General features: G+C 40.9%; 1 protein-coding gene, 1 long non-coding RNA gene and 1 other non-coding gene across 14 annotated transcripts in view; 2 read left to right on the top strand and 1 right to left on the bottom strand.

The window, feature by feature from the left end:
• The window catches only part of NEDD4L (NEDD4 like E3 ubiquitin protein ligase), a 406323-nt gene extending 403793 nt beyond the window's left edge, over positions 1-2530 (top strand). For all 11 annotated transcript variants that reach the window (XM_042448263.1, XM_042448262.1, XM_042448261.1 and 8 more), the window contains one exon: positions 1-2530. This exon is cut by the window's left edge and continues 1025 nt beyond it. The gene's annotated coding sequence lies outside the window, so the exon portion shown is untranslated.
• Positions 2531-47570: 45040 nt separating this feature from the next.
• Positions 47571-56584, top strand: LOC121923469. Of its 2 annotated transcripts, XR_006102372.1 has the most exons (3): positions 47902-48121; positions 53750-53921; positions 56523-56584. It is a non-coding gene; the product is annotated as an uncharacterized LOC121923469 (long non-coding RNA). The 2 variants fall into 2 exon arrangements; XR_006102371.1 differs by lacking the exon at positions 56523-56584 and having other exon boundaries at positions 47571-48121; positions 53750-54259.
• Positions 56585-70659: 14075 nt separating this feature from the next.
• Positions 70660-70771, bottom strand: LOC121924521. The gene has a single exon (XR_006102640.1). It is a non-coding gene; the product is annotated as a U5 spliceosomal RNA (small nuclear RNA).
• Between the last annotated feature and the right edge of the window lie 1318 nt (positions 70772-72089).

Below are 72089 nucleotides of genomic sequence, written 5' to 3'. Positions count from 1 at the left end.
ACTGTTCTAGCAATCCTCTCCTCCTTATATTAGAGGCATTTTGAAATCCTGGCACTGCTTGATTTGGGGACTTTTGAAAAACTAGGTCCACAAAGTCTTCTATATGTATGCATTTGCTATGGTATCATTATAATAAGGATCCCTCCTCCTTTATTTTTAACCGCACCGGTTCTAGAAGCACTTTATGTACCACATGGAGCTCATATCTTTTTTATTTTTATTTTTTAAATCATGAACACTGATGTGGTGATATATCTTTCCCTGCCCATGTCTTTTTGATGCAATGCCTTTTCAGTTGTGAATTTGGCGGTGGCTGATAGAAGTAAAGCAAACGAAACTATAGTGTTGAACTTGAAAGCACTAATTGTATTTGTGTGTTTGAGTTTCTTTCTTTTTTTCTACCCAACCAGGATTTCTTTAATACATGAGGTTATTGAATCACTTTTGTAATCTTTGACATGTTGCATGACTAAACAATATGCTTAACTTGTAACTCTTATGTACCAGATTAAAGGGGAAGAAGCTGACATGGTAACCCCGATCAACCTGAAAAGGAATTGTAGGAGCAGTGGGAGATATAGCAGAGCTGATTCTGTTCAGCTGCGTGTCTTTAGCTATCTAAGGCAAAATCGGCAAGGGAGCCTCAATCCCAATGAGGCTGTAACCTCAGATACATTTTACTAGGGAATAAGATTACTGGATTTAGTGAGATTTGCTTCTGAATAAAAATGTATAGGATCATGCTGCATAGGTGTTTTCCTGAGCTAGAAAACATTACTTTATTTGGTCTACAGCTTCCAGAATCTCCTGACCAGCATAGCCAGTGCCCAAAAAGCAATTATTTTCAAACTGGCAATTTCCATAGGCAATTTGCATTTTCTTAAATTGTTACCTGACAAAATCATGATCATGCACCCAGTCTTTTAAATTCATTTCCCCTTCCCTTCTTGCTACAGTATTTCCGTCCTTTTCTTTAAAAATAAAGCAAGATAAAGGGAGATATACAGTGAATGTCTAATGGCAAAGTTTAGCACCTCCCCTTCCTCCAGTGCCTTAAATTTCCTTCACAACTTACCTATTTCATAAGAATTTCTGACAATCCAATCTTCACCTATGGGTCTGCTCAGTATGGAAAACATACATTTTTGGATTATAACTCCAAAATCTACAAACTGCTAATCATACTGGCTGTGAGTTTGTGGACATTTTAGTTCTAAAAAGTAAATGTCCCATGCTTGGTTTGCTCCTGTTGCCTTGGCCCTGTGGCAATTCATTGTGTCTTTGCATCTCAGTGTACTTAACAGTCCCATCCTAGACATGTGTACTGAAGGGAAAGTCCCACTGAGTTTAATTGAGCCTAGTTACAGGGAAATATGTATAGAATTGCAACCTAGGAAACAAAAAAAAGTAATTTTTATTTTAGACAAAGTCATGATGCATGGCAAAATAATGGTAGGAGTTGAGGAGACAAATTGAATTTTTCTTTCAAAAACCAAAAAGTTGTTTAACCTTGCTAGTTTCCCTGCCCCACCAGAATGCCTGCACACATGTTTCTATTCCAGAAAAAAACCTTGTATTTTGCACCTTCAACAGTTCTGGTGGTTGCATTTCCTTTATATTGTTTTGCATCTATACCCCAGACACCACATCAAAGAAACAGTGAGTAGAGACTCAAGATTTTTAGTCATAAAGACAATTTTTGCAAAAGGAAGGGCCATCCGGGCAGAAGTAAAGCATAAGGCAGAGGTGGGGAAAGCATTCAGTATATCATATTTGTGGTTCTTAAGGCCACTTAAAATGTTTTTTTTTAAAAAAAAACTAAAAACATCCCCTACACCTCATAGTATTTGGTAGTAAGTATTTTTATTTCATCTTCTCCATCACCCTGAGGTGGTGGAAGCCCAGGAGTCTTTTTCCCAAAACAAGAAGTTACTTCCTATCCTTTCCTATTCTGGGAAAAGGCTTTTCTTGCATGAAACCCAGCCCAGGCTAGCAAAGGCAAGACAAAACTGCCCCAGATGATGTGGCCAGCCATTTTGAGTAAAAGAAAGAAAGAAAGAAAGAATCAAAAACAATATTTTGTAGAGGTGACCTTTTCACAAAAAGTGGGTCTCGGAAAGTTGCCCACCCCTGATTTAGGGGTGGTGCATTGTTCCTGGAAACAACAGTAGAGTTTGAACAGCCCCCTCATATGAGATGTCATATTCCCATTAAAAACAAATTCTTTACCTTCTTAAGCCTGGCTTGACTCTGCCTGGAGAAACAGAACAATAAAGTGCCAAATTCTCTATTCCATATTTTCAAGATTTTCTGTGAGTGTAGCTGGTTTTGTTTTGTTTTTAGATAAAACTGGATCTGAAACAAAACATTTAGTCCAGTTCCAAGACTAGTATAGTGCATCTCATGAGAGAGAAAACTTATGTGAATGTATTCTTGATAGGATGGCAAACAGGTTGAGCCTCAAAATTCAAAGATGTAGCTGTGTTAGTCTGTAGAATCAGTATGTCTGTAGAATCAGCTTTGAGACTAAAGAGTTTATCGCATGGGGCTTAAACCGCTCCCCAGCGCGTTCTAACGGGGGCGAGCGGGGGCACGCAAGGAACGCAATGGGCACCGGATGGGGCCCAAAATGCGACTTTACACGGGGGGACGACGACCTGCCGCCGCGCGATTCCCATCGCGTCCCAATTCGGTTCCAAGGGCGCCATTTCTGGGGACGCTTGAAACAGTTCCCAGAAATGGCGCCCTCTGGAACCGAATTGGGACGCGATGGGAAGGTGCGGCGGCGGCAGCGGCGTCCCCGTGCGATAAAGTCCGTTTTGGGCCCCATCCGTTGCCCATTGCGTTCTTGCGCGCCCCCGCTCGCCCCCGTTAGAACGCGCCGGGGAGCGGTTTAGCCCCATGCGATATAAACTTATAACTAAAGAAAGAAGTTGGTTGAGCCTCACTTCAAGTTGAGAATATCTTATAACGAATCAGGTTGCTTGTGGATATTTTGTGTGTGACAAAATGATTAGAGAAACTGCATGGATTGATTGACTCAACTTTCTGAAATCTTTTTATTGCTGTGCTGTTTAGAGAGGGTGCAAATATTAGGATTAGTATCTTAATTGTTGTAAAGACTGCTATCACATATGTATGACAAGATGGGTAGAAGACAAAGTGGAATAAGCTGGTAGATATTTGTGTTATTTGCAATAGATGTCTAGGGATTTGTAACTCCCAGTTGTTTAGCAACCGTAGCAGCAAAATTGCAGTACACCACGTCATACGCAGCTTCCAGTTTATGCTGAAAGCTGCGCAACAGTAGAGGCAATGGCGCAAGTGCCACATACACAAGCCCCATTGTTTTCAATGAGGCTCAAGCATATGGATCCCCCACGTAAGGAAAGGCCACATTGTACTCCCTTATTCTTCAAATTAGGCCTCTGAAATGAAGAAAACATGTCATAGGATCACAGTCAAAAAATGAGTTTTCATGTGAAAGATTTGCAAGATCATTTCTGATCAGAGAATTCCGGAGACACTCTATTCTTGAATTTCTTAAAGTGTAGCTTTCATATATTTGGAAAATTGTATTCATTTTTAATTTTTAATAATAATTAACAAAATGTACACTTCCCAAATCAATATGCAGACAGGAACAGAATTATCCTGCAGTTTTCACACTTTCCAAAATTTGGCTTTGCAATTCTTCATTTTACAAATGTGTGCATTGCAGGAACTCGTGCAGAACAATGTGTTCATTAGGAATAATAGCACTCCCAATTCATATATTAGAGGAAACCATTTGCTAAAAATACATATAGTAGGCACACAAAGTGTAAGCCAGGAGAACAATGTACCACAAAGAGCTGTCTGGCGTTTAGTCTTTTCTCAAAAGGCTCACAAATTGTGAATTTATCAATGCCATCCAAAAGGGCAGAAAATTAATATGAGTTAAAAGAAAATGAAAGCTACAGAAAACAAAATGGATAAATTCATCCTAAATATATATTTTCCTCGAGGTGCTATTTTGCTTTTGTTTCCATTTGGTCCATTATGACTTCAATTAAAAAACAAAATACCCAGTAGTTACCCAGACTTCTGTTGGCCTTTGTCCTATGGTAGCAGAGAAACAAATGTATCACCTTCCATTTCTTTGCTGTTTTCTTCTTTTTCCATTATGAGTCCTACACCTGTCCAATTCTGTAATTCTTCTGTTTTATTTTTAGCTGCTTATCATCTGTAACTCTACAAGTTATAGTGCATTTTAAAATCATCATTGTCATGCATTCATGAATTAATTCCTCACTTGGGCATATCCAGATATGCCTAGTAAAGAAGGAGCAATGTAGAATCTGGATTGAGGAGGCAGACTACAGAAATCCACTCTCATTAGGAATGGACATGTTTAGGACAAACTAAGTCCAGAACAGTGCTTTTTCTTCCATCCCCTTTGATGCTGAGGTGCTGTTTTTCAGAGGGAAGTAACTAGTTACAACTTGTAATTATTTTTCAATAAGAAGGAATAACTAACTACATTCCATTGCAGTTGTGAAGTACATAGGGAGAACTTTGATTCCTTTGTGATATAACTGTAGCTTTAAATGCCTTTCCAATTTGGGAATATGATCACACTAAATTAGAGCAGGAATATCATACAGTTCAGGTGCTCTATGTTGTGGATGATGCATGCACCCTAAGAATCCGGAAGTTGCACCAAAGCTTCGCTCCAGTGGTTAGAAATGGAGTGTGGCTTTGGCGCGACCTCCGAACTCTTAGGACCCCATGCATCATTTAAATAGCATACCTCCAAAGAGACCCAAAGCAGCTTTATTTTGGCAGTCTGTAACAGGCCATAGTTTCCCAAGTTTACTTCCCACTGCAAAAGAAAACAGATTTTCTGCGCTGTTCTTGATGGATATTTGCACTTTGCAAAGTCTCTCAGGGAATTATGCTGCAAAGAAAGAAAGAAAGAAAGATGTTTTTGTACAGCATGATGCCCTGAGAGACTCCTTAAATACTTGTCAAGAACTGCACTGAAATCTTAGCTTGCACAGGAAAACAAATGTGTTCTGCACAAAACACTTGTGTTTTACAGCAAGCGCATCTTCTGTACATTAAAAAAAATTGCAGAGGAAAACCGCATGTATTTCTATGCAGAATAATTCCCAAAGAGACTTTGCAAAGGGTGAAGAACCTTAGCACTGCACTCTTCTCAGTGGGGAGAGGAGGAAAGCCATTATTCTGCTGGGAAATAAATACAGTCTTCCCTCAGTTTTTGCAGGGGATCCATTCCGGACCCCCCTGCAAAAAATGGAAATTGATAGATTTTCAAGCCCCATTAGCTTGAATGGCTGCAAGCTCCTGCTTGCATGCCATTTTAACCCTTCCCACTTGCCGATCCATGAAGGACCAAGACCTGAAGCCCACAAAAATGGAGGGACAACTGTAGTGGTAAATATTCTTTCCATTTCTCAAATTAACTTGGAGAAACTTGTCAGAGACTCACAGTGCTTCAAGATAAATGCACAGAGGTCCTTTCAAGTGTACTCTTTGACAGTCTAGGCCCAACTGCAGGGTCTGTCATCCACATGCTGGTCTGGTCACATCTCAGGCCCCACGCTGTGTGAAAGGAATCCACAATGCAGCAGCTTCTTTAGGCAAAGAATACTCAGAGTTGGTTTGCCAATGCCTTCCTCTGAAATATAGCCTACAGTATGTGGTGTTGCTTGGTGGCTCCTTTTCCCAGTAGTGATGAAGCCTGACCTCATTGAACTTCCAAGATCAGATGAAATCTGGAATCTTTGGGTATTTAGCCTTGGAGTAACCAGCCTTTTTAATTTCTCACAATGCCCCAAGAGTGACACAACTGCAGATGCATTCTGGCTGCATCCACAGTGCAGAAATAATCCAGTTTGACCCCTCATTAACTGCCCTGGTTAAATGCTATGGAATTCTGGGAATTGTCATTTGTTGGAGCACCTGAGCTCTCTTGACAGAAAAGGCTACATGTCTCAACTACAATTTCCAGATTATTTCTGCATTGCAGATGCAGCCTGCGAGAAAGAAAAAGGAATGGTTCAAGCCTAGGTGTCTGTTACTGTCCAGAATGCTGCACCAAAAATATAAAAAATAAAGAGGAACTGGAGTCATAAATAAATAAATGGGAACTTTGGTTGGCCCTGCAGCTACCCGGGTGCTGGTGGAACATTATCCTCCCTTTCTCACTTTTGTCATTCAAGTTGTCCTATTCCAGGTGTCCCTTTTCTAGTTTAGGACAATTTATTAACAAGCCAGTAGAGGATGCTGCTGTGGAGGCTATCCTTATATGCCCTTGCCTCCCCTCCCCATCCCTGCCCCTTCTACTCTAAGTCTACTAGTGGTGAGTAGGAATGCAGAACTTTTCATCTCCAACATTGCCAATTGCTCACATTCTGCCTACAGAGAGAAGCCAGCCATTTGGATTTTTTTACCTGTAAAAGAACTAGGCTAAATTTCTTAATGTGTACTTCTTTGAAGAGATGGACTGTAGAAAAATTACTTTTTTGACTACACCACCCCAAGTTCCCCAGTAATTGGGAAATTCTAGGAGTTCTGGTCCAAATAACTTTTCCAAGCTGTGAAGTATTACAGTCAGAGCATCAAGAACTAATTTATTCCCATTCATGCACTGGAAAGAGCTCATTTCTAACAGTTCTGTACAAGTAACTCAGTATGCGCCTTATGGTACTGCTCATGACTTTTTGATTTTAAAAACAATGGAGGGGAGACTTCTTAAGATAAGACAATAGCATAAAACTTTTTAAAATGTGTAAATTTATTTAAAATGCTCTGTAACTCTTGAGTGTAACTACAAATTGCTGCTTCTTCACACTTGTGTTGTTTTTTAATGTAATTTTGTTAGTCTAAACTATGACTAGTGAGCAAGTAACTAGGGCCCGGTACAAACCAGTGTTTGCACCAGCCTGGGGCTGAAAGTAGGGCTCAGTAGAGGGGAGTGTCTGCACATTCCTGAGTCTTGCTGCGCACAGGGAGCGGCATGAGGGCACAACATGACCCATATGGCGCTCCTGTAGCACCGGCAAAAGCAACTCCTTTTCAGCACTTCTTTTCCCAGCAGGTTGGGGGTGGTGTCCAGTTGCCGTGTCTGCAACGCCATGCACCCAGGAGTGGCACAGAGCCGCTCTTTTGGGGCTGTCTATACAGCCCCTATGTTACTTGCACCACATTAATTCCATGCTTCCATGACTTCCAGCCAACTGACATCGCTGCCATTTTTGTCTGCTGTAAGTGATATGATGACAAGGTAACACAAAATTGGGGAGAGGTTGCAATGCTTAAAAAAAAAACCCAACAGGAAAATAAAGCCCAAATGATAAATTGTAAAATAAAGCCCAAAATAAGTGGACACGGTAAAAATGATTTTCAGAGGGGGAAAGTCATTGAAGATACTTATTCTGGAGGGAACACAGGAGTGTAAAATATTACACTAGAACAAGCAATGCAGGAGGTGGCACAAATCAATGTTTATTTCAGAAACCAGCTTCCAACCATATTTGTGTGTTTCATATCCACCATAGCAGGTGACCGAAGAGAGCCTTCTTCCATTTTTAATACCCATGTAGGAAACATGCATCAGGTGTATTTTCTCCTATTGTTGTAATGCCATTGAGAACATTGACTTGTAAAAAAATCTGTTCTTCTTAAATATAAAGGATTTCCATCCTTGTTTAGTGTGGCAACCTTCTGAAGTAGCCTGTCACCATACTATACTGCTGACTGACAGAATCATGGTTTTGAAAAAGGCTTTGTAGGTTTTAGAGTTACATGTTCTTCTCAAAGAAAAAGAAGCAAAATTGAAAGAGGTTTTGAAAGAGTCTTTGTAGGTTTTTCAGTTCCATATTCTTCTCAAAGAAGAACATGCAACATTGGACCATCCTGAAAAGATTGCTGTCTAGACCATCCTCTGCTTCAGGTTTTTCACTGAGGAGAGCCAACTATCCTCAGATCTCAGGTTGAAAAAGTGTGGCCTTCTAGATGTTGTTACCACGTAGCCAATGGTAGAATTCAAAGATATAGCTGTGTTAGTCTGTAGAATCAGTATGTAGAGTGATCTTGTAGCCCCATTGAGACTAATTGAAAGAAAGAAATTGGCAGCATGAGCTTTCGTAGACTTCATAACCAGTGAGAGATGTTGCGAGTTCGCCTGGAGAGCCAAACTCTCCTCATTCCTGCTGTAGGTAGCTGGTTCCAATCACTGAACCACCATAACCATCAAGAGTTTCTACCAAAGTTCAATTGAAATCTAACATCCAGTAACTATTTGACACAGTCCCACCCTCAGGGACAGCAGTGTACAACTCGAGTCCTACCAGGTCCGCCTCAGTCTTTGTATCGCCAGGCAGATGCTAGCTAGATCCTTCAGTGCTTCCTCATAGAACTTGTTTTCCAACATGAACCAATTATCCCCATCTGAATCAATTTAAATCTTTGACTTTCATTGTAAATGAGGAAGGTGTGAAAATCATACATTAAGCAATCGTAGCCCTTGGCAACCCATGTGTCAAATCCATCTTGCTTGCATTCTATTACTGCTGCAATATGAGAAGTGCGGTAGTGGCAAAACATCTTAGATGTCCTTTCATTTTATGCAAAGATTGGTACCTGCAAGATATGCTGGGTTCTGGACACAATTTAATAACAACATAGGCAGGAGGCATAGTGGATATGAGACCAGTCATACGCAATGCAAGCTTATGCATGTTGATTCAGCTTTGTGTTCAGCAGTATTTAACACCAGAAAAGTGTGCTTTAGACTGCATCCTTAATTTTTTAAATACTGTACTATTTCAGTTTAATGTAACCTTGTATCCCTTAACAACTGCCACCTCTAAAGAAAATAAATTTGGCTTAAAAGAAATTTTACATTCAGTAAAGACATTTGTAAGGCAATACTTGGAACAATTTAAAAATAATAACAATAAATAATAAATAAAACATTTATTTGTATCCCGCTTTTCTGTGATGAGACAAAGCGGCTCACAACACATTAAAATCCACATTTACAACAGGATACTTGACCATCTCTTAAAACATGTAATGATTAATAGCTCCTTTTCTACATGGCAGAGAACTGCTAAGGGGCAATCTAATGTTCAGGATTAGTACCAGTCGTTCTACCAACCCAGTGGTTAGTACCAAATCATTGTAGGCACTAAGGTCTAAGGCCTAAGGCATGCTGTCTTGAATCTTGTAAGGACTATCATTGAGCTGAAAGGGAGGATTTTTCCAGCTATTGTATGCCATTCCTTAATATTTTACTAATCAACCAGCACAGGGAATTATTTTCCATCCCATGGGAAAGCACGGTTTGGCACAGCACCAGTTCTAAACATTTTCAGATTATAGGTATTTTTACTCAGAGATAGCTCCTTATATCCTCCAACTGTCCCAATTCGATAGGGACAGCCCCAATTAATTTGTCATCCCACTTTTCATCTGCTTTTAAAATGTCTTGCTTTCCCACTTCCCCACTTAGTCCACTTCTTACTTCTACTAGTACAAAATGAGTTCGAAATGTAAAATTAAGTTTTGGGGGAAGTTGGCCTTTCCCAGTAGACTCGGAAAAAGCAAACTGCTGTAGCCCTTCAGCTTGTCTTGCCTTCCTTGTTAATAACATTTGCCATCTTGACCACAGTCTGGTTTTGCTGGGGGTCATTTGTCCCAGTTTTCATCTCTGAACTATCGGAGGGCATGTGGAACTGACTTCCAAAGAAGTGTGTATAAATTTGCAAGGATCGTGCTTTGTATCCTTTCATATCTATGAGCCAGAGAAACCCCTATCTTGTTTCTTTAAGCAGAAAATAAATATAGTTCTACAGAAGAAAATGCCTGCAGCATATGGAACCAAATTTAACTTTTAATTCCTTAGTATTAACAGTAGCATGCTGACATTAAATTGCCTTTTAAAAAAAAAAAAAGTTAATTTGCTAACACCGTGGAATGCTGACAAAATCAAGTGAAAATTAATTTGCTGTTTGATTTGCTCACTAATTCATTAAACTGTTAAAATGCTAAATTTAAAAATAGCATTTACAAGTATTAAGATGGCCTCAAATGGATTAAAGAGCCATGAAACATGAATGGTTTAACAATCAAAATAATGCATTTTAACCTTCTGGGAGGTTTTATTAGATTTTTGTTTAATTTAACATTTTTGCCTTTGCTGTAGCTCCTTAAAAATAAAACTTGTTAAGTATGCAGGGCATTATTAACATACAGTATGTACAAATTAAATAACTCCCCTAACAACAGCAATTCTCAGTATATGTGAAAGATTACCACGGAGCTTACCACAAAGGGAAAGAAATCAAAGTTCAGTAGGATAGTAACAACTTTCTACATGCCTTACCACATGACGTTGTAGTGCTTCGCTTCAATTGTAAAAGCTAGTCTTTCTTCCTAGCTGGAAAAATCATTTCGGCAAAAGACTCACTTTTACTCCTATGTCCCATGGGAAGAAAACTGAAGAGCTACAACATCATGCGGTAAGGCAGGTAGAAAGACACTACTATTTGGCTGCATTTCAGCTTTCTTTTCTCGTGTGATAAGCTCCCAAATCAAACTTGGTTCACACTTTTCCAGTAAACAAGGGGGAAGGGATTAAAGTATTTTATAATGTCAAGTTAATTTTAATGAATTATTTTCACGTTCTGGAACCAGCAATTCCTCAGTTTCCAAAGTTGTATAAAACTCTGTTTAGATATAAACTAAGACACTTCAATTGATAAAACAATCTGTTTGTTCAGGAGATAAATGAATTTTGAAACATTTTGATTTTAATTAAATAAAACTGATCTCTTTTTCTTCTTGGCACTATCTCAGACTTTTATGAATGTGGGTCTTAGCACTGAGTAATATCCTGTCTGACAAGGAAATCTCCTAATGTGCCCAGATAGATACTGCCGTCAGTTGGCCATGTGACAGACCCACTCTTCAACTGTCCCAGTTTGACAGGGACTTTCCTGATTAAACCTCTGTCATCCCACTTTTTCCATATGCTTTTAAAATGTCCCAGTTTCATCTTCTTCCTCATCCCACTTTCCCTCTTTGTCCACAACTTACTTCAGTTGCTGCAAACTGAGTTCAAAGTGCAAAAGTACACTCGTCCCTCCACAGAAACCCCCTCCCCCCTGAATATGGGAAAACTGCAAATAACAAAAACATTATGTTTTTACCTAAGAGATCACCTCTCTAGGAATCTCTAGGTCCTCCAGTGCAACTCTGTGGTCAATATCTGCCAGACATTGACTGTAGAATTGCGCTGGAGGAGCCCAAATGCCAAGTGGAGTGTTTGTCTAGGAATCTCTAGGTCCTCCAGTGCAACTTTTGGTTAAACTTGACCATAGAGTTGTGCTGGAGGACCTAGAGATTCCTAGAGAGGACATATTAATAAAATCCGTGAATAAAAGCTGCAAAAGTCAAAGCTGTAAGTGTGGAGGGACATGTGTATTTTTAATTCCTTTAACACAGGAGTGGGCAGAGGAGATAACAAGGAGTAAAGGGTTGCCTTTCCCAGTAGGCTCAGGCAAAGGCAAACTGCTGCAGCGTCTCCTAGTTTTTAGGTTCCCTCATTCATAACTGTTGCCTCATTCTGATGCTCTTCAATATGTTGTAGTTTTCATCTGTGTTATATTGCGGCGTAAGCATTTGTTAGTTGCCTACATAGGGCTTGACTGTAGTCCCCCAGGACCTGACTAAACAATTTTTGAATGTCTGGAAGAACTGCTATTTTTTCCTAGTGGCTACTGGTACAGCTTAGGGGGACGGGGATGATGGTGATCAGAGTTGGTGCCCAAACTGTGGGCCCGTACAGACAGGCCAAAATAAAGCTGTTTCTAGTCACTTTAGAAGTATGCTGTTTAAATGACACACACATCTTAAGAGGCCAGAAGCTGCACCAAAGCTGCATCCCAGTGCTTAGGACTGGAGTGTGGCTTTGGTGGTGCTTCTGGCCTCTTAGGATGCATGCATCATTTAAACAGCATACCTTCAAAGTGACCCGAAGCAGCTTTATCTTGGCCTATGTGTATGGGCCCTATATTTCTGAATCTTCCACAAAAATAAGATTGGGCTTGCAGCTACCTACAAAGAAGATGTGTGACCTGGGAACAGGAACCAGTCCTATGAACTTCCTGTCCCAAGTCTTGGCATCATAGGGAGAAAGCACAGCAATGCACCTGAAATGTGATCCTCACGGGTTTCAGCTTTTTCAGTCTTCATCCCAATTCATGGTCTACGGGTAAGATAACACCCCTGACCTCAGTAGCTTCAAGCTGCCCTGCAGAAACTCTAGACCAGAGGTGGACAAGTGTGGAAGACTAGGAGGCCACACTAGCTTTCCAGGAGACCCTGAAGTTCTACACATGCTGCAATATATCAAAGTTTTGCCCTCTCTGGGACATGTTTTGTGGCCTTCCCGGGCCCCTAGATGCTGTTTGGGGACATTTTGAAGCTAAAATATTGCTTTTGAAAAATTTCACAATTTTTTGTTTTGACCCCTGGGGAGATCCAGGGAGGACCCAAACATGTGGAAATGCCCTCTACATCCTCTAATTTTGTGGGACATCTTGAAGCAAAAATAATTTTTTGAAACCCTTGAGGAAACGGGTCTGGAGCAGCATGCAGCTTGCGGCTGCCCACCTCTTCTGTAGATCCATGGGGAACTTGGGGAAAACTGATAGTTCTTTAATAAAAACTCTAATACTTAGTGTAATGCACAGTTCATACACTTAAATTCCAATTGCTTCGATAATATATCTTTCAAAAGTGACAGCTCCAAAGGAGAAAATTAAATGAACAACTTAAGTGTAATCTTTCCTATTTCTCAAGAGTCAGTGGCTTGGGTCACAAAGTTACAGAGTCTTCTCATATCACAGTGGCATTTCTTTCTTCTCATATCACTGTGTGTTCTGTTAAAAATAAATAAATCTAATTTCATTTTATCATTTATGGCAGGGAGGGGGAATTAACCACTTCAGATGCATATCCATGTCTATTGTGTTGAAAGAACAGCTACCATTCTTCTTCTTTTCACATGTTGTAATCCTGCTTTAGGGTTGACTTTAAAAGAGAATGTGAGTGATATTTATCTTCACTAAAGCTTCACTTAACTACGTGGTGTTCGGTCAGGATTCTTGGAATCCGCATGAAACCTTTTGGAAGCAAGGGAAGTGTTGTGTTGAAAGAGATCTTTCAGTCTGAATGAGAATGACTTCCAAAAGGGGAAAGGTCTCAAACATTCCAGGTGAAATTCACCAAGTTTCATAAACAGGCCAAAAGACTCCTCTTGGAAAGTGGTGCCATCTAAAATAATGCCTTTACAGAGATTTGGGAGGGATCCAGAATAGATTTGGGGCCACACAGAGAGTGCAAGGGGAACAGGATACCTTAGTGTCTGCTTGCCTGGAAAAGTCCCTTTATGGACGACAGCTTCCAAAATTCCTCAACCAGCATAATTAATGCCATGTTGTTTAGTGATTTGAGGAGTTGTGGTCCAAAAAGGAACGTTTCAAAATTCTGGATGTAGCCCTCTATTTCAATTTTTATAATCACAATAGCTTTAAAAATACAACTGTATTTGATACACGAAATGGTTCAAGGATTTTTGATTTTCAAAAAAGAATTTGTTATCCTTTTTCATTTTATTTTCTTAAGAGACTTGTAGGAAGTTATTGTGATTTGTTTTCCTGATGGCAAAGATCAATGTGACAAAATCAAGTATTGTAACGATATGATACAACTTGTTAAAACATTGAATAAAATGCTACGGAACTTGACGTACTTTGTGCTTTAGGCATGTGGTTTCTTTTCTTTGAAGTTTTCACTGAAATTTAATATAATTTTATTTTAAAATGTATTATTTATGAATTTTTAAAAATCAAGGTTGGATCATAAAAGACAATAGTCAAGACAGAAATAAAACCAAGCCAGATTTGCATCTTAAGGATACAAGCAATTCATCAACATAGCTTTGGCTGATCTATTAAATCTTAATACAGTTGCTTGTTTCAGCAAGATTACAATACAACTGAATAAATAAGGTTTATATACATGTTCAGCAACTGCTTCAGTGGGTCAGTTCAGCAGTGGGAATTATGTGTTTTCCCCCAGTGTTTTTGGATTGTAAGTCCCAGTACCCCTTGCCAGTGAGCCATAGTTGGCAGTTGTACTCCAACAACCTCTGGAAGGCCACATGGTTACCACCTCTGCTTTAATATATTCAAGTATATTTAATATATTTAGTATATTCTGATAAAACACCTTCTACATTCCCAGTACCAATGGGGGATGGGGAAGATTTACATGAAACACAATTCACATATAGCCAATGAGCAAAAAATAAGTCTGCCTCAAATAAATCATCATTAAAATGCCCAGGAGTAAAAAAAATCCGGACTGATATTTCCAGGAGACCGACAGTGTTTATACCATCCGCATTCATGTAGTAGCTGTCTAGATGCTATAAAAACATGTGCAACTGCCTGTTTCTATTTGAAATAAAAGGGATCAACTTGGCTAGCAGTACCTTGCTGACAAGATACATAGACTAAACATCTATAATTATGAGAACAGTTGATCCCAAAGTCTAGCTAACTAATCTATTATATTTTGATGGTAAGTAATATTTCAGACGTTAGTCAGTTTAAACTGGTATGGACAAAGTTTGGCCCTCAAGATGATGATGAACTGTGACTCTCATCAATATTTTCCAAAGTCGTCAATGGTGACAAATGCTGGGAGTTGCAGTTCAACAACCTCTGAAAGGCTATACTTTGTCCATTTCTGGTTTACATGATATGAGCCATGAACAGACCCATGATTTCCTGACGGCCTCCTCCCTCAAAAGAAAACCCAACAACAACCTCACAGCCACCTTGTATTGTGTTATTTTACAAAGGTTAGAAAACATATAGCTTTTCGGTACTTTCTTGGCATTTTACCAGAACCTGTCTACTTTTTCTATGAAATGAACTGATCATTTCACACTATGAAATGAAGGCGGGATACAGACGAGCAGGGGAAGATGTCTTGGAGGTGTATTCTGCTGAATAAGGAGCCTCCAGACCGCCCGCCCCCGGGGCGTGGCTAAGGTGTATGGGGCTTCCACATGGGGGGCAGTGAAGACGCCTCACCTGGGGCCGTTTCTGACCCACAGTTTCCATACCGCCGCCTCGGAGGATGCCGCAAAGAGAGAGGCAGCTTCCGCATGGGCAGCCAAAAACGGGGCTTTTTTTTCCTTTTGCCGGCTGGCGGATGCGCCGCTGCGCAGCTGCGGCACTCAGCACCGGCAGCAGAAAGCATATGTGCACATTTAAAGCGCCCAGGCCCCTTTAAACTTTTCCCCCCGCCCTGCCCAAGAACAATGGTGGTCTCCTGCCAGCTGGTGATCAGCTGGTGTTGGCATCCTTGTCCACTTGCACGTTGCTAGTGTCACCAGCATCATGGATGTCTCTTCTCCTTTGGTCCCTGCGCTCTTGCTGAATCTGCAATGCAGAGCCACAGCTGTCGCCGCTGCCACCGCTGTCCCCCTGCCATCCCCCATCACCTTCCTTGTACATATGTAAATATTTAAAGTTTTAGCGTTTTTTTATTGTTAGGTGAAAATGGCACAGGAATGTGTGTAGGGGTTCACTTTAAATTCCAAACTTTCCACAATTCTAGCAGCGCATGCGTACATGTTGTTCTAGGGTTAGGGTTAGGGTTACGAGCATTAAAATAGAGTGCAGCTGTGCTGCAGCTTCCACATCTGCATGGCATCTGACGCTCTAATTAGAGCCTCGGTGCAAACTGCGCATGTTCCAGGACCCCAACTCATTATGCGACGCAGCAGACACGGAGCTTTTAAATGGGCAACTTAAATTAGCGGCATAGCAATTGTGGCGTACCGGTGCAGCAGCTTATAGACAGAGCTGCGCAGTTGCGCAGCATATAGAAAAGAAGCGGGGAAAAGCAGCACCTTTTTAATGCCACTTCTTCCCGCTTGAGGTGTGCGGGCGGCGTGTTCATGGTGGCATTCAGGTAAGGGCCGTCTGAAGGCTATACCTTCATGACATCATGAACACACCCCTTTTTGCCCGTCTGTATCCCGCCAAAGTATATTCACTTAGACTTCTGAATTCTGGCTGTTGATCATAGCTCAGATTGACAATGTAAGCGGGAAGGCCACCATTTCATTATATAACATATATTTACAATGTCTTTCAGGTCCAAATTTGACAAGCTCTTTTTAAAAAAACACACCCATTTGGAACGTTTGGAAAACCAGAACTGAAACCTTTAGAACGGCTAGATTTATTAACTGACTACAAACTTTGTGAGCTATTTCCAAATGTTTGTGTTAGTTTGAGAACGTTGTTGACTATCCAGCCATAGTAGCATCAGCAGAAAGATCTTTTAGCAAACCCAAATATATCAAGAACTTTTAAAGGTCTACCATATCTGTTGATTTAGCAAGACCAAGCATTGCCAGAGGAATTGATTTTAATAGTGTTATTAAAAATTATGCAGATACAAAAGCTGAAAAAGCTTATTTCATTAGCTGATTACGAACACGGGTGCTTTGTATAAAATATACAGTTATCTGGTCATTTTTGGTGCACAGGGAATAAAGCATTTATGAAACTGGTCATATTCAGATAGCCTGAGACTAGCCATCACATTCAATTATGCTTTCTTAATCATACACCAAAAGCTGTCCTATTTTATCATACCCATTTTTTTCTACAAAGAAGGAAAAAATACAATTTAAGTTAATGTTATACCACTATCTTTATTGAAAAGACTTAACTGAGGGTTTAAGGTCCATTTGGACATTAAATACTCAGTTTTGAGAGAAGCCCTCCCTTGGGTCCGAAAGGAGTCTTGTTCTGCCTTGAGAAATTTCTCCCGGAGGCCCTGATGACAAACATACCCTCAGACTGTCCCAGTTTGGCAGAAACACTTCCAATCTGTCATCCATTTTTGCTGCTGCTTTCAAAAGTCCCACTTTATCTCTCCTCACCCTTCCCTCCTTGGTCCTCAGCATACTTCAATGGCTGCAAAGTGAGTTCAAATCTAATAACAGTCTGTACTCAATTGGCAAAAGAGAGAGGAATTGTGCCCTTCCCAGCAGTGATGTCACTCAGGTTGGTGCCACCCAATGTGCCCTCACCCCAACCAGCTAGACCACAACAGCCACCCACAGCATGTGGTGTCTTACATGGCTCTTGCTGTGAAGGGCTCCGGAGGCTCCTCTGGCCCAAGCAGTCGCCACTATTGGGGGTGTGCTCCAGAGGGCCCATTTAGGGACTGGCAGAGCTACTGGGCAAGCTTGAAAGCACCCTTTCTTACCTGCCCAGTAGCCGTACCGGACCCTCTGAGTATACCACCCTATTGTATGAAGCCCCTCCGGGGTGTTACCCAATGTTGTCCTTACCCCTGCAGCCTGAAGCGATGCCACTGCTTCCCAGTAGATTCAACCAAAAGAGCTTCTGTTTCTCCTGGCTTGTTTCTTCTTCCTCATTAATGTCTTTTGCCATCTTGATCACACCCTCATGTTGTTCAGCCACACATATCCTATTTTTAATCTGTGAAACTTTAGAGAGCATGGACTAACTGACTGCAACTATCCACTTAGAGCTTAGGTCTCCCTGCTTCATCCTTGACTACGAGCAAACATCCTAGGGAGCTGAATGCTTGCAAAACCTTCCACGAATTCTACATATACCCATTTTATTTGTTTATTTGTTTGTTTGTTTGTTTAAAAAAAAGACAAATGGTTTAATTCTGTGCAAGTTATCTCTAAAGTAATTCCAGTAGAGTTCAGTGACACTTACTGGCCGGCAAGTGTGTACAGCAGAGATGAAAAGTAATTTTTTTTCTGTCATGTACTACATTTCCTCAAGAATGTGTCAGAAGCCATGTGTCAGTGGTAGATGTCACACCTCTCAAAACCACTGCAAAGCCAGAAGCCAAAATGGGGGAGGCAATTTCTTTCTTTCTCTGCCCCATCCTTTCTCTCTCCCTCTCTCTTTATGGCTGTACTAACACCATTTTCCCCTCTCTCCCCCATCCCCATTTCCCCTCTCACTCTGCCACCACCAGCCCATTTTCTCCTTCTATGTTAGGGTTGTCATGTATCCATCATTATTAGGGAAGTCCCTTATTAGAGGGCCAGAAAGCTTGCACTTTACAGGACTGGTCAATGTCCCTTATTATAAGGCATGTTCCCTATTTGATGGTTGGAAGTCTTTTCCTTTTATTTGGACTCCCCCAGATTATGAAATTTGGGTATGGACTCTCCATAAAGGCAAAAATATGTATCATGCAAATGATGGGATGTGGGCAGTATGTTAATTTTGCAGAGAAATATATGGCTAAGTGAACTCAAATCAATGCTTTTATTTGATAGTTAGATACAACACCAACTTGTTAATAACTACTTTGTGACTGACAGCCCTGCATGTAATGAATGTTGGTTATCCCTTACTGCTATTTGAAAATCTGGCAACTCTCTCACTCTTCCTTCCTTCCTTCCTTCCTTCCTTCCTCTCTCCCAGTAACTGAGATGCTGAAGGAGGAACATGTTGCTTACTGCTTTAGCCAGAGAAATAAACTAAAAAAGTCAAGAAGCTGGTTGAGCTGAGGATGCCAGACTGGAAATGGTAGGATTTCAGGTCTAAACTTCTGACCTTCAAAGCTGGCCAGCTGGATGAAAACCCTGATTTCAAAATTGAGAGTCATTGTCCTCTTATCTCCCCTCTCCCTTTCAAGAGCTCCAAAAAGGCCGTCTGTTGGTGGGGTTGCAATATTTAATCAATTAATTGCTTAAAAGACAGTTAAATGAGATAACCCTACTTTCACTGTTTCATCCAAAGGCCATTGTGATAATGATCAAATGACACAGTAAGAAAAAGTGACTTAGCACTTGCTTGCTTTGTTTGGCAGAAATTTACACGGCTAGTCTTGATTCAAAAGGGTTCAGTCACTTGATTAAAAATCATTCTCATCACTTAACCTTTGCAAAAGATGCAGTGGACACTGGCGAGGGAAGCCGTGACTGCCTTAAAGAAGTATAAAGACAAATAGATGCAGGGACGTAGCCGGGGGGGGGTTTCTAGGGATCCAGACCCCCCCTTCCATTAGATAAAATGAATGGTGTGTGCTGCCGCGCTGCTGCACCCAAGCCCCATTATAATGGTGGCACTTAGTCCGGACTTCCCCTTCCCAAAATCCTGGCTACGTCCCTGATAGATGCTTGCATATTCGGGGTAAGATGAGGCTAGAAAGAGAGGGTCCTTGTGGGCAGGGGCATCACTAGGGGGGGTGCAGGGGGTTCAGAGCATCCCAGGGCAGGTTGACACTACTTTTCCCAATAGGCTGTGGCGTTTGTCTGCATCCATTTAAAATGCTGAAGAGATGGTGAGGGAAGAGAACAGAGAGGCTCCATATTTTTAAAAAAATAAATAAATAAACTGAAAATTTTTTTAAAAATTAATTCTTTTTTAAAATTAAAAAACATCACATCTGACCAAATTTTCACTTTAACCACATGAAACTATGTACATGTCAATACATTTAGCCTGTGCATATGATATTGTAATGTAAAAGTATAATTTTAATTTTGCTACATTTTTATGTCACAACTATTACCATTGCATTCAGTGATAGATGGGAATTACGATTTATGTAATTCCTAATAACTTTAGAACAAAAAACATTTCTAAGGATTCTGTATGGTGCGGTATGAGAGGAGGTCAATGGCAGGGTGACACCATGAGTTACTGCACCGAGTGACACCAACCTTAGTGACACCACTGGTGGAGGGTAAAGTAATTTTTTAAAAATAGCATGGACATGCCGAAGCAGCAGAAGAAAAGTTCAATTAAAGCAGAGAAATAGAATAGAAAAAAATTGCTCATAAAATCCTCCTTTCTCCAGAGAAAGAACCCAAGAAGAGAGCTACATATGCTACTGATTCAGAGCTTGGAAAAGTTGCTCTTTTGCCTGCATCTCCCAGAATCCTTCAGCCATGCTGTCTGAAGGATTTACAGAGTACCAAAATGTATTTCTTTTCCAAATTCTGAGCTGTGTTTCAAATACCCCACTGGTCCCCAGCAGGAGCTTGTAGTCATGGGGTGCGTGTGACAGGTTGTGCAGCTTTTGCCTTTTTGTGGTTGCTAAGGACTATCTTGAATACTGAAAACAGCATGTAAGCACTGAAGCCTTATTACAGGGGCCTCTTGATATCTGCTGGAAGTTGGTTCCAGGACCTACTGTGGATACCAGAATCCGTGGATGCTCAAGTCCTATTATTGCAATGGGGTAGTAAAATGGCAAAATCAAGGTTTACTTTTAGGAATTAAAATTAATACTAATTTCAATCCATGGATGGTTGAATCTGTGGATTAAGTATATGTGGATACAGAGAGACTGTTGTGCTACCTATGGGGAATATCTAAGATATTTAAAGTGAGGTGTAAATAAACATTTGACAGTGAATTCTGGAGTTGCAAACACATCAATCATACATCTGCTGGGATCTGGGATTTGCTGGAAATTGCCGTGGCTCATTGCTATGAAATTCTGGGATTTGCAGTTTGGTTGGGCACCACAGTTCTCTGACAGGGAAGGCTAATCTCACAAAACTACAAATCCCAGAATTCGGTAGCACTCAGTCATGGCAGTAAAAGTGGTGTCAAACTACTTTATTTCTCCTCCTCTTCATCTCCACACTAAACAACATATTTTTATTCATATATCAAGTCAAGCAGGGGGGCACTGCATCCATATAAAGGGGTTCTCAGGGATAAAAAGTATGAGAACCACTAGTTTAGGGGGTAAAGTAGACTATTTTATAATTTGACATAAAACATTAAAATGAGAAGATACATGGATATGTGACTGAAAACATACATACTAAACAACATATTTTTATTTATATATTGAGCATCCACATAAAAGAGGTCTCAGCAGTAAAAAGTTTGAAAACCATTGGTTTAGGGGATTAAGGTAGACTATGTGACGCACACAGAACTCTGCACATCCTATGGCATATGCCATCTTAAGGAGGTTGGTTCATTGTGCCAAATGACAGAGGAAGCCCTTATGCTACATGTCCTTGTCTTTAACTGTGCCATGCCCTTTTGGACATGTATTATTATTATTATCAACCTTTATTTATGAAGCGCTGTAAATTTACACAGCGCTGTACATACAATCTTTTTAGTTACACGGTTCCCTGACCTCAGGCTTACAATCTAAAAAGACATGACACAGAAGAAGAAGGGAGTGGTGGAGGGAAAGGGTAAGAGGTCCAGCAGTTCCTCTCTACCTCCAAGGCCTGGACCAAGGCAGATGGACTGGAGGGAAGGCTTGGCTTCATAATGGATGGTTAATCTTCTTCCAGGGAAAATACATACTCTCAAGTAGGATAATACATATACAGTACATAGCAATACAGGAAATGGTTTGATAAACAGGCACCAAAAGAACATCAAATAGTAAACGACTATTATGCAGTGCCCGGGAAGGCTTCTCTAAGTCTCTCAAAAAGTAGCAGAAAATTCCACCTAGCCCATTCCCTTCTCCTTCCTGCCCCCACACCATCCCTCTATCTCTTATTAGATTAGCTGGAGGACATGCCCTAGCAATGAAATCAGTTTTTAAACAAAAAAGCAGAACTTTGAACCTGCTACTGAAGTTAAAGAGTAACATCAAGGGAAGCTCAATCAATATCTGGCAAATATTAGTTGTGTATGAGCCATGGACATGCAATTTTTAAAGGAAAAAAGCAGCACTTTTTCTCCAAGCCAATGCTTGTCTCCCCTCCATGACCCCAAAAAATCTGATGGCAAAAGAATATGCCTTTGAAGTTATGAAATCCTCATCACTTTTGAAACAAAAAGACATATATTGTGTAGACCAAAGCTAAGCAACTGCAGTAGAGCTCAGAGCCACTTTCCAAGGAGCCAAAAACAGCACCTTTCTTTATAAATCTTTACTAAACTTAACATTAAATTTACTAAATTTATTAAATTTAAGTGTACTAAAGTTAAACTTACTAAATTTAAACATACTAAATTTAAATTTACTAAACGTATTACATTTCAAAGGGGATTACACTTATTTTGCATTATATTACAATTACAAATTAATCATGGACAAATTAAGAGTAACTGAATACTTCACAATAAATTTTTCATCTTTTATTAAATAAAGACCGAGTTCCTGCATTGGCAGATATAGCTATGATGATGGGTTCCCCCAAAACCTCTTTCTTAAGCTATGCAGAACCCTTGTCATAGGGTTTCCAAACCACAACAGATCATAAAGCTACTGTCTATAAAATATGCAAAATCCAGAATTGTTTTTCCTGAAGACTTGTAATCTATTTCACCAGACATTAAAGGGTTACATTTTAGAACAAGTTACACAGTACAGAAATTTAATACTAAACTTCCACTACAACATCTGCTACATTGTAAATTTGGCTAACTGCCACACGCTGGAAGACCCCAAGTCCCTTCAGCCATTCTCATATTTAAAGCTAGACTAATCTCCGTTTGGCTCAATATATTTAGCCATGCTGAAAAGAAAGTCCAAGCAACTTTTTTGCATTGAATTGTGAGTGTCACAAATTGTGTACAATAGGTGATCACATGCCTGAAAACCACAGTAGGCTTGTGTCTGAATAGCAACTATAAACAGTTACCTACATTTACGGTTTTTGTATTCAAGATCCTGATTCACTACATAACTGTTTTGTATTCACAATCCCGACTTAGTCCTGATTTTGACACTGTTGCCATGATCATAACTCCTTTGCCAACCAGCTTTACAAAGCATCAGCTGGAGGTCCAGTCCGCTGATGATCTGAGCATGAGTGAATAAAGTTTCTGTCGGATTTGAGGAGGTCAGGCTGGGAAAGGTTACTTAGGGATGAAACAGACAACTCCAAAAGGGGTGACATGACGCCACCCCGGAGAGAGCCGGATTGGGGACACAGCCACTGCACGCTGCGGCTCCAATCCGACCAGCTTCTGCCCCAAATAGGAATGGAAAAAGCCCCCCCCCCCTTCACCTCTAGAGCTGGCTTTGCACTGGTTCTGAGGCAAATGGCATCTGAACACCATGCTCCTAAGTAGCCTGGAAGCCAGCTGGCATGTGATCACTGGCGTGGCTTCTGGGTGACTCAGGAGTGTGGGGTGTCTAAATGCCATGCTCCCAAGCTGGCTAGAAACTGGTTTTACCATGCCATCTGTTTCACCCTTAGTTAACCATGTTTATGATTAAAATGGTACATTATCTTTGCCTCAAGCGCATTGCCTAATACATTTGTTCTTCCCCTCCAAGAAACACGTCCTGCATTCTGGGGCCGAGTCTTGCAAGCTGCTCCTAGAAAAAGCTTTAGAAGGCTACTCTGATGTGCAGTGGAGACAGGTTGCCGTGTACATTTCATTTTTCTAAAATGCAATCTTGATAAATTGCCTATGATAATTATTTTTTTAAACTAAATTTAGTGCATGTCTTCTTGATTTTCTAGTTATTAAAAATTCATTCACACAGACACACACACACCAACACCAATATCATTTTTCTGTTAAAGTTGGCTCCCAGACTTGAGACTCGACTTGAAAGTACCTTTGGGGTGTCACCTGGTGCAGCCTGCACTACCACAGCCATCTAGTGATGCCACTGATCATGGCCCTGCCATGCCATTCCAGAATGCACAGATAAAAGCACTCCAGAGAGATGGCCATCCAACCTCTGTTTAAAGACCTCCAAAGAAAGTGAGGTCTTTAACCACCTTTTGAGAACTAACTGGACACAGTATTTCAGGTGCAGTCTGACCAAAGCAGAATAACTTCTCTTGAGCTGGACTCTACACTCCTGTTGATGTGTACAATTGTGTTGGCTATTTTAGCTGCCACATCACACAGTTGATTCATGTTTGACTAATAGGCTTCTAGATTCTTTTCACATGTATTGTGATGTCAATCCATCCTATAGTTATGCATTTAATTTATCCTGCCCAACAGAGTGTTGTTGTTGTTGTTGTTGTTGTTGTTGTGTGCCTTCAAGTAATTTCTGACTTACAGCAACATCAAGTCAAACCTATCATGGGGTTTTCTTGGCAAGATTTGTTCAGAAGGAGTTTGCCATTGCCTTCCCCTGAGGCTGAGAGCATGTAACTTGCCCAAGGTTACCCTGTGGGTTTAATGGCTAAGTGGGGAATCAAACACTGGTCTTCAGAATCATAGTCCAAAACTCAAGGCACTACACCACACTGGATCTCTTCTAACAGAGTACAGGGGGCTCTTGTTATCCTCTGGGGTTTGGTTCCAGGATTCCCCATGGATAATAAGTCCCATTAAATAAAATGGAATAGCAAAATGATGTCCCTTATATAAAATGGCAAAATCAAATTTTGCTATTTGGAATTTATACTATATATATTGAAGCCATGACTGTTTGAATCCGGGGATAAAAAATCCATGGATAAGGAGGGCTGACTGTACTTCACATTTATCCATACTGAAAACCATTTTGTCATCTTTGGTCCAGCTCTCCAGATTGTTACGGTCATTTTGAATGCTGATTCTTTCCAGTGGCTAATCATTCTGTTAGTAATTACCCTTCTTAATTTGATGGGGTAGATTAAGATAATTGAGATTTTTCAGGCGATGTTGTTCTTCTATCAAAACCTACAGCATCCTCAATGGACAGATTTTAGGTAAGACAACCAAAAAATTCAAATGATGCTCTTTATCAGTGTTACAAATATAACTAAAACTGCTGTCAACCCTCAATCTTATGGAAATCTGAGATTGGTAGTTTTTTAGGGCACCAGAGTTCTCTGATAGAGAAAACTAAATATCTTACAAAAATACAAATCCCACAGTTCCATAGCATTGAGCCATGGCAGTTAAAGTGGTGTCAAACTGCATTAACTTTGCAGTGTAAATGCAGCAAATGACTTATACTTAGGGGAGAAATAGATTGGCGGGAGGGGCAGTTTCAAACCGCCCCTTCTGAAGTCGAATTGAGATTGTGGCAACCACACGCCATGCTCCCAATCTGCCTTAAAACCACCCCAAAAAAAGGAGCAGCAAATAGCTGCTTCTTTTTCAGATGGCAAAAAGCTAGCTTCTCTGCCTGCACTGTGGCCGGAAGCCAGCTTCACGACACTCCAGGGACATGCAGTGTATAATGCCATGCTGCTGGAGCATCATGAAGCTGCCCCCATGTAAATGGCCGGGCGGCTTCTAGATGGCTTGGGAGTGTGCAGCGTGTAAATACCACACTCCCAAGATGCCTAGAAGGCAGCACAAAGGAGTGGTCTGTTTCGCCCCTTACTTAGTTACTTACTATTTAGTAGGTATTTTGCTGACTATGGCCTGTTACAGACAGGCCAAAATAAAGCTGCTTTGAGTCACTTTGAAGGTATGGTATTTCAATGATGCATGCATCCTAAGAGTCCAAAAGCCGCATCAAAGCTGCATTCCAGTCCTTAGAACTGGAGTGTGGCTTTGGTGTGGCTTTTTGACTCTTAGGACGCATGCATCATTGAAATACCATACCTCCAAAGTGACTCAAAGCAGCTTTATTTTGGCCTGTCTGTAACAGGCCTAAAGCAAAGAAAAAGATGGTATAATAATAATAAAATAATAAAAATAAAATTTATTTCTATACCGCTTTTCCACATTGATCAAAGCAGTATCCCCTTCTCTTTCTATCTACAGAAAGCAAACTGGTCCATCTGCTGAATTTTACTTCACTATTGGTATCCACCACCATATCTGAGGGAAGCAGGTAGGTAGCCCTAGCCAGCAAAACCAGTATTTGGATGGCTGCAAGATTATCACCCCAAATGTAGGGGTTGCAGGGGAGCTGCAAAGTCAACATGATGTTGTGGTTTGAATGTTGAACTGGACTGTGAGATAACAGGGTTCAGATCCCTTTTGGGTATGTCACACTCTTTCATCCTTAGAGCAAGCCAATGTCAAATGCACTCTGAACAAATCCTACCAAGAAAACCCCATAATAGATTCACCTTAGGATGCCCATAAGTCAGGAACAATTTGAAGGAGCACAATAACAAGGGCAGCTTTGTATCAGCTAACAATAATAATTGGTCAATGGGTTGCTGAGGAACTAGAGCTCTTCCCTCCAGCCCCAGCAACTGTCACCTGTCATGGTTGCCTCACTCTTTTTTGGGGGGACAACCTGACCAGATGTTCACTCTCTTTGTATACCTCACATTTACTTAACACCCATTTAATGTTTCACCTAGTTTTACACTTGGCAGATTTCCCCCTGAAGGGACACAAGCTTAGAATTGCAGTGCCATAGCAATAATAATACACATTGATAATTATGAAAATGGAAGCATCTTTGCATTCTGCCATAACCACTTTTGTACTGGCAGTTTTAAAATCTCAACCAAGACAACCCCTCTTTGTCTTCCTCAATATTGACGCCCATTAATTTGGGTGCGGGGAGGCAAACAGGCCATCAGGGTTTCACATCTTTATTGGAGGCTTATTTATCTTTGCACAAATGAAATTGGAGAAACGCGTCTCTTCACGCTGAGGCAGAACATGAGAGCACGAACACCCCATAGGGAATTAACAGCAAGTGCATCGAGAGGAAATGAAAGAACATATTTCTGTCCCCAGTGAAGCGGCTGATCTCAGGCAATTTGCTAAGGCAGGAGGCAGAACGAGTGGAAAGCTGTCACCACATTTGAAAAGGAGCTGAGCAGCTTTGACAGCAGTTGCTATTTCCAGTTTGTACTGGCTGGTGATTTTGATTCGTCTTTACCATACAGAGAGTTTAACAAGACATTATGTATTTATCCATCTGGCAGAGGAACAAGGCTCTGATCTATTGTTTTACAGACATCCTAGTGGAAATAGGGGCTAAAGACCAATTATTTCCTCCCTCCCAGCTGAAACTAGTCTGAAAAATAATTTCCTGCGCTGTATCTTTTGCCCCCCCCCCCCCCCCCCCCCCAGCCACATTATACCTCCAATATGTTTCGGCAGTGCTTCAAAAACCTGCGTGACCTGTTGGATTGAAGACAATGGCCGATCAAAAACCATGAGTGCCCAAACCACAGGAGATCCAGCCTTTCTGTCATTCCACTTTGGTACCTTTTGAATTCCTCAAAATATTCAGTTCAACTGGGATTGAGAAAAGCATGATTTACTACTAACCACACTGTCTGGGCAATTCTGAGAGATATTATTCAAATGAGTAATTTTGCCAGGTTTTGTCCAGCACATGCATTCCTTACTGGATGAAGAACCCCACATGAAATCAGATACTGCATCCAAGCAGTGCCACATCCAAGCTGCTGGGGTTACAGACCAATAGCCCCACTTTGGTTCACAATACAGTGGTACCCCGGGTTACGAATTTAATTCGTTCCGCGGCGCCGTTCGTAACCCGAAAGATTTCGCAACCTGAAAAAGCCATAGCCGCTAGCGCTGGAAAGCCGCGATTTCGTGCGAAAAAGCGCCGAAAAGCACCAAAAATTTTTTCGTAACCCGAAAAAACCTTCGTATCCCGGAACAGTTTTTTCCTATCTAATTTTTTCATATCCCGGAAATTTCGTAACGCGGTCATTTCGTATCCCGGGGTACCACTGTAGTAATACTAGTCATCCTCTCCTAAGTGGGGAGCAAAAAGCTATAAGATTTGGAAAAAAAAGTTCTTAACATAATCATGTGGCCCTATGGATTTCTTGGACTACAAGTCCCAGCAGCTTTAGCCAGCATGGCTGATGGGGAGAAATGCTGGAAGTTGCAGCATCCATTGCCCATTAATGGATTAGGCACAGTGAGGCAGCCCACTTTGGAGGCAGATGATGGGGAGAGAAAGCAAGGGCGAAGTACTGGGTAGCCATAGAAGGATGTGTCACACACATACACACACAAAGAGACCACAACCAAGCTAGTCTGCTATTGTGAGGTGCAGTGAAGAACAACCAGTCCCATCACCAGTCCTTCAAGAAGAGTCCACTTGGCTGTTTGACTGACTTTTGAACATGAACCAGGAATGAAGAACTATATTTTTCCTTCCCTCTGACAGCATTATGATAGATTGATTGCATATCCCCTGACATACATGCTCAAGAAACATCAGAGTGTAGTCAAGATGGCAACAATTATTAATGAAATCGTAAAATCATAGAATTGGAAGAGGGAGAACACACAAGCTAGGAGGTCTGTAGCAGTTTGCTTTTGCCTGACTCTAAGGGGAAGGGCAAGATTCTCTCTCCTCCTTTTCTTTCCTTCCTGCTAAATTAATGGACCAGGAATTACTTTTGCACCTTGAAATCAGTTTCCAGCAAACTGTAAACTGAGAACATGGCGGGGGGGGGGGGATGACAGGAGGAGAAAGAAAAATGTGAACATTTTAAAAGCGCCTGGAGAAGTGGGATGGCAGGGGATTTATTGAGACTGTCCCTACAAAACTGGAACAGTTGGAGGATATGCAATTGCCCCATGGGGACACAAAAGTACTGTTTTCCTGGATATCTAGAGATTGCTCCATGGAAATGAAGATACTAAGCAGCAGACACTTGAGTAACTGGAGTCCTAATCTAAGCCACATAGAAGGATGTTTGTTTTTTCCCCTTTTCTTTCCTGTGCCCCATTTCCCCCTTAAAATGTATAGCAATTAGTTAACCCATCAAACATATTTCTGGGAAAGCTCAAAGCTATTTAAGGTTGAAGGAGAATCCTCAGGTAAAGAAGGAATGTTATATAAATTATTTTGTGTAACACTTATATAAATTTTATTTAAAACCCTCTTATGTAAAATGTTTAATCACCAAGGTGTCCAGGCCAGACCTAGTTTGTTTGTTGGGGGTTGTTTGCCTTATTCTTTCTGAAACTTGGATGTTCTGGGCTGTTTTATCCATCTTTATCTCTGGCCTACTTGCAACCTGCTGAGACCTCATTCTTATGCAACAGTTCCATGCCAGGCTCTGATATATAACCCATTGTAGAGGTACAGACACTGAACATGAAGGACCACAAGCAATTATTAGAATGGAAATGCCTTCCCCTTGGGACAGTTGGACACTTCTGGTAAGGAGATGGATCTGGGATAATCCAGGACCCAGCCGGCAGTCACTTGTGCATGCATGTATCTGTTTGTGTTACATTTCACCTGCGGCCCCATCAGTAGCTGTTGAAACAGCATTGTTTGAACAGCACTGTCACACAGGTCAAGAGTCTGATGACTGAGGAGTCAAAGTCTCTGGTCAACCCTTTATTTAGGTGCCTGTGATATCTGCCCCCTCTGCTATCAATCTCAAGCAAATAAAAGGGCTTTCTTCATCTCTTTCAACATAGGGCATCAGTAACACGCAGAACAGTTGCACAACAATGGGCTCCATGAATGTAATAGGTCTCTCTCTTTTTTTTAAAGTATGGTTTATCACTATTATAGGACATTTTACTCAGATGGGGGGTATAGATGGAAGGGATTGTAAAAGGTAGTTTTTCCAGAGCTTTGAAAATAACTTTTTAAAGACAAGTCCCAGTATTCATCAGCAACTACGGCCAAGGCCTGGTTAAACAGAATGCTACCAGCAGTCTTACTGAAGCCAACTGTTTTCTGAGGTCTGTCCTATATTTCCACTTGAATCTTCATGTAGCCAATAACTACATGGAGCATGGCCTTCTTTAGATTGGCACTCAGATTTGGGTAATTCCTTTTTAGAGAGACTTGGCTTGACTTGACTGTTTTTGGAGAACAAGTAAAGTCTTTGTTTTTCAGAAGACCTTTGGGATAGTTGTTAAATAGCTATGTTCCTCTGCCCTACTTAGTCTCAGTTTGATTCCTTATATCTGTTTATTCTGTTATTTTATTGTCATTGTTTATATATGTATCTATATTACATAGCCCTTAACTTGTCCCACCAATCTCGAAGGTGTTTTAACATAATGCCACATGGAAATGCATATGTATGGGAGTTTTGCCTATCTATGCTACTCTGACAGTTTAGTTTTAAATTGCCTCCGAAAAATGGACGCTGTGTCTGCTAGAGATGTAATTTGTCACTAATTTTCTTCTTGAAGGAAGCAATGAGTCATAATAGCAATTTTCTTCCTGCTGTGAGAAAGTTTTCAAAAACCACACAGATTTTGAGACTCATTCGCAATTTGGGATCTATTCCACACAAAATTCTCATGTGACAGTTTTTCAGAGAAAACACCCATTTCTGCACAGGAAATAATGGCTGGGATCTTGTGAGACAATTATGAATATGTGACCTACAATTATGTATGCATGACTGATGCATATTCATAGTTTAGGGGCTACATAGGGACCATGAAAATCCTCAAGCCCCACATACTGGTAAGAAGCTGCTGGGATCGAACAGGGGTCTGTTCTCCTGTTGATCAAAAAGTGACTGCCTGATGTTCCCACCTCCCCTTGCATGAACAATCTCTGGCAAGAGAGGGATTTGCAACAGGAGGCCTTTTCTGCCTGTTGTGCCAGAGATCATTCAAGGTAGAGATTGCTTATGGTGGAAACATCAGGCAGCTGCTTCTTGATCAACAGGGGGAAATCTCCTGCTGATCCCCGCAGCTGCTTACCAGCAAGTGGGAGTTTTTTTGGCAGGGAGTGGGTCTGGCCAGAATCCAGTACATTGCATTATAGTTACTGTGTTACATATAAATAATGATATTACAGGGTTCTTCCAATATTTCTATGCAAAAATATTTTCTGTCCAGAAAAAGCTGTTTCCTGCATTAAATTTTTTTTTTGCTATTTTCAGTGCAAAGTGAACTAAGTGAAAATTTTGCACAGAATAAGCCCTCATGGGTCAAAGATTCTCGTCTGTTCAATATTCTTTTTTCTGATTTTCTGTTTATTATTTTTTCAATATTTTGGAATTCTCTTTCCCTCCTTCTCTGTCCAAGAGCTCTGGTGCCCCAAAAAACTACAAATCCCAGGATTCTATAGCACTGAGCCATGACAGTTAAAAGGATGTCAAACTGTATTATTTCTGCAGTGCCAATCTTATTGAACACAGTGGGATTTATTTTAAAGTAGCATGCATAGGGAAAGCCAACATGGTGTAGTAATGGTTTTGAGTATTGAAGTACAACTCTGGAGACCAGGGTTCAAATTCCTCCTTAGCCTAGGAAACCCTTGGGCAAGTCACATCCTCTCAGCCTCAGAGGGAGGCAAAAGCAAACCTCTTATGAACAAATCTTGCCAAGAAAACCACCATAACTCAGAAACGACTTGAAGGCATACAATAACAACAGTATACATAGGATTGTATATTGTGTGCCTTCCTTTGTCATGGCTAATCTGCTGCCTATGGATATAATGGAGGGGGGGGCTGTACATTGGTTTGTAAAAAGAAAATGAGATTTTAAATAAGCCTTCTTGGTAATGGCTTGTAGCTGGATAATTAACCAACTGTCCCATGAGAGCTCTTAAAAACTGGATGTCAGATATTTAATAGGAAGAAGTTGTTGAGATGGAAATCTAAATTATTCCTGCCAGCCAGGGAGACTTTTCTGAAGAAAATGTATCTACATAGTAATAAAACCTTAAATGAGGAATGGTAGATGTTTCCGGAGATGAGAGAGAAGATGCAGAGTTAAATCTATGCTCTACTCTGATCCTACAGTGTTTGGTTTGCATGATTTACCATGCTGACAGGTAAATTAGCCAAAATCTTTGAAAGAGGCTTTGTTTAATTATGCAGCCTTGCTCTCTTCTGGTGTGCACAGATAAAGCAGCTTAGATGGCTTCACCCTAAGATAGTGGATGTAAAATGAATGTAAAGATAATGTAAATTACATAGAATTTAAAGATAATATACAAACAGATTTGCACTATAAAGCCTAATTGACTAGAAGCTAGAAGAACTCTAGATGGAAGTGAGGGACATTGTGAGAGAAGAATACAAAAAGACACTATCTGCAACCAAAAAGAAAGAGAATCCTCAATGGATGGCAGATGAAACTCTTCAAGCAGTTAAGGACAAGCAAGAAGTAGAAGGTGACAGAAATAGAGTCTTGCAATGCAACCTTTCAATGACTTTTAACCAAGGACAATGAGAACCTCTGTAATAGTCAATGCAGACAACTAGAAGATGATCCAAAACACACTGCAGAAATATTCCAGTTTGAGAGTGCTTCAACTGCCCTGGCTCAATGTTAGGGGATTCTGGGGGCTGTAGTTTTGTGAGACACATGGCCTTCTCTGTCAGGGAGCTCTGGTGCTACAATAAAACACAGTTCCCAGGATTCCCAAGCACTGAGCCAGTTAAAGCAGTCTCACACTGGATTATTTCTGCTGTGTGTTTTGAAAGTGAAGGGGAAGTTGCACTCAGGAGACTTGAAGAAGTGAATCAGCAGGAATAGATGGCATACCAATAGAACTGCTTCAATCTACAGAGACAGAATTTATTCTAGTTCTAACTAAAATATGTCAACAAATATGGAAAACAAAACAATGGTGCACAGATTGGAAAAACTCAACATAGATTTCAGGATTTGCAGAAACCACAAGCCCATTATGTTACTTTCCCATGCAAGCAAAGTGATGCTCACAGTTGGAGAGAAAGGTGGAATAGCAACTACTACTACTACTACTACTACTACTACAATAAAAACAGAAATTATTCTTTAAAGGAGATGGGGGGGAATAAAATTCAAATTATCCAAACTGGAGGGACCAAATGAAGAGTTGTTGTTGTTGTTGTTGTTGTTGTTGTTATTATTATTATTATTATTATTATTATTATTATTATTAACCTTTATTTATGAAGCTCTGTAAATTTACACAGCGCTGTACATGCAATCTTTTTAGTTAGACGGTTCCCTGCCCTCGGGCTTACAATCTAAAAAGACATGACACAGAAGGAGAAGGGAGTGGTGGAGGCAAAGGGTAAGAGGTCCAGCAGTTCCTCTCTACCCCCAAGGCCTGGACCAAGGCAGATGGACTGGAGGGAGGGCTTGGCTTCATAATGGATGGTTAATCTTCTTCCAGGGAAAATACATACTCTCAAGTAGGATAATGCATATACAGTACATAGCAATACAGGAAATGGTTTGATAAACAGGCACCAAAAGAACATCAAATAGTAAGCGACAATTATGCAATGCCTGGGAAGGCTTCTCTGAACAGGATGGTTTTCAACTCCGTTTTGAAGCTGGTTAAAGAAGTGATGGCTCTTGCTTGTGGGGGAAGAAGGTTCCAGGAGTGAGGGGCAGCAAGTGAAAAGGGGCGAATCCGGGATGGGGCAGAGGAAATCCTAGGCTGAGACAGTAGACCTTGACTACCAGAACGGAGGGCCCTGGTGGGAAGGTGAGGAGAAAGAAGGTCTGATAAGTGAGGAGGGGCCAGTCCATGGAGGGCTTTAAATGTTGACAGCAGGAGCTTATACTGAATGCGGAAAGGGAGGGGGAGCCAGTGAAGGGATGCCAACACAGGAGAGATGTGGTCAGAGCGGTGGGTGGAAGTGATAATGCGTGCAGCTGAATGCTGAACAGAGATTAAAGGACGGAGGTGAGAAAGAGGAAGCCCTGCCAGAAGGATGTTACAGTAATCAAGTCGTGAGATCACTAAGGCATGGACCAGGATCTTGGCAGTAGAGGCGGAGAGATATGGTCGGATTTTGGCAATATTGTATAGAAAGAATCTACAAGCCTTGGCTGTGGTCTGGATCTGAGGGATACACGACAGAGAAGAGTCAAAGATAAAACCAAGACTGCGGGCTTGCTGGACTGGTTGAATAGAAATGTTGTCCACAGAGACAGAAAAGGAGAGTTGAAGGGTGGGCTTAGGAGGAAAGACAAGAAGCTGTGTCTTGGACATGTTGAGCTTCAAACGCCGAGTTGATTGGGGGAGAGAACTGAGAAAATAATAATAATAATAATAATATTTATACCCCGCCTCTTCAATAATATTGAGGAGGCTAACAACATTAAAATATTAAAATATAATAAGATACAATGTCCCAGAAACCCACCCACTATAACCAATAAATCATAACTATAAACAATAACAATTAAACAATACCGTTGAAATTATTTAAAATGAAAACAGAAGAAGAAACAAGCTGAAGTGCTGAGACAACTGTATTATACTGTGAGAGTGGCTGCTGCCATACTGACACCACTTCAACTTCCATGGGTCAATGCTACGGAATTCTGAGATCTGTAGTTGGTGGGGGCAGAGAGCTCTCTGACAGGGAAGGCTAAATATCTCACCAAACTACAAACCCCAGAATTCCATAGAATGGAGTCATGGTAGTTGAAGTGGTATCTGATTTATTTCTGCAATATAGGCACACCTGAAGTAGATATGTTCCTGGGCATGACTTTTTTTGCAGAAGATGTGGTACCAGAGGGTTAAATAACATGGAAAAATAGGGACACGTTCCCACACCACTAGAAAAAAAAAGGGGGGGGGGGGGGAAACAGAAACAGAAAAAAAAAAAGAATGGTTGGACATGTTTTGGCAAACTATGTTCAAAACTCATTAGATGCACATGTGAAATGAAATAACCAGGTCAGGTAACCCTTGCAGAAGGAAACAGAACTTTTTAGAAGCCACTTGAAGGCTTCTTCCAAAATATATCCAGGGAGAACTTTGTTTTTCCCTAGCTTCCATATTTTGGTGTGGTTTCCATTTTGATGACCTAATGTATAGATCTATGGTTTTTCAGAATGCTGGATAAAACTGGTAAAGCAGCCTTTTTTGCTCTCTCCTTTTCTTTTTGTTTTTTTCAGTTTACACATGATCAGTAGTAAGGGATTTTAGATACAACTGCTGTTTATCTTTCCCATTGTAGGCAGGCACACATGCAGCTGCAGAAGGGTTGGCTACATGTTATTCCTCTCTTTGCCAGTTCAGACACACTGCTGCAACCTGACACCAAATATCTGTGCTTCTCCAGCTTTCCTTCACCATCCTCTTAGTACTGATACTGCTTATAGACAGAAGAGGAGAAGGAAAAGGGGTAGGGCTGGGAAGTCAAAAGAAAGTTGTTAAAAAGAATTTCACTGTCAGATGCATTTTTAACTGTGGTATGCCTAAATTTGGGATTATGTCATGATACAGCCCAGAATATGGCCTCTATACAATGTATTTTAGAACAATCATTGCCTTGCATGGATACTACAGTTAATACAGAGGGACTTTATATTAAAAAATCCATCATTTCCTCACAAGAAGGCATTGTGGGAATTCCAGCAAATTAAGCCATCAAATGGGTATATTTGCTGAACCTCTATTCAAGCAATTATTTTCTATGTGACTTTCACTTGAATGAAGAATACAGTTCCTTTTCAAACCTCCCTGCCAACATGGAAGATTCAGAGGGGACGAGGCTGGTGTGTGTTTTCCCAGACACGGTGGCTTATGTAGGCTCTTGGGCCCAGTTCCTTAACCATCTGCCTGACCATTCTATTCTTTGCTTTGCTCTGGATGCGAATATTAGGTACTGTAGGCTGTATTTCATAGAAAGGAACTGGCAAAGCCACCTCTGAATATCCCTTGGCTAAGAAGACTCTATGAAATTCATAGGGTTGCCATAGGCTGACAGGTGACGTGAAGGAACATACATACACAAACACACCTGAACTTGAAACAGGAGTTTTGTGTTACTCAAAAGCTTCCAGGATCCCAAAACCCAGACAGCACTGTGGGAGGCACTGATGCACCTACTTTCTATTTGTCTATAGTGGTTTAAGGATAACAGACTCTTATCCATGCAGGAAATGATGACTAAACATGCTTTTGAAAGCTTCTTTTCACTTTTGGGATTCCATGATCACTTTGTGTGACCTTTCACTCACATCTCATTCAATTTTACCAGAAACATAGTGACAGGGAGTTTGTTTTGGCTTCCTAATAAAGTATTTATTTATGAGCATTAGTTGGCTTCAAGGCCAGAGGCTGTGTGGAAGATGGGCTTGCGGGGGACACTCAGAGCTTGAAAAGTTATTTTCCCATGTATTTCATTCCCATTACTCATTGCAGTATGCAAAAGGCAATTTATTTGTTAGAATACCACCATGTTTAAAAACTGACTCATCACCTTGCTATTTTTTTCTTTGGAAAAAAAAATCAACAATTCTCTTAGATAGAAAACATGAAAAATTCCTCTCAAAAATAACACCTTTTGAAAATAACAGAATATTACTTGTTACACCAAGTGATACGCTAATATGAGCCAAGTCAAAATGCATTTAAAAGGTTACTCATTACACCATTATGGACTGATTTCATTTCCAGCTTGTAATGCACTTTTGAAATGCAAATTCATTACAGCCCTAATAACCAAGAAAAGTACCTCATCACAGCTAGCTATGTAATATATTACAGGTTGAGTCTCTCTTATCTGGAATTCCAATATTCCAAAATCCAAAATTATCCACATGAGTGACTGAGTTAGTGACATCTTAGCTTGTTTCATGCACAAAATTATTTTAAAATACTATCTTCATGGGATGTGTATAAGGTGTATACACAAAAAATAAATGAATGTCATATTTAGACTTGCATAGACAAGATATTTCATGTCTATGCAAACATTCCAACATCCAAAAAACTCCAAAATCCAGAACATTTCTGGTCCCGAGCATTTTGGATAAGGGGGACTCAACCTGTATTTCCAAGCTTTGGGATTACTCATCCTCATCCAGAGTTTCTTCAAAATGGCACTGTCATTATTGTTCCTCCCAGGTTTTCCACAGGACAAAAGAGTGGCTAAGTGGTGGCTGGTAGTTTCCAAGTCCGTGGCTTGTGAATCTGGTCTGGGCTATAATCCAGACTTTAAAGGAACTACCCAGTCCCTCAATAGGATCAGCATCATGGTTAGTTCCTTTAATGTTCAGACTATACCTTACAATGGATTCACTAACTGACAGATACAAGAGCTACTGGCTGCAACTGGTCTCAACACATGAAAGATGGGCATTCCGGGCACAATGACACACAGAAAAGGGGGCTGCATGTAAAATCAAAAACATATAATTGAGCTGCAGCAAGTAAGATTAATACAACAGTTGACCAATGCTAGGCATCCCAACAAGAGGTTTTAGAATGTTCAGTTCAGCATGCCCCTCGGTGGCATTTAGAGTCATTTTAATGCTTTTTGCAGGGGATGTAGTTATTCAAGATCTCATGGAAGCTAATGTGGCCCCCTAGCCTTCCAATTTTAGTGGACATGGGTGCAGCAGTGCCATTTTTCCTAGGTCTGCTGGTTATCTCCTTCTATTGGACAGAGCTGTGCATTCCACACAGCTTGTCCTGTACCATCTAAAGCATAGGTGGGAATAGTACAGCCTGCCAGCTGCATGCAGCATCTGTGTACCACTTTTGTGGCCCTGGAAGCCCTCCAGCAGTAAAGCCCCTAACTCCCGCATGTGTTTTTTTTAAAAAATGGGGCAATTTGGGGGAAATTGATAAAGTTAGTTTTTTAGACTACAGTTCAACAGTCATGCAGCTAGGTTATTGTGGAAGCTGTCGTCCAGAAACCTAACTTTTCTAAGCTCTGACAGGCATTGTACGTTGCTTAAGGCAGCAAAATATCTTAGGCCCCATGTGTGCAGGGGTATCCAACAGAGAACAGGAGCCCGCTTCCAGAATAGTGAGCAGGTAGACTTGCGAGAGTTTGTCAATTATTTCAAAATCACTTAGAATGTCCTTCTGAAGAACTAGGTCACTGTCACACAGGCAGTTGTCACAATCCTACATTTCTGGTCAGCGGCTCTGTGTAACATGGCAAGTAATTCTTTCTTTTTTAAAAAAAAAATATTAAGTTGCACAATAGTCTGATCAGTAGCAACTACGTAGGCAAGTAACCAAACATCAACCACCATATTGCAGTGTATAGCAAAATGATTAAATAAAACAAATTGCTGTAACGAGGAGCAAATATAAATTAGACATGGCTCATCCCGTGGTTTCAATTCTATTTTGAAAAGAGCTTGTTTTGTGTGAGAGAAAATGAATTACAATGGGGAGATACCCTGTGGTATAGTGAAGCTGGGGCTCCTAGGGTCAAAGCCATAGGAATATTTAATTAACAGAGGCTAATCAAATCTCCACATGCAACCCTTGGATCCCCCCTCCCAATGTGTAATTTTCACAGTAACTTCAGGGGAAATTGATTTTCCCAGCAAGAATGTAGTGCTGTTGTATGAGCTATTGTTGTTGTACTCCAAACAGCATTGCCAGGTTTCCAAAACAGCATTAAAGAGCAGCCAAAATTCACGATAAGAAGGGCTTACAATCAGGAGGTAGCTATTAACAAATTTGTGTTCTACCTAAATGCCAAATGAAAGTATAGTGGGGTCTTGCCATCTGCAGGCTTGCCATCCATGGATCTGAGCATCCATGGGCAGCAAGCCCTGTTGCTTTCAATAGAGGTGCATGCATGCGGCTGCACTAGCGGCAGTGCACATCTCATGCTGCCAATTATTTATTATTATTATTATTAACCTTTATTTATGAAGCGCTGTAAATTTACACAGCGCTGTACATGCAATCTTTTTAGTTAGACGGTTCCCTGCCCTCAGGCTTACAATCTAAAAAAGACATGACACAGAAGGAGAAGGGAGTGGTGAAGGGAAAGGGTAAGAGGTCCAGCAGTTCCTCTCAACCTCCGAGGCCTGGACCAAGGCAGATGGACTGGAGGGAGGGCAAGGCTTCATAATGGATGGTTAATCATTATCCAGGGAAAATACATAATCACAAGTAGGATAATACATATACAGTACATAGGAATACAGGAAATGGATCGATAAACAGCCAACAACAGAACATCAGATAGTAAGCGACAATTATGCGATGCCTGGGAATTGGGAACAATTGGGAACAAAGGAACTTGAGGTCCCTCATTTTCTCTCATGCATGGGGGGGGGCATGTGTGTGTCCAGAACAGATCCCCTGTGGATACCAAGGGCTGACTGTAATGATTTCAGTTCACTTATTTTTCTGTAAGATTGATATAGTGCCCACATTCATAAATTGCATGCTGTCTACATTTTTGTCTTTATAGAGGGCTCACATTGCAAAATATGAGATTAGTTGGCACCTCATTCAGTCATTAGAATAGGAAAAGCTTTCCAACCTTAGAGGCCATCTCTTATAATAAGGGATACAAGTTAGTCCCCAAAAGGTATAAGCTTTCTGGCAGTCTAATAAGGGACACACCTTCTCAATGTGCTGTCACATTGCTTTCCCCCCCTCCCTCCCTCCCTCATAATCAATGATGCTTGGCAACTCTAAATCTGAAGTTATAAAAGGCCTTAGGAGTGATAAAAACTAGAAATCACTTTAGATCAGCACAGTTATCCACTACCATTGGATACCCACTGAACATCCACCAAAAAAAACTTTATGAAGGTTTATGACCTGGATCACAATTTGCATCTTTCTGCATCCTACTTCATTCTGACTCCACCTTCCACAATCTTATAACTATAATATGTCTGTATGTATTGCATGTCTATACTGGCCATTTAATTTGTGGCAGGTCCAGAGCATTATGCCCCAGGCTTGCCTCTAAAATGGCCATAACAGCAACCACACACACTGAGGATAGTCTAGTGTGACACTGTGTTGTTGTGCACATGGACCAGCCGGACCAACACTGCATCGGCCCCACTAGCCTTTCCCCTGAGTGCTGCTTCTGCTTCCTCACAGGCAGCACTCCATGTAAAGCCTGCCCAACATGCCACTGCTTCTACTGAGGACAGAACAGGGTACCTGTGAGATCGACGAGAAGGTAGCAGAGTGATCCTCTCTTTGTTGATAACACATGTCTTTGCAGAAATGGCAGTATGCTGGACAAGACTAACATATAGTGGCATGACTAGGGGGTGACTAGGGGGATGCAGATCACAACAGGTGACACCCTAAGGGGGGGTGACACCACTGTTCCCCAAACTTCTGCCTTTTGGCAGAAATGTGATTGCCTGTGTCCCTTTAAAACAAAACAAAAATCCAAAAAATATATAGTTTAATGTTTTTCTTTAAAAACATCACATCTTATCAAATGTTCACTTTAACCCCATGTAAATACCTTTAGGCTGTGTGTATGATATTGTTGGATAGCTCTTACCATCAGGAAGTTCTTCTTAATGTTTAGGTGGAATCCATACTCAGTCATGGTAACTCAATGGGTGATCTTAAGCAATCACACTCTCTCAGTCTCAGAGGGAGGCAAAACCAAATCTGTCTCTCAGCAAATGTTGCCAAGAAAACTCCGTGATATGGTTGCCAAACGTCAGAAGCGACTTGTAGGCACACAACAACAACAAAATACTACCAGGCTATAAATCCTGGGATTCCATAGGACTGAGTCATGGCAGTTAAAGTGGTATCAAACTGCTACAAATGTGAAGTGTGGATACTCTCAAAGACTAGAACTTTCATCATGTTAATGACAAACACATGGGTATGTTGTGCTATGTATGTATGCAGGGCAAATTATTAAGCTTAGCAGAACAGATATATCCTGCTGACAGTGGTGGAAATGGAGTTGCACATACAGCAACACTGCTCATGGTGGTTGCAATGTGCACATTACAGTTGTGCATTGTGCACCACCCACTTGTTAACATGTGTCATGCAATGTTGCTATTCTGCATGAGGGTTGAATAGTGCTGGTATAGCACTATTCTTTTCCTATGCATGAGGACATTTATGTTGTGCCAAGGAACTGTGCTGGACTGCAGCCTGAACATTTAGGCTCTTCATACATTCTTACAAGAGCTTGGGAAAGTTGCCATGCTTATTGGAGAATTCTGGGAAATGTAGTCTAGAAAAGTAAATTTTCCCAGCCCTGATATTTATATTCGTTTCTTGATTTCCATGGATCAAGAAGATTATACTAAAGTAATTAATTCCTCAGCTGTAGGCTTCTATGCATTATGGTTTGTTAGTCCTTACTAGAGTAGTTCAATTACATCAATGCAATTTGCCTAAATATTGACTCACCATTTAACAAGTCAGTGGATGCACTCTGGTTGGGACTGACCATAATGCATAATGCACATCCACTGACTTGTTAAATGGTGAGTCAATATTTAGACAAATTGCATTGATGTAACTGAACTACTCTAGTAAGGACGAACAAACCATAATGCATAGAAGCCTGAGATAAACGTCTCAGTCATTTTTTCAAATATTTCAAATATCAAAATATTGCAGCTAATAATGGAAAAGAATTTTTCCAAGTTTGAAACTCTTATTAAAATTATCCATTTCACATCTCCCAAGACCTATTATCTCTCCTTGTGTCAAAATCCCACACATTTTAGAATGAATGAATGAATGAAATTTTTTATTACGGTCAAAGACCAGCATCAATATAAAATATAACATTGAAAATAAAATAGTACACATAAAAAGATTGCTTGAGATAAAAATCTGCCAACTAAAAATGTAAATAATTCATTTCTGTTACATTTAAGATAGCTTCATTTAAAATAAAATAAAATTAACTTTTATGGGTTTCCACCCTTAAGATAGAAATAATAAAGGTAGATTAGCAATATCAGATTTTTATCAGACATGCAGTACCAGACATGACACAATATTATGTGTTTAACTTTGATCAGTTGTTCTTTTCCTACAGGTGATTGCTAGTGCAGAAAATTGTGCCACTTTATAAGTTATATGCGAGTTCCAGTCTGATAATAGGTAATTTAAATAAAAAGCTTCAGATCTCCCAGGTACGTTTAAGAGGAGTGATCAAATCTCTGCGAGGATTCTTATAAAAAGGGCAATGAAACAATACGTCTCCAACATTTTCTATATCTCCTGAGTTACAGGGGCATGTTCACTCATGAACAGGAGTCTTACTAAATTTACCCTCCAGTAATGCTGATGGAAGAACGTTTAATCTAGCCAGTGCAAAAGCTATTCTATATCTGGGGATCGATAGGTTTGTGATGTAGTTTGGCATAGTAAGCGGCCCTATATTGTCCCAATAAGAGAAATAGTTTGCGGACTGACTTCTATGATTTTGGAATTCTGTATCCTTTATGAGCTGCATAATGGCTGTTTTAGCTTTAAAATATTCCATAGACTGAAGGGCGTTAGTTGTGAGACCCAGATTTTGGAGTTTTGTAGTCAGAGAGTTTTTCCATTTAGATTGAAAAGTATCTGCCAAAATTAATGGTGTAAGTCCCACAGGAAGAAAAGTCAACTTTAGCCAGAAATTCACAGTAAGCATCAATATTCGGGCTTCCATTGAAATTTGTCCTGTCTCCAAACTGAGTATTGCATTTGGGATGCATGTTGGAATTCTTGTAACTGCTCTTAAAAATTTGGTTTGTACTACTTCGAATAAGTTGTAATCATTAAGCATGTACACCTGACAGCCATACAGCATCTGGGAAATTATTTTACTGACAAATACTTGGATGGCTGCGGGGACATATTGGCCACCTTTAGAATAGAAAAAGGAAAGAAGTGCTTTGGTGCTTCTTTGGGTACTTGCGATGGCATGCTTCGTTTGCAGATTCCATGATCCTGTTGACTGGAAGGTTATCCCTAAGTATTTGCATGAGGTAACCTGATCTATTTGATGGCCGTCGATCTGCCATTTATGTTTGGTCTTTTTCTTATTAAATACCATAAACTTTCTTTTGTTGTAAATCCCACACATTTTAGAGGCTTTGTGCTTTGTAATACATTTCAGAAAGATAATATATGCTTAAACCCACAGGCACATTTTAAAAAATTGAACTAAACATGTATGATTCATAAACATACAGAATGCTATAGTCAGTGGAATAACCTGAGTACATTAATAAAAACTGCATATGAAAATCTGTACATGTTTTTAAAATTTTAAAAAGCATCTGTGAGTTCCCTACTTTAAAACCCCCCACAAACTCTTGTAACCTGATGTGAACCAAGGATGAGTCAAGGATGCAGGAGAATGACAAAGAAACAGTGAAACTGATACTTTCACATCTGTAGTTGTGATATGCCATTGTTTTCAAGAGTTCCACATACCTATGCAGTTTTATGGGTTGTAAAAATTCCAGTCTCCTCATGTGCAAAGGCCTCATATTTTTAAAAGGGGAAAACAACCAAACTGGCACTGATTCACTTATTCTCATGTACCAAGATTTATACATAGAAGTGTGTGAGTTGGGGCCAGGTTAGTTTGGAATAATACCTCTCTATGCTTGCTATATTTTTTTAATTGTGGAGAAAGATTGCTTATTTGTTTTTGTTTTGTTTTTTCCCCTATGAAATATTCCTGTGACTGTGAGCCCCTATGTTACCATTTCTTCAGCTGGGTTAGAGAACAAGGGCCTAAATCCAATGCTAGTCCCAGCTAGAGCAGACACACTGAATCAATGTCACCTAAATATTGACTCACCAAGTTCTCTTCAATTCAGCGTGCCTACTCTAGCCGAGTCTAACAATACAGTTTTAGGCCAAGGCATACCCCAAGAGCAGGCAAAGCTATATTTTCAGCCCTCAAATTCCATTTTTGGCAAAATAAAAATGGCAAATTGCCTTTCCTACAAGCATCGGGGAGTGGCAGTTTAGCTTTTAAAGAGGACACATGGCTGCTCTGTACTAAGATTTAAAAAAAATCACTGTTTTTCAAAACCAGAAGTGCATACTCTCCTGCTATAATAATAATAATAATAATAATAATAATAATAATAAATTTTTATTTATATACCGCCTTTCCAGTGATCAAGGCGGTTAACAGCATGTTAAAAATTAACAATAAACATTGATAAGCTAAAAACATTACAATCAAATCACAAATACAGCAATACAAAAAAATTCTCCAGCTAGCTCTATAATGCTACTGGAAGGGGAGAAGGGAGTACTTCAGGGGTATTATTAGGGGTATGCTTGCTGGAACAGGTGTGTTTTCAACCCCTTTTTAAATTGGTCCAGCGAGGTGGCAGAGTGGAGTTCACTGGGAAGCGAGTTCCAGAGCTTGGGGGCCGCAATGGAAAAGGCCCTCTGATTAGTGTTGGAGTATCTTGCTTCTGGGACTCGTAATAATTGCTTCCCGGCAGATCTGAGTGTGCGGGGCGGATTGTATGGAGAGAGGCGGTCCTCCAAGTACCCTGGGCCCAAGCCATTTAGGGCTTTATAGGTGATAACCAACACCTTGTATTGTGCCCGGAAGCGAATAGGCAGCCAGTGAAGGTCTTTAAGGACCGGTGTTATATGACTGGTTCTGGAGATACCAGTAACCAATCTTGCTGCCATATTCTGTACCAGTTGTAGCTTCCGGGTATGGTACAAGGGTTGCCCCATGTAGAGCGCATTGCAGAAGTCCAATCGAGAGGTTACCAGAGCATGTACTACCGTTTCAAGGTCCCCCCGGCCCAGGTAGGGACGCAGCTGGCATATCAACCGAAGTTGATAACAGGTGCTCCTGACCGTCGCATCCACCTGAGAAGTAAGGTGGAGCGACGAATCAAGGAGCACCCCCAGACTGTGAACTGAGTCCTTCACGGGAAGCATAATCCCATTCAGGACAGGTGGAAATACAACCATCCCCGGGCCCAGAGAACCTATCACGAGCACCTCTGTTTTCTCTGGATTCAAGCTGAGTCTGTTTTCCCTCATCCAGCCCATTACCGACTCCAGACAGGCATCGAGAGGAGAGATGCCATCCATGGTCACTGCATCAGTCAGAGACATAGAGAAGACTATCTGGGTGTCATCAGTGTACTGATAACCCCGCACCCCATGCCTCCGGATGATCTCTCCCAGCGGTTTCATGTAAATGTTGAAAAGCATGGGGGACAGAATGGCTCCTTGAGGGACACCAGATATAAGGGCCCTCTTATCGGAGCACACGTCCCCCAGCTGCACCATCTGGAACCTTCCCGAGAGGTAGGATCGGAACCACTGGAGCGCAGTGCCCCCGATTCCTAACTCCCCCAGGCGTTCCAGAAGGATACCATGGTCAATGGTATTGATGGCCGCTGAGATGTCCAAGAGCACTAACAGGGACACGCTACCCCTGTCCATGCCCAGGCAGAGATCATTGACCAAGGAGACCATGGCAGTCTCAACCCCATAGCCTGCCCGAAAGCCGGTTTGAAATGGGTCTAGATAATCAGTCTCATCCAAGATCGATTGAAGCTGGATTGCAACCACTCTCTCGATCACCTTCCCCCAAAATGGCAATAGCGATACTGGCCGATAATTATTATGCATCAGGGGGTCGAGGGAGGGCTTTTTTAGCAATGGTTTTACTATGGCCAATTTTAAGCTAGATGGAAATTGCCCATCCCTCAATGATGTATTAATTATACGGTGTAACATGGAAGTTATAACCGTTCCCCCCTGAGCCGCTAGCCACGAGGGACAGGGATCGAGAGATCAAGTCGTCTTCCTAACACTTCTAAGGATCTTGTCCACATCCTCGGTACTTACAGACTCAAAATGATCCAGTACAAACGAGTCCACGGAAGCTCTGGAGGCCTCTACTCTGGTATCTGCACTAATACTGGCATCAAGATCAGCCCTTATCCGAGAGGTTTTATCCACGAAGAAGTTGTTAAATTGGTCACAGCAGGCCTTAGATGGTTCCAAAATAGGGTTCAGGGCAGGAGGGAGCCGAGTAAGCTCCCTCACTACCCTGAACAGCTCTGCTAGATGCGACTCCGCGGATGTGATACGTGCAGCAAAGAACGAATTCTTTGCTGCATCTATCGCCTCTCCGTAGTCCTTCAAATAAGGTCCAGGAGAGCCTTGTCGGGTAAGCGCTGGTGTCTACACCAGTCATGCTCTAGACGTCGCAGCACCCGCTTCCTTGCCCGGAGATCTTCCGTATACCAGGGCTGTTTTTTGGAAGCAGGCCTGAGAGGACGCTTGGGAGCGATGCTGTGTATAGCCCTGGAGAGATCAGAGTCCCAGATGTTAGTCAGGGCATCAACAGAATCGCCGTCATTTCCAACCATAAACCCCTCTAGGGCTTCTTGGAACCTTTTGGGTTCCATCAGCCTTCGAGGGTGGACCATCCTAATGGGTCCGCCACCCCCGGGAGGGATCTGGGTAGATGCCTTGATTTTTGCCTCTACCAGGAAATGGTCCGTCCATGACAAGGCGGAAATATTGGTTATTTCCGCCCATGGAGTCTCCATGTCCGTACAAAAGACCATATAAAGTGTATTACCTGCAGAATGCGTAGGCCCCGTGACCAGTTGAGACAGGCCCATGGCTGTCATGGTATCCATGAACTCCTGAGCCGCACCTGATGGAATGTAGTTGGCCGCAAAGGGGATGTTGAGGTCCCCCAGGACCAAAAGCCTGGGGGACTCCAACACTAGCTCCGAGACCAATTGTGTCAGCTCGGCAAGGGAGTCTGTTAGCGCACGGGGTGGCCGATAGACCAACAGAATCCCTAAACTGTCTCTGGCCTTCAGGGACAGGTAAATACACTCGATATAGGAAATTTGTCGAACATGGTTCCTGGATAAGGACAGGGTGTTTTTATGAATCAAGACAACACCCCCCACCACCCAGTGAAGGTCTGGTCCTTCACTGAGTACCCGGCGGGTAAGGCCTGAGCCCACACAGCTTCCCCTTCAGGCCCAAGCCAGGTCTCAGTAATGCAAGCCAGGTCACAGTTGTTATCGTCCAGCAGATCATAGATAATGTGGGTCTTGTTTTTAATGGACCTGGCATTGCACAGGAGCAGAGACAGGGTTTGTGGTACGGTTGGAATGACCCTCAGATCTCTGGTTAGGAGAGGGACTGGTAGGAGAGATAGATATTAAGCATCGATCTCGCTTTCCCCTGTAACGCTGGTCCACTCTCCTATCACAATTTGGCAGGAACAGCCAAAATTAATCCTCTGCCATCCCACTTTTACAACTGCTTTTAAAATATTCTGGTTTCTGTCTCCTCCTTTTCCCCGCTTTCCTCCTTGGTTCTCAGCTTACTTCGGCCTCGTTCTCACTACAAAATAAATAGGGTTTTTTTTTGTTGAATTGATGAAGTAATTTAGCACCAAATAGATGTTCACACTGTTTGAGCCATGATTGAACCTACCCATTTCAATTTAATCCACTTTGCATTCACATTCAGTAATTGATCAATTCAACATGGAGTTGCTTCACAGGGGTGACCGCACCACAGGGAACCAATTCAGATCTGCAACCCATTCACACATGCTCTGAATCGATTCATTGCAAAAGAAACGGAGAATGCCATGAATCCGGAAGGACCAGCTTAAATGGGTTTAGTGCTGGTGGGCTCCTCAACAAACCACACTAGAAATTGGGTGCAAGTGCGAACAAGGCCCATTTAGACCAGTTCAGATTGGTTTGGAAACCGGTTTATTATGTAGTGAGAATGAGGCCTTCAACTGCTGCAAACTGAGTTTGAAGTGCACAAGTAGTTTGTATTCAGTTAACCCAGCAGTAGAAAGACTAGAAGAAGGGGCAGGGTCTTGTCCTTCCTAGTACTTGTTTCGGATTTGTTCTTTTTTCAGGCTTTCCTAAATCATTATATACATTCCAGAATTTCTCTGCTTAAAATAGTAGTTTTGCTGATAGTTGCCCACCTCTTCCTACATAATTACTGATTTCCATTGGATTGTGGGGTGTGCTTTTTTTGTGACCTTATTTTTGACATATCTTTTCAATCCGTGGGGGATTATTTGATGATTCTCCTTTGTTAGTCCTTTCTCTCTCATTTCCTTAGAGTTCTGATTAAAGGGAAAATGTGGAGGTTTCATTGGGAATGGGGGCAGATTGGTTCCTATGTGTAGCCAACAGCTTTCAGTCTTACTGAGGACAGAAAGCCATCCCACACAGATCAATATTTTAATGTGACTTATCAGACTGGCTTGTTTACTTAAAAACTCCAGATCCCATAAAGGCCAAGGGAGACTCAGTTTTGGAAACAGACTCTCTGAAACCCTGTCATAGTACTGTAACTGTACAAGAATGAAAACTTAAAGCTAAGACCATCAGAAGCACAATCTACTGTTTCGCACTTGAGAGAAAAACCAAAGGCAACAGAAATTTAAAGAGCAAATAACTACAAGACAAAAGAAACCAAGAGCATGCTGCAGTTATGTGGGATGGTAAGTGATTTCCATGGGTATGTTTTGCTAAAAAAGAGTAAGAGATAGAAACTGACCAACAGGCAACTTTTCCACTAGATAAGGGCTCTTAATAACAATTGTAGTCACGTCCTCAAGTGTTATTTGAAACAAGTGTCTCTGTGGGCTTTCTGTACATTGTGGTATTAGGATGATTCCAACTCATACTAGGAGTCCATTTATGAGAATAGTGTGCTGCATTAAAGCTGTAAACTCACTCAGGGTTGCAGCTTGTCATTTATTAGCCAGAAAAATCTAAAAATTGTAGGCTGCAGGAGAGAAAGTGGGATTTTGTCTGAATTTTTACTACTGACCTCATCATTCTGGTAACTAGCATATTGCTGGGACAAATTCTGAATATACAATGCATAGGGGGTGTATATAACTGCTAATAATTCCAGTGTATCCTGCAGACAAAACTAATAAGTATTGACGGAATGATGGTGGTGATGAAAATGATGAACATTGTTTGATTTAATTTTTATTGGTGAGGATATTGAATTTATAGAAATGACAACCACTTTTCCAAAATCCTTCCTCTGCATGGCGTGTATGAATGTTCTTTCATATCAAAACTTTCATATCACTTCTTAGCCCTTCTTTAAGCCAGAAATCCACCAAGGAAAAGCCACAGTTATGAAGATGGGGGAAAGGGAAGGCAGGGTTCATTTTCAGCCTGACATCTTCCTGCTTGTATGTCAATCACATCCTCATCTACTAATCATGTATTTCTGCAAGAATGCCAGGCCCAAAGAGCATATAGTCCTGGATGTTTCATTTTCTGCATCCTCCAAAATGATTACTAAACAACAGTTGCACACCCACCAACATTTCACAGATGATAACTAGGACATGTGTGGCCAAATAATATCAGTGTCTCATCAAGATAACAAAAGTTATTAATGAGGAAGAACATACAAGCTAGGAGAAGTTGAGCAGAAGTTGGAACTAATTTTTCACTGTGAACTCTGCTTGCAGCAGTTGAAATAAGTGGAATACAAAGGGGGAAAGTGGAAGGAAGAGAAAGAAAAGGGGTCTTTAAAAGCAATTGGAAAAGTGGTACAACAGAAGATTGATCAGGAATGTCCCTGCTAAATCGGGACAATTGGAGAATATGCAGCTGGCTACTGAATGAAAATGCAAAAGAAAGAAATGAGATCACTTTTGCCCAGGCTCTGGAACATTAAAGATGCATCCTTACCCTCCATCACCACCACCACTCAGTCCTTTAGCATTTTTTATAAGATACCTGGCTTTACTACCATTACAGCAGCAGTATTTCTTTTGTCAAGGTACATGAAGTCTACTGAGAGCTGGTCATCTGGTGGTATTCTTGGAGCTATAATCTAAAATAACTTTTTCAGGCTCTGCCAAAAAATCCATAATAATAATAATAATAATAATAAATTTTTATTTATTGCTTCCTCATAATTTTATGTGCATTTTTTGTTGTTCTTTTGTTGGATTTTTATCCCACTTTCCCCTCCCCAAATTGGAGTTGGATTCAGTGTGGTTCTTTTTCTCTTACTCTTCCATATCAGTAGAACTCTTGACTCACCAATATACATTTCCTTTTCACTGCAGAACCATTCATTTCAACTGTTCTGTGTCTAAATCTGTCCTTCTTGTCCATTTCCTCCTTAAGGGTTTATATATATTAAAAAGTTTGTTTCTCTCTAAATTAGACGGCAAACCCACTGACCATGATTAAATTAGGACTGTCTTTGTACATGTTTGTGCAGTGCCTAGCTGTAGTTGGTTTTGGAGGCATTTCACAGATGATGATGATGATGATGATGCCTGAGTACAATTCTTGTGAATCTATGGTGTGGATGTTTGGGATTCTTCCCCTCCCCACACATGCATCTCCCCTCCAGATGTTAAAAGTGTTTCCTTCTATGGCACATGTTTAACTCTTTATTTGCCATAATATCACCAGGATATAAGCTTTTAATATGCCCAGGAATGAAGATTCAAAAAGGTTCTCAACAGAGCTGGCATCTTAGCCAAGACCTGCTCTGAATATAAGCCATGGACAAGGAAATTTAATGCCTATCTCTTCAGATTTATACTCTCAAACTGTCCCAATTTGGCATGCATAGTCTTTAAAAATGTCCCACTTTCTCCCCCCTACTCCTATTTTCCCCCTTTGCCTTACTTCCTTTGTTGCAAACTTGAGTCCAAAGTGCAAAATATTTTTGTACTCAATTAACACAGTAGGGGGATAAGAGAGACGGGGAAGAATCTTACTCTTCCCTGTTGACTCAGTAAAAGCAAACTGCTGCAGGCCTTCCTAACTTGTCTGTTCTAGATTATTAATAACTGTTGCCATCTTGACCATGCTCTAATGCTGGTTATCCACATGTGTCCTGGTTTTCATCTGTGATATGCTGGAGCACTGAGGTCTGCTTTTGGGAATGGATTTCAGTGGGTAGGATTACCACTGCTCCTTTCCCTCCTCTCTTAAAACTCATTCCTCCACTTTTTGGGCTTGCCACTCCAGAGCTCTGTCCCCTCTATAGCATACTGCTCACTCTGACAGCAGTCTTCTCAAATGTTCTGCCAAAGCTTTCCTTCTGACTTCCCATTCACCCTTCAAAGTGCCTTTCCAAATGTTGTTTATCACTTTGCCAGGCAGGACAAGAAGTGGAACCTCTGTGCCAGACAAAACAGAGCCAAGTGGCATGGAGGCCCTCAGGCCTTTGAGGCCCAGCTGTGCTTGACAATCACCCCAGTCATGGGCTATTAGGGATGCCAGAAGAAGCCACACTTTGGCAGTGCTGCGGTTCTCACAAGCTGCTCAACGCCTTCTGCTGTCTTCCACAGATCTTTATTTCTTCTTCCAGCTAACTAGCTTTCCGGAACGTATGTTGCACAATATTGCAGCAGCAGTATCCCACCGGAGGAAAAGAAGAAGTTTGAAAACTAGGGCTGCTCTTTGAAATGCTTGCGACACCATTGGGCTGTTCACCTGCAGTTGTTTCTTCCTTGCACAACCCGTGTTCCAAATTTTATTTTCTCCCTATTCAAGCACCATCCTTCCTGAGAAACAACCATGTTAGTCTATTGTAGCATAAAAGGGGAAAGGGATGCAGAAGAAATCTAGAAGCACCTACAAGAATGGTTTTTTAAAGCATTGAGCTTTCATGAGATGGCAATTTATTCAGCTACGCAGCATATCTGAGCAAGTGAATTGATATCCAGGCAAGTTCATGCTAAAAATAAATCAGTTAATCTTACAACTGATGCCAGACATTTCCCCCAACATTTCTTTGCATCCTTTTTGTGTATCATCCTTGTAGTTTTAATGGTCACTGAATAGAGGAAACCACCAACTTGTAGGTTTGCGTTGGCTGACTTATCCCATTTCTTTTAAAGAGGGAGATACAGTTAACCAAACAATTATATATGGACAACTGAGGATAGTCCTACCCTATGTTCTGTTAATCCTGCTACTTAATTAACACCATTAAACAGATTTATTTTCTGTCTTTGGCACATTTGACCTCAGAGCAAGCTGGCCAGTACAACATACCCTCCAACTGTCCCAATTTGGCAGGGACAATCTCAAGTCAACCCACTTTTTCCGTTGCTTTTAAAATGTCCCAGTTTTTCTCTCCTCCTTCCACTTTCCTCCTTTGTTCTCAGCTTACTTCAGTTGTTGCAAACTGAGTTCAAAGTGCAAAAGGAATTTACACTTAATTAATTCAGCATAGGGGAGGGGGCAGAATCTTTCCCTGCCCAGTAAGCTCAAGCGAAAGCAAACAGCAGACTTTCTTAGCTTGTGTGTTCTTCCTCAATAATTACTTTTGCCATTTTGACCACACTCTGATGTTGTTCGCCCATATGCATCCTGGCTTTCCTCTGTGAAATTTTGGAAGGCACAGATCAACCTTGAGGTCAAAACTTGACATGATCAAAACAGCTAAGTTTATTATTTACATGTCTTCTCTTTTCATGTTTAAACTGGCTTTGAGAGTCTGATTCTAAAATCAATAGGTGTGTACAGATAAAAGCAGTTTCCCTTTCTTTGTCCTCACATCATACCAGCTCAAGGACAAAAATGTCTGCTGTGAGGAGGCAAGAGAAGGCAAAAGAAGGGAGAAGATTCAGTTATACTCAGTTGTAGATACTTACAAAAGCTAGCATTTCACTTTACACCAGCAGGCAAGTGAATAAACCAATGTGGGCACCTTGACCATGTCTAGCTTAGACCAGTCTGGGCTCTCCCACAGTGATGATGGTTCCCATGTCAATGGGATGGTGAATCCACTCCAAGCTATCCAAAGCACTTAACTTATTTGCGGGGGGGGGGGGGGGGGTAGACACAGCACCTTGGATTAAAGTTTAGATTCAAACCCACAGTGGATTCACTGACAGCTGTTAGCCAACATTCCTGGCCCTGCCACAAGGCAGAATGGGGTAGATTGGTGGCCCTGGGTTAGAACATGGGACGTTGTTTCACCCCACTATTTTGGATCACAAGCTACACTTAGTGTGGCAGTCACCTTAGGCAACAGAGCTCAACTTTAAATGTGGAAGAGCAACATATTGTTACTTAGTATAGTCACCCCCCACCCCAATATCCACAGATTTTTATCCGTGAATTCAGCCATCCACAGCTTGAAAATATTCTGAAGAAATATAAATTCCAAATAGCAAACCTTGATTTTGTCATTTTATACTAGGGATACTGTTTCATTATGCCACTATAATTTTATGAGACTTAAGCATCCACAGATTTTGGTAGCCATGGGGGATCCTAGAACAAAACCCCAGTGGATTCTAAGGGCCCATTGTAGTTGTCTCAGGAATATAACTTTATCATTGTAAAGTTACTCATAACCTTGGCTGTATTTTTTCAGGCTCTGTGTGGAAGCTTAATCTTTTGAACTGGACGTGCTAGGCATTGAACTTGAGTCCTTCCACATGCAACAGGTGTACCACTACTGAACTATGCTTCTTCCTCTAGAGCTTTGACTCTGCCTTTTTACGTTTACACACTGGATTCTCTGTGTGTTAGGTCTGGGCTATGCTTGCAAACCCCTATACATGCAAGCAAACCAGTAGTTGGGTTGTACCCTGAGGCCAATACAAATGATGCTACTCTTTGACCACATAGACCACCATCTTTTTATGCATCTATTCCTGAGAGAAGCCCTCTTCTATTATATTTGTTTCTGAACCGTTACAGCCCGAACCCAGGGTTTTCCTCTCTCCCATTGCCTTGTGCAGGACAGATAATCTGCATAATAAAAGAATATCACCTTTCGCTTCCTCAGCAAGTTTCTCTGTTTTGTTTCTCAAATGTTGAGGAAACATCTCTTTTTAAAATTGTTTTTCTTCATTAACGGAGGAACAAGAAGTGGGCACTTAGTGAAATGAAATGCCAATTCCTAGAGAAAGCTATTCATTTTGCAAATGGCCTACACCTACCATGCCATTTTAACCAGACTGGTTACAGCTTGCTCTTGGTCTTTTTTTTTTCAAAAGGACTTTTGAAATGAAAGTGAAAAGCAATAGGAGGGGTGGATGGGGGGGGGGGCAACTTAACAATGATTTACTTATCTCCAGTCTCTTGAATTAATTTCTTTTTCCTATTTGCAACAGTGTGCCTCAAGACCAGTGACTGACTCTTCTGAGAGATCCATTCAGACCAAACGAGAAAGACAAGATGAATCTCTCAATACATTTTAAATTTATATGTTGGATACAGATTGGCATTAGTGCATTCAAATAAGCAAAACTCTCCTGATTTATTCTTCTCTGGCTCCTCTTGAAGGTAATCTTTGCATAAAAAGTGATATTTGCACCCATTATTTTTTATGCCACTCAGTAATATACAATATTGGGAAATTTACCTCAAATTGATTAGACTGGTCTTGCTGCTATTGATTATGGTTCAAATGAAACAACATTTTCAGTGATAGCACTGCAATCCTTTCAATAAAATTCACACCAGTTCCCATGTAATACATACAAAAACCAGTAATCGTCTGAGAAATGATGAAGATGGCCAAAATTGTTCAAGATATCAGGTTGAATGTCAGGTTTGGTCAAAATTGTTTAATAAATATTCATTCTTGTTTAATTGTTTAATAAATATTCATTCTTGTTTAATTGTTTAACAAATATTCATCACCATCATCATGTTTGTTCAGGAGGTACCTGAAAGAGTTGATGGATTGTATTCAAAACTACAACAACCTTGAATTTGGTTTCATTTGAAAACAGACCAGGTTTTGTGCCTGTGATTATTAGTGTGTGGATTCATATAACATGATAGGCATGCAGACTGACAGATACTTTATATTATAATTTTGGCTCCACTTTCTTCCTATTCCAAACATGGTGGCAAAAGAATTAACACTATGCTCCATCAAAATTCTGTATTTGTCAGGTATATAAGTATAACCCTAAGGATCTGTTGGGCCAACTGAGTATTTACAGTGTATAGAAAAGCAAAACTAACAACCCATTGTTTATCACAGGCTACGAAACAACTGAGAAAGTGAATGTATACAGGCCTAAGTGCCCACTTTAATATAAATAAATAAATAAATAAATAAAATCTTTATTTATATTTCCCACCTCTCCCCATGGATCGAGGCAGGAGTACAACACATAAACTCAGCAGTACAACAAACACAAATCATCTAAAGTTACATCAATTAATGAACAAGACAAATTCATAAAATTAATACAGTCCATACCTATATAAAATTAGTGGAAGATAGGATATTACCGAGGTTACATTATGGTGGCTCAAATGGATAAGCCCACCAGAAGAGATCTGTCTTAAGTGCTTTCTTAAAAGCATCTAGGGTGTTGATGCAACGGATTTCCTCTGGCAGGTTGTTCCAAAGTCTGGGGGCAGCAGCAGTAAATGTCCTGTCATAGGTTGATTTCAGTTGGATTTTTGGGTACTCTAGTAATATCTTTCCAGATGTTCTGAGTGTGCGGGGCGGACTGTGTAGAGAGAGTAACTTGGGCCTGAGCCATGTAGGGCTTTAAAGGTAATAACAACACTTTGTATTGGGCCCAGAAGCTGATCAGTAGCCAGTGTAAAGATTTTAATATCTGTGTGATATGTTCTGATCTAGATGTTTTAGTGATCAGTCTGGCTGCAGCATTTTGAATCAACTGAAGCTTCCAGGTTTGGTACAAGGGTAGCCCCATGTAGAGCGCATTACAGAAATCTAAATTAGAAGTTACTAGTGCATGTGCCACTGTTTCAAGGTCCTCTTGGGCCAGGTAGGGATGCAGCTGGCATATCAATTGAAGTCGGTGCCAAGCACTCCTTTGATTCTACTATGTTACACAAAACCATTATAGATACCATAAGAACTGTCAGTGGTTCCATTGTTCTATGTTTATTCTGTTGTGGTGATATAATAAGCCATAGCATTTGTTTCACATCACTTTCTATACAAAATGGAACCAAAACATTAATTTTCTGAAAAAGAAGTCAATTGAAATTTGTCATTTGGCCATGATCTTACACCAACACGACTAGAATGTTAGTCTAAATATGAGCAGGGTTTATCAAAATGAGTTCATAATTTTTGATTCTGGCACATGGACCTGTGCTAGGATGAGCCATATACCACCTCCCTGGACTCACTGTCCAGCCTCTAAAGCCCTGCTCTCACCCCACAGCCACTCCATGCCTCTTGGATGAGCAGCAAAACTGGAGAAGTGTATGACTATGTCCATGTAGTCAGACACGGAGTGATTACATTATCCACTCAAGTCTGCTGGGGTCCTCCAGAGCTCTCACTGCTGATGCAGTCATTTCACATCTGGCTACAGAGACATAGCCAGATGCTCCCCATGAGGTACAAAATGGACAAAGGGCCTCAAAGGAGGGGTACTGTGGAAGGAGGAAGGCATAAGAGAAACCACAGGTGAAAGAGACACCTACACACCCATATGACATTAACAAGTAGTTAGTGACTTTCCCGTGTTAAGTTTCCTTTCACATATGGTTATACTTATTTGGCTATGATATAACATCCATGTCCAGTTGAAGGCTGGGGAAGCAGAGTATGCAGATATCATGGTGCAATGTACATAAAAACACAGAGATGTTTGTTTCTCATTACAATTGTGCATTTCTTATTTGTTTGCACATTCAGTTGTAAAGAGTTGTAATTCACATAATTGTCACTCTGAGAGTGCAAAGTTAAACTCCTTGATGTGGGATCTCTGATGTCAAAATCTGAAACATTTTAGTTCAAGAGGTACCCAAGGTAGCTAATAGACTAAGTTTAAAACCTTACTGCAGTCTTCATTTTGGTCCTGTTATAGAACACACCAATTCCAATCACTGTGATGAAGAATGTGGATTAGTAGAGCATAACAGACATTTTTTCTTATACAGGTTGATTCTCCATTATCCAGTATTCCAAAATCCAAAATACTCCAAGTACTTCAGAAACCGAAACCTTTTTTCATGGGTGGCTGAGATAATGACACCTTTGCTTTCTGATGGTTCAATGTACACAAACTTTGTTTCATACACAAAAAAAATATTGTTTAAAGTTTCCTTCAGGCTATGTGTATAAAGTATATCTCACAAAACTACATATCCCAGAATTGCATTGCATTGAGCTACAGTAGTTAAAGTGGTGTCAAACTGCATTAATTCTGCAGTGTAGATGCAGTCTAAGAGAGAATGACTGGTCAAAGGTGATTCAGTGAATTCTGTGGCTCAGTTGCCATGTGAGTCTGGCTGAAGAATCACTGTGGGTATTTGGTCAACCATGAGTTGAAAGTACTAGATAACTTGTTCTCTGGATTTGTAGACAATTACTCTGAGTATTCGGCAGGGGTGGGAAATTGCACAATAGCAGGGACAGTTTTCTCACCTAAACCCCACCATGGTCATTCCAGCATGCCACTTCAAGTTGCCATTTTTGTTGGGGGGTGGATGGGTGGCATTTCTGGCGATGTGCGACAAAGTGCCATATCTGGATGTGGTTAGGGAAATCCTGGGAAATCACTAACAATGAGCCCATTTTTTAAAAAAGAGGAATTCAGGTGTTTTTTTTTAACTGCTAGGGAGATCCAGAGGCCACAAAATGTGGTCCACACTGCATGTGGCCCATAAAGCATATTTTCTCCACCCCTCAACAGCCATCATTCCTACTATATTTTCTTCTTTAATTCCAAGTATCTGGTTCTTTCTCTGTATTTTTTTTCCAGGTATCCACGGTTGTACTTCTATAAATCGAGATTTGCCAGCCTCCCTCAGGGCTCCTTTTTCCTGCTGGAGCTGTGGAGTGTGACAATGGTGTTTGTATCCAATCTGTCAAACACCATTATCACACTAAATAGCTACTGCTAGATAAGCTGTCAGGTTTGGGGAGAGCAGAAGAGGAAGCGACTACTTAGAGTAATATCCTTTTCTGTCAAAGCTGGAGGAATACAACAGTGGTGTGTCAAGACAGCTCCTTGATTTTATGGTGCCCAGAGCCAGTTTGTTTCATCTAAAAAAATATTTAAAATATTGTATAAAGTTGCATTTGGGCTATGTGTATAAGGTATATCTCACAAAACTATAAACCGCAAAATTGTATAGCATCGCACAACTGCTCTGCTTATTCAGCAGGGTTGGGAAACTGCACAAGGACTATGACAGTTTTCAACTCTAAACCCCACCATGATCATTCCAACATACCTCTTCAAATTGCCATTTTTGGTATATTTGTTTGGGGGGTGGTGGTATGGTTCCTTCTAAATACAGAACTGAAAATACCACTAACCTATTGAAAATGGAAAGGGCCTACTGCTTAGCATTGGCAACTGCAGCTGCTCTTTAGTTCAAGCTCTCCTTCTGTTTCTGAACTCAGTAACTGCACCTTATTGAAGGTGGAAAGTTACTGAAGGTGAAATTTACAGGGTGTCCCCACCCATTGCATCAAATCAACAATTCATAGGGTTTGCACACACACATGCGCACACACATGCACACACACAGCCTCACACTTTTGAGTTGGTGGGTGAGACTGTTGACTGTTAAACAATGAGTAAGCCTAAAGTTGTGTACCTGTGGTACAAATGGTTGTGGTAGAACTGTGAGGCTCATTTTTATGCTGTGCTAAACTTGTATAGAAGCTAAGCCTCAAAGTTTTTCCTCTCTTTATCAACAAGTTAATAGTTACTGCTATTTTAGTTTGGAATAGGAGGTTTTTTTGTTTTCCCTGTATTGACTTTTGATTAATAAGCTTTAGGATGGAGGCATAATTCCATTTTTGGCTCTCAGCTCTGTGCCACTCAGCTGTGTATACATTCATCATTTAGCCAAGTGCTGAGCAAAATTACTGCCAACTTGTCACAGTTTCTCAGTTTTGGCAGGAAAGCAACAAATATCCATTTCCATAATTGCCATATAAATGTTCTATAGGTGTATATTTACCTCATTAAAGTCAATGGAGAGAATGTGTGGTGGGGTGTACACATGAATACACATGCCCTCAAATGTTATATAACAGAGGAAAAAAGGCAGAGGGGTTATTCCTCTTTCCCTGTAAAGTGTCCAGTCCCTCCCTATTATTTGATCTCCAATGAAAAAATAAACCAAATAATAGGAGTATTTCAGACATACAGTAAAACAAAAACAAAAAAACTATCCCAGGTTTACAAATGAATATGCTGTCAAGGAGTGTTATCAATCTAGGCACTGTGACTAATGTACCAGTACGATAAATGCAGTCAGAATTTTGTTGGGGCATTAGACTGGTATAATTCTCCAGGACAGAGGGCTGCATTTGTTTTCTTTTATTGTGTGTCTTCAAATCATTTACAACTAATGATGATGCTAAGGCAAACCTACTATGGGGTTTTCTTGGCAAGATTTATTCAGATGAGGTTTGCTATTGCCTTCCTCTGAGGCTGAGAGCATGTGATTTGCCCAGAGTAATCCAGTGGGTTTCATGGCTGATCTGGCAATCTAATCCTGGTCTCCAGAATCCTAGTCCAACACTCAAACCACCATACTATGCTGACTCTGAGAGGCTGGCCCCCTCCAAAAAAAACCCCAAAACAAAACAAATGACTCCATATGCTCTTTGCCCTTTCAGCAGCTCCCCTGGGACCTCTGGGCTCTGGAGATGCCTTTTCATTGGCAGTAAGGAAGAACCTTATTACATTATGGTAACTGTATCAATACTGTTTCAGACATTTCAAGTCTTATAGCATGAGAAAAAAAAGCTGAAGAGGAACCAAAGAGTAGCAGATTTCTCCATGCCTCTCTGCCTACAGCCGTAGCACTTCTTTCTATTCTCTTCTTGAGGGAGACAGTTGTAAAAGCATGCCTTTTGTTGCACTGGAAAAATCGGTTCAACAAAAGTAATGCTTTTATGACTGATTCCTTCTGGAAGAGAAGTGCAATGGCAGCATGCAGAGAGGCATGGAGAAAGCTGCTACTCTCCCACTCTCTCTCAGCTTTCTTTTCTCATGTGATAAGGCTTGAAGAGTCTGAAACAGTATTGATGAAGTTACTCTAATGTAAAGAAGTGATCAGTGTTTACTTTGTCCTTGTGTTCCTACCTTTGTCACTTTATCCACAAGAGTAAGATACTAAATTATTTTCAACCAGCCACTGATGGATAAAACTGTTGACCAGAAGCCTGTATCACAGTTATGAATGTGTAACCTGGAATTATGTGCTTGTAACTATTACGTATTCATGGCCCTTATGTAGCCCTAGTTTAGCAGCTATGTAGGGACTATGAAAGTCCCCCAATCTCTATGTACTAGGAAGCAGTCACTGTGATCAATAGGCTCCACTGCCCTGTAGATGAAGAAACTGTTGGCTGCCGTTCCCATCCCTTCTTTTGCGAATGATCTCTAACATGAAGGGGAATTACGATAGTGTCTCTGTTTCTGCATGTCACAAAGGGGATTGTTCCTTGGATGGAGTGGAAGCAGCAGCCAACTGCTTCCTGATAAACAGAGGAACAGATTTCCAGTCAATCGCAGCGCTGTCATGCTAGGATTCAGTGCAAAACAGTGCTTACATTTACATAAATACCATACAGGATTTGGAGTGTCTTCCCCCACCAAGCTCTGCCTGACTTCTTGTATCAAGAGATTGGGGAAATTACATTTTTGGACTACAAATTCACAAAATCTCATAATTAAGAAAGCAACTTTCCCAAGTTCTGTGTTACGCAGATCTTGTTTTATTTTGTACCGGAAATGCAAAATAATAATAAAATAAAATAAATAAAAGTTTTATTTTTATACCGCCCTTCTTCAATCAAGGCGGTGTACAACAAGGTCAGCAATACAATATACATCCATACAAATACAGTATTAAAACCATGTCACAATACGACCTAACATAGTAAAAAATGTATTACAGGCCTCGTGCCAGTCTAATACTGGCAGAGGGAAGGGGGGAGGAGAGTACATATTCAGGGGGAAGGATTCAGGGGTAGGCTTGTTTGAATAAATAAGTTTTCAACCCCTTCTTAAATTGGGGTAGGGAGGTGGTTGCGTGGAGCTCCATTGGCAGCGAGTTCCAGAGGCTGGGGGCCAACCACCATTAATTGTGGGCAATTGGCAGTTGTGTCACCATCATCCCCTCCTCCTGTGCATAACTGTGTGTTTGTTACATGGGCATCTACTCAGGTCTTTCCCATAATGACATTTTCACATTGCCAATGCTTTTTCTCTTTATGAAATAAAATAGCTCTGGTCCTGAGCCCAGGATAAAAATCAGCATTGCCAGGAATGCCATCTGTCCTCATTTTGCCTTAGCTACACTTAGTTAGACCTGAAACCCTCTATATTTCCTCATGGTAGGAGGATATCTATAAATGGCAAAGGCTTGGTATCAGAATTTCAGAGTGTTATTACTTGCAGGACCATGGCAAAGAATTGTGTGATATGCACTCCATGAAAATAGCAATGCTTGTGGAGATTTGTATCTAAAATAGGATGTGCAGAATATTCTTCATCTTTATCTCAGAAGAAGGACTGGCAGTTACCTGAAAACAACTTTTGGGGCCCTTTTACACTGCACAAATATGGTTCCACTTTAATGGCTACATTCTGAGGTTTTTAGTTTGGTAAAATACTGGAGTGCCTTGGCTAAGAATTGTGACTGCTCCTCCCTAAACTACCAATCCCATAATTTCATAGGATGGAACTATGGCAGTTAGAGTGGAATCATAGCACTATAATTGTATAGTGTGACAGTAACTCTGGTCATAGGAGGCTGATTCGAGATATTCAACCAAAAAAGGGACTTAAGTCTGGGTAACATTTTTTAACTTCTTTCTCAAGAGTACATCTCACCTTTTTGTTGTGTGCCTTCAAGTCATTTATGACTTATGATGATCCTAAGGTATACCCATCACAGGTTTTCTTGTTTCACGAGAGTCCTTCAGAGGGGTGTTTGCCTTTGTCTCCCTCTGAGCTTGAGAGAGTGACTTGCCTAAGGATTTCATACCCAGACATTCAAACCTTGGTCTCCAGAATCACAGTCCAATGATCAAACCACAGCACCACATTGGATCTCCCTCTTACCATTGTGCAATTTGTTTACTTATAAAACATCCACTTCCAGCTTGACGAAAGGCACCTGAAGAGTACATGATTTATTTGGGAGGCATTAGGGTTTCCAAAAGCATATCACGAGCATCAATTGTCATGCAAGGTGTCACTCACAAGAAGTGTTCCCTCAATATCCAGTCCTCATGTGGAAATAGCTGTTTTATGGGTAAAAATTTAATTTCCCCCCTTACCATAAGCAAATGGGATTCTGTAGCCCCAATATGCTAGAGGGAGATAATGCATTGCCTCACCTGTGTCTATTGCTCATTACTGATTTGAATCTTGAAATACTCAACAGGGAAGAAATCCAATTGACTTAAATCAAGTTTCTGACTTTCAAATCCACATATTTCCTAAGCGAGCATGAATGCTTATTGGTTGCTATAACAAAGATGTCTATTTGTAGTTAAAGACAGACCATATAGGTACTCAAGGAAAATCATTCCAAACACCTAACCCCATTCCATTTATACTACAGATACATTAAGAGCCTTATACCATTATTAAAGAAACTCAGGAGGCAAATTCTTTTCTCCATCTGCATGACATCATTCTCTTTTGTTCTCTTATCATTGTAAAACCATGGGAGAGGGTCGTAAGAGAGTCCCATTTGCTAAATTGAAATAATCCATTTGGCAAAAATGATGCTGTTACAATGCCGTCCCATGCTTTTACAACCTGAAGAGAACAAGTCATGCAGAGGAAGTAAAAAAAAAAGACCCATCTTTTAGTTTGCCTCCTGAGTTTGTTTAATAATATGATAAGGCTCTCAATCATACACTAACAGTACACCCAAAAGTCACCAGATCCCATCTGATCTTGGAAGCTAAGCAGTCAGTTCTGGTACTTGGATGGGAGATCACCAATAGATACCAGGTGCTGTAGGCTAAATTTCAAAGGAAGGAACTGGGAAAACTACCTCTGAATATTCCTTGCCTAAGACCTGTCTTTTCATTTGCCTCCTGACTGTGCATGTCTTCAAATGCAGGTGATTTGAAAACATGCACAGTCCTGTAATGTTTATTCAAAGATAAGTAGAGGAAGTATCACTATACCATCCTAAATGTGCCCAATCTCAGTTTATTTTGGACTAAACTGGTTATTTCCCAATTGTGATACCTCAAGAAAATATGAAGGATCTTCAGTTAGGGAGATGAAAGAATCCTGCCTGAAACCTTGGAATGTTGCTGCCAACCAGAGTTGACAATACTACCCTGAACCCAGTAGAATGACATCTTCTTACATTTCTAAATAAGATAAGTAGAGGAGTAAGCTCTAATAATTTCAGTGGAACTCACTCCTAGGTAAGTATGTTGAAGGACTGTACTATAAACAAGATCAGTGATTAGATGGTTTACATGCCCCAAACTTTCCGGGAGAAAGGATTTATTATTATAGGCAAGAGCAACAAATCAAATGTTATGTAAAGGAAAGCATTTGCAGTTTGGTTGGCATATTCAGAATTCGTCATGATTTGTACAATAAACACCATTGCATTGCCTTAAAAGTGTCATATTCATCCTGCTTTCCTCAAGAATCATAGACGCTTGCACACTGATTCATTTTTATACACCAAAATGGTGGGCGATTTGTGGCCCTCAAGACATCATCTGATTACAGTGCCCATCAGTCCTAGCCAGAACAGCCAATAGTGAAGAATTATGGGAACTGCAGTCCAGCAACATCTGATCTGATGAGCCAAAGTGCTTTAGTGGTTTCAGCATTACACTACAATCCTGGAGATCAAGGTTTGATTCCCTGCTCACCCATGGAAACCCAATGGGTGACCGTGGGCAAGTCACACATTCTCAGCCCCAGAAAACCCCATAATAGGGTCACCTGTGTGACCCATGGTGAACCTTAGGATCACCATGAGTCAGAAAGGATTTGAAACCACACAACAACAACAACAACAACAGGAGACCAAAAGTTTGAAAGTCACCTAAGGTTGAAATCCTCATTTCAACTATTGTTTTAAACCAAGTTATATCTCTGAGTGACAATTGTTGTAACTGAAATTTTAGAACAATCTTTAAAACATGATGTAAATGTTTAAAACATCTGTGGTTTTCTTCTTAACCTGTGCTGGTATCCTATTTAGTAGTTATGAGGTTGCAAACCAGATTTATGATCTTGTAACTTTTGAGATTTTTGTTTACATATGTTAACAGTCAAATGTGATCCTCTGCCAAAAAACCTACCTTTCCAGCTAGAGAGCCCTGCAGATTGAAGCAACAGGAAATTGTGTCTGGAGCGCTTTCCTGGTCACAGTGTGTCTTCAGAGAAGCAGCTGTGTCAGAATCTCAAGGGGTCTCTCCAGCTCCTTGTTCCAATATACCCCACAACCAGAAAAGTGTTGCAGACATCATTTCCCAGTGTCAAAATAAGCACCACCTCAGAAATCATTTTGTTGGGGTGCTGCCTGCCTAGGAAATGTAGGTTTGGGGTATTTGTGCCATCAACAGATGTCCCATTGATGACAGAGCTCTATCATGGCAACTACATTTGATGATGTGGAGTCTCAGCATTGATGTTTAAACCACCTGTCCTTGGCCACATGCTCAGAGGCACACTTTACATATTTTATAGGCTCAAAGTGAGCCCAAGGGTGCATCTACATTGTAGGAATAAGGCAGTTTGATACCCACAACTCTGTTTCCTATAGAATCCTGGAATTTGTAGTTTCACAAGGTCTTTTGCCTTTTCTGTCAAAGAGTGCTGGAGCCTCACAAAACTACATATTCCAGGATTCTGTAGGATGGAGCCATGGCAGCTAAAATGGTGCCAAACTATATTATTTCTACAATGTAAATACATGCAGTGGTGTCCCTGAGGGGTGCAGCCTGCACTGGGTGAGTCCTCAGAGGAGGGGAAACACCCAGTTGGGCCCTCCTCTCCATTCAGAGCATATGCACCTTCCCAGGTGACAGCCTCTGCACTGGGTGACACCCCAAGCTTTGAAAACATATTGTGTCCAGGAGCCTGTGGGACACGTCTCCCAGCCACCAGTCACCATGAAAGAATCTACAGCTCCTGCTACTATACACAAAACATTTTTTATTGAAACCTACAGTAATTACTCTCCATTCAGCAGTAACAAGCAGGTAAGCAATAACATTCACCAAACAAGCACATATTCTCCTACCATCATCTCTAAGTCTCTAATCACAATAAATCACCCACACCCCCAATATTGTATGAATAGGGAAGAAATATCAAAAGCTCAAATCACCATAACTGCAGATAATTTAGGGTGTGTTTTTCAAAGGCCTTTGGATGAAAAGCAAATGGGAGGAATATCAAGGCCGTGCTAAACCAGTAATACTTTAAAGCTTACAGAATCAGTTGAAAAGCAAAGAATGGAATTATTGAGTAGGCTAGCAAAGCTTTCCACATTTATATTGCTGGATGTGTGGGTGGGTCTCCAAACTCAAATGTAAGTCCCCAGTCCCCCACCCAGAACCTTTACTGCACCATTATCATTATTATCATTCAAAATTAACATAGTAAATTTGACAAAGCTATCTGATTGAAGATTTGATGAGGCATTTCATTGTTTATCCTTCCAACTATTTAATTTAAACTGTCGTTGGCATTCTGTTAGTCAATTACAGTGGTGAAAGTTGGACTTTGTTATTGTGTGCCTTTGTGTCCAATTTAGGATGACGCTAAGATGAACCTACCATAGGATTTTCATGGTAAGAATTGTTCAGAGGGGGGTTTGCCTTTGTAGCAACTGTGGCTGAGAGAGTGTGACTTGCCAATGGTCATCCAAAGGTCATCCAGTTTTCATGACTGAGCTGAAATTCAGACCCTGGTCTCTAGAGGCTCAAATCACTACACCACACTGGATTATTGAGTAGCCTGAAAATCCTTTGGAATCATACAGTGACCAAACTCACCTTATAAGCTACATATGTTGTTGCAATAAAACGGATCTCTTCTGGCAGGCATTCCCAAATTGACCTCCTCGGAATGTTCACTCTCCAGTTGGGAACTGTCATTTTTAATGGTATTTTAAGGTGAGAGGGAGATAGGGAATTGGATTTTATATGTTTTGCTATGTTTTTTACTTATGGCTTGTTGTGTTTATTTTTATTGTTCTCATGTTTGTTGTTACCTGTCTCGATCCAATACAGGGATAGGCGGGATACAAATTTATTATTATTATTATTATTATTATTATTATTATTATTATTATTAGGGTGTTGGGAGAGGGAATAATCAAGGACGCACCCGGCTATATTCTTGTACATGCTGCAAAATGTTATCTGCAGAGAGCTTACAAGAGCCCTCTCTCCAGATGACTGTTGTAGCATATCCAGTTACAAGAAAATAACTAGACATGTGTTGGGGAGATTGCACTACTTACAAAACAATTTTTGGGGGGTAACATCGGGAGATATAGCTACAGAAACATAGCTACATGATGCATGTTCGTCTCCCAATGCATAACCTGGGTCTGTATTTATGAACTTTATATGGAGACCTTCACTGTTTTTCAGTTTTAAAGTTGTAATTGTAATCATACGAGTCCTGTTCTTGCAGCAATTGCTTCGGTAAAAAATAATAATAAAAAAATACAGAAAACATACCAGTTTCAGAGCAACCATTATTGCAATGGGGCTGCTTCTGCCATTGCACTCTCTTACTCATTCCTCCTTCTCTGCCTCCTTGCCCTATCCAGCATGCCTTTCAGGTTTTTAAATTTTTCAGTTTTTCACGCAGTTGCAGAGTTCTGCTAAGGCAATATAAGTTACTAAAAAGAAAAGAAAAGGGAGAAGGAAAACAGTCTGCTTGGGAATAGCAAGAGACAGGAGGGATGGGGGGAAAAGGAAGACCCTGACACTATGGACTTTATCACACGGGATGCTTACCATGAAGAAATCGTAAGAAATAGTGAAAGAAGCATGATCGGGGTTCACCACCACCACCGTGCCTCTCCCGTCAGTAAAATTGTCATGGAGAAATAGGAGCTCGCTTCTCCCGTCAGTAAATCATCATGGAATCACCATTTGGCAATAACGGAAGATCCCATTATTACTAAATGCCAGCTCCAAGAATGCTTGACTCATGGGAAAAGTGAGCCCCGACGCCTCCATGATGATTTTACTGAGAAAATCCCAAACACGCTTCTTTCATGATCTCTGATGATTTCATGGCAATTTACTCATGGTAAGACTCCCATGTGATAAAGTCCTACATGACTGCCAATATTGCAACTGCCCCAGCAGCGACGTTTCACACTTGAGGACAAGTGTCATTGGGAAGTCATTAACAGATTTCCTATATCAATGAAAAGGTAAACCCTAACCTCACTTTGGATCAGAGGGTCAGAGGCATCATTGTATGATAAGTATTGCAAAATGTACCTTTTGCCAGTTGTAATCTCAGTTTAAAAACTGTGTGGTAATCTCTTTGAAGGTGGCTTAAATTCAGAAGACTTGAATTTGTATTATAAAGCATACATTTTAGACTCATCTAAACTATCAAATGGTTCATTCAAATATTCCTCCTTGGCAATTTTGGAATCAATTTGTTTGGCATTCCTGTTTTAACTGGGCTATTTTAGGCTTCATCCATGAGGACATATACTCATAACACCAGATAATGCAGAAATATTTCACCAACAGGATTCTATCTAGGCTAGCATTGATCCATGTGGCATTGCAGAGATAAATATCCCTCTCTCTTGTATTTTGTTAGTGTGTATGTGTGTGAATCTGGTAGCTATTATACACACTCTTAAAAAGGTAAACAAACTTGTTGAACTTTTTAAATGTGCTGCTGCTGAATTCTTCCAGCATCCACACAACTGTAAACATCTCTTGAATGTAAAAGAAGAGTGGAGTTGCAGGGAGGGGGGCATTCCCTTCCAGAAATGTCAGCAGGACTCTATTAAGAAATTCCTGACAGTGTTTCCCTTTGAAAAAAGCAACAAATGGACATAACATTCATTTTCTTTTGCTAATTACTTCTCAAAATGGTTATTATTATAACAGAACCATTGGTTCCTGGTAGCCAAATATAATAGAATCATAGAATCATAGAATTGGAAGAGGCCACAAGGGCCATCCAGTCCAACCCCCTGCCATGCAGGAAATCTAGCCTCTGTTTGAAGACCTCCAAGGAAGGAGACTCCAATACACTCTGAGGGAATGTGTTCCACTGTCAAACCGCCCTTACTGTCAGGAAGTTCTTCCCAATGTTGAGGTGGAATCTCTTTTCTTGTAGCTTGCATCCATTGTTCCGGGTCCTGTTCTCTGGAGCAGCAGAAAACAAGTTAGCTCCCTCCTCAATATGACATCCCTTCAAGTATTTAAACAGGGCTATCATATCACCTCTTAACCTTCTCTTTTCCATGCTAAAATTCCCAGCTCCCTAAGTCGTTGAATGGACAGCAAATGGGATGAACACAGTTTCCAAATGGGAACAGTTTAATTTGTGTGTGTGTGTGTGTGTGTGTGTGTGTGTCTTCCCTTGAGAATGGAAGATGTGCATTGAAGCAACAATTTAGGCAAAAATCCTGTTTGTGTTCTTAAGCATATATATCTGTGTTCCTCTGTGAACAGAGTGGGACATTTTTGTCCCGAGTAGCACATCTGCATCAGTTCAAGGTTGTAAAAGCAGACTTATATATGTGATGCCACTGCACATGTGCCCCTGGATGACATAGGTCCATAATTTGGGTAAACTGGACTAAGCTTTGAACTTGGAGCCCCAGCTTTCTGTGGTGACAAGAAGTGCTTTTGCACATTTAAAGCTTGTGTGCCAACTGCAACCATTCCTTGAGATCAGGCCACAGTGGTACATGCCTTAGTTACATCCCATCTGTTTGTGGTAGAGAATTTCATGGATCAGGGAAGAATCTAGCTATGTTCTCCATAGCTAGATACAGACTGAGGACATAATCTTCTGAGGCCTCCAGAGGCCTCAGCAAAGATGTTATCTGCAGGGATGTCCCAAGAGACTGCAGAGGTCCCTGTCACAGCATGTCCAGCTAAAGAAAAATAGCTGGGCATATTATTGCTGACCCCCTTGCTCTCTGACAACCTAGAAATTGTCATTTTGGGAGGGGTCTGTACAAGGTGGGTCTGGGGTGGTGGTGGCATTGGAAGGTATATCTATAATACATCTCCTGATAATGTATCTCAGACGGTGTTAGATCTCCCCCCCCCCCCCCCATCATGAATATACTTTGGCCATCCACATATTATAAAGTACACATGGTATCGCGTGCACTGTGCACTTGATTTGGCTAAAATACCCTGTAAGAGTTACAAGGTTCAGAGGGTTCATGTGAGGTACATTTCTTCTAACAACAAGTCATGGGGAATGCACAATGGCTCATTTCATCCAATCCATCAAATCTAATGAAATCACTTCTATCCCTACTGATTATACAGCATGGGGAATGATATAGTTATTATACCACTCTCACTGGCTAGAATGCTATTAGTCTATTTCAAGCCACTAAAACTGGGGTCTTTTATCACTCAATATTGCTCTTAGTCTCATTTTTTCTCTTCTTTTGTGCCTTTTGTACTGACTTGGTCAGTTCACTGGCTTACATATTTATTATCTCTAGCCTTAATTTTTCCATGTTTGGCCTTTCTTCTGCTTTCCAGCTAGATCATACTGCTCCTTACTCCACTGTTTTCATTTTCAAACCTGCTTCTTCTGAATTTGCAAAACAATTCTTGTATTACTTTTTCAATCTCTAAGTCTCCCTGCCACCGCACTCCTATTTTATGTGTTTGTTCCAGCTGCCTCCTTTCAGCATGCTATGATCTTCTCATTAATTCTTTACTTACCTCAGCTTTTTCCTATGCTTTTCCATTTGTCACTGTGGCACCTTATTACTGAAATTCCCTTTGCTCTGATAGCTTTGTTGCTTTACTACTGGTGATGTTTATCAAAAGTTAAATCTATTATTTCCCCACATTTTTTACTTCTGTTATCTTTCTACTCCTTCATCTTGGCACCCCATCTGCAATTATTTGGCATTTTCCTTCCATTGCCAACCTTTCCTCATAAATCCCATGGCTGCCTTGTGATGACAGCAGGCATGGACTGGGTCTTTGAAAAAGGTGAGGTCTTGTTATCATAGGGTCCAGTTTTCCATCACCTCTAATTGACCTTTGATATCAGAATGATACTAAAAGGGATGTTCAGTCACATAGCCACTGAGGGCGCCCCAATGTGAGGAAATAGCCTGCCCAAATGTGGAGATCTAGTAGGCTTTACTTGGAAGTTCAAGCACATGTAGACAGGATAGGGCCATTCAGGCTGGATTCTGCATAATCCCTTCACCTAGGAGTGCGATGGTAGATGAGGCACCAGATACTTCTCTGGTTGGAAATCAAAGGGCACTTCCCTCTGACACCTCTTTGTGTGAAATACCTACATTTATTGTGTGGTCATTTCCATACATCTCTGGCCATTCTTTCTCCTGGAAAGTCCATTCAGACTCTGGAGAAACTGCCCCAGGGCATGTTTCAGTCTATAAATATGCCTGTTTGTGCACCTCCAATTTGTTCCAGTATGAAATCAGGCAAAATATGCTTCTTGGGAAGCTTATTTCAAATGTGTATGTTTCCCTCAAATGCCAAGGTATTCTGAACCAGGTTGGTGAGCTCTCATACCTGTTTTTATTATTATTCTGTGTGAATAATGGCTGTGGTGCTGCTTATTGTCATAGCAACTGGTTTCAGAACTTGATGACAATGAAATTTGCAAAGATTTTTGATTAATGAATCTTACTTAGAATCTCATCCCCCAATTTCTTCCATTGAAATTTTCCTTCTTACATTTCAGATTCCAGGTATCACAAAATAATCCAAATTCTAATAGGACCAATTCACTCACACATGAAAGATGTAAAGCCTTATTTTACAATTAAAAATTGGTTTATAATCTTTTAGTGTATCTGGTACGGCAGTTTTGGATACTGTACTGAATGCTGCCTCAATGCAGACAATTATATTAGGCCTTGAATGTTCCTCGCCACAGAAATTTTTAGAAAAAGGTGAAAGATTTATACGATCTGAAGAGAAACCAGAATATATAATTACATTAGTGGCCTTGAAGATAATTTCCTGCTCATGGATACACCATACCAACCTTTCATGAAAAGGTGTTGTACCTTATCTGTTAGTTGTCAGGTCCAGGCTGCACAATATTTACTTCAGCATCATCACATGAATTAAAGAATTGAAACATTTAAGCTAAGTTGTATTAGAAACCTTGAGCAGACTGATGTTTCATGACTTCATGAGCTTCTCCCTCACAGTGCTGTCTTTACACCTATGCTGTGAATATTTCTATTATGAAATATAGTATATCTGCCAAGGTTTGGTTCCTGGACTCCCCATGAATACCAAACTCTGTGGATGCTCAAGTCCCAATGGCAAAATCAAAGTTTGCTTTTGGGAATTTGTATATTTCTGGAATATTTTCAAGCAGTGGATGATTGAATCCATGGAAAAAGAATCCCTGGATGTGAAGGGCTGACTGTATAGTGAAGTGTGTAAGTGGGCCTGGACATAATTCGTTGGACTTTCATGTCAGAAAGAGACAAGTCTTGTCTAGCTTTACTCTGCTGTTCTGCTCAGGGGGCATACCAGAGCAGCCAGCATAGGGTCCTAGCTCCCAGAAGCCACTAGAGCCAAGTTCACCACATCTTCCCCACCCAGAGGACAAATCAGACTTACCAATACCTACCCACACTGAGAGTCTCCAGGAAAGGGAGAGATGCAGGCATTCTCTGTGGTTAACTAAGAAGCAGGCTGCTAATAGGGAGCACCTGTGAGACCCAGACAGGCTATATATATCCCAGCATCTCCCTCAGTCCAGTGGGGCTGACAACTATCTGTCTTCCATGGGAGAAGCCTTTATGTTGTCTTGTTTCTGGATTGACTGCCAGTTGCCTTGAAAACTGCCTGCATTCTGACTATTCCTTCTGCTTACCCCTTTGCATCAGACTGACTCATGAAAGACCTGGACTGGATTAAACACCCACTGCTTTCTCTTCACCCACCTTGGAACCAATCTTTTTTCTTGCTTAAGACACTGAAGCTTTGAGGTGAGAGTTTGGCTAGCTTTCCAAGGGCAAAAACAGGTCAGGGATCAGCAATGGCTTCTCCTGAGGGTATTTCTATTGCCTCCTCTTGGAGAAGTCAGCTCTGCATTCCATATGGGACACTTCAGCTAGCCTGTAGCCATCGGGTACACTGAGTGGCACTGTCCAATCACCACTGATGCAGCAAAATTCATCCATGCATCCAATTCACTTTTGTACATGGAATGGTGGGGAAACATCTTGGACCACCCCTGTCTCTCTATACCTTCTATGTCAGATAAGCTGTTTCCTCCCCATGAAGGA

This window comes from Sceloporus undulatus, chromosome 2 (assembly GCF_019175285.1).
Source record: "Sceloporus undulatus isolate JIND9_A2432 ecotype Alabama chromosome 2, SceUnd_v1.1, whole genome shotgun sequence".
Lineage (NCBI taxonomy): Eukaryota > Metazoa > Chordata > Lepidosauria > Squamata > Phrynosomatidae > Sceloporus > Sceloporus undulatus.
Note: the sequence above shows the minus strand (reverse complement) of the source record. Positions and strands in the feature narration are given on the sequence as shown.